The sequence below is a fragment of the Oreochromis niloticus genome, linkage group LG14 (assembly GCF_001858045.2).
Source record: "Oreochromis niloticus isolate F11D_XX linkage group LG14, O_niloticus_UMD_NMBU, whole genome shotgun sequence".
In the NCBI taxonomy this organism is placed as follows: Eukaryota; Metazoa; Chordata; class Actinopteri; order Cichliformes; family Cichlidae; genus Oreochromis; species Oreochromis niloticus.
Genome location: NC_031979.2, coordinates 40,321,751 through 40,393,839, shown reverse-complemented (window position 1 = coordinate 40,393,839; position 72,089 = coordinate 40,321,751). Strand labels below are relative to the sequence as shown.

General features: G+C 43.7%; 2 protein-coding genes across 2 annotated transcripts in view; one reads left to right on the top strand and one right to left on the bottom strand.

The window, feature by feature from the left end:
- Positions 1–6,655, bottom strand: part of LOC109200069 (collagen alpha-4(IV) chain) — a 21,123-nt gene extending 14,468 nt beyond the window's left edge. Inside the window, exons 1-3 of the mRNA XM_025897931.1 lie at positions 5,259–6,655; positions 3,158–3,301; positions 1,781–1,823 (exon numbers count right to left, since the gene is read on the bottom strand). The gene's annotated coding sequence lies outside the window, so the exon portion shown is untranslated. The remainder of the gene's footprint in view (positions 1–1,780; positions 1,824–3,157; positions 3,302–5,258) is intronic.
- A 6,795-nt stretch (positions 6,656–13,450) lies between these two features.
- col4a3 (collagen, type IV, alpha 3) lies at positions 13,451–69,843 on the top strand. Its single transcript, XM_013273658.3, has 52 exons — positions 13,451–14,137; positions 17,323–17,379; positions 18,979–19,068; positions 19,245–19,289; positions 19,749–19,793; positions 20,005–20,067; positions 21,133–21,186; positions 21,277–21,303; positions 21,395–21,469; positions 21,741–21,803; positions 21,886–21,921; positions 24,474–24,521; positions 24,657–24,731; positions 25,482–25,526; positions 25,659–25,721; positions 25,813–25,857; positions 29,587–29,640; positions 29,726–29,767; positions 30,609–30,690; positions 30,870–30,905; positions 41,893–42,057; positions 42,236–42,328; positions 42,766–42,861; positions 43,070–43,140; positions 43,332–43,520; positions 45,375–45,543; positions 45,622–45,714; positions 47,181–47,285; positions 47,503–47,597; positions 50,472–50,622; positions 50,877–50,990; positions 51,074–51,241; positions 53,222–53,311; positions 53,401–53,535; positions 53,778–53,876; positions 54,328–54,417; positions 54,547–54,686; positions 56,932–57,058; positions 57,221–57,301; positions 57,401–57,502; positions 58,306–58,353; positions 58,443–58,628; positions 58,894–59,024; positions 60,168–60,240; positions 62,344–62,415; positions 63,089–63,214; positions 63,451–63,549; positions 64,694–64,906; positions 65,141–65,318; positions 65,432–65,549; positions 65,693–65,865; positions 69,433–69,843. Exons 1-52 carry the CDS (start codon positions 14,051–14,053, stop codon positions 69,512–69,514), a joined length of 5,004 nt encoding a protein of 1,667 aa, XP_013129112.2. The 5' UTR covers positions 13,451–14,050; the 3' UTR covers positions 69,515–69,843.
- The last annotated feature ends 2,246 nt before the right edge of the window (positions 69,844–72,089 follow it).

The window sequence follows — 72,089 nt, the reverse complement described above, 5'->3', positions numbered from 1 at the left end:
AGCCTCAAACATTGCCACAGTGACCCGGCCTGTACGCCTGCTGGTAGGAAAGCACTGGAGGTAGCTAGTGTTCAAATTAATAGAGACAGGTTGACCATTAGTTTGTTGTCTGTGGATGGCATCATTCTCTCTGACAGATGATAGAACAGAAATAAAATGACCGTCAGAGCAAAGCTCATGTGTGGACAACCCTGGAAAAAGGACTCTGCAGAGGTAACGAGATGAAACGATGTGGGAAGAAGCTTCATTCGGGAATAGCAGCTTGTTTTAGATGTTAGTAGTTTCAGTGGATTAGCTCATGGCAGAGAAAGTTATTCTACAGTTTCTGGTCAGCGCTGTTTAAACGGTGTTTTCATGTCTCCTGCCTCTGTGGGAGGAGCCTAGGCTATTCAGAGTCTTAGCTAACAAAAGCAGACGGCACCAATCTGATGCCAGGTGCGACTGACTGTGATTTCACTGGCTGTTTACTGCTGGTTGGCAGAAGCTTGTGTTTCTTTGGTCACTGTGAAGTGGATCGTGGTGTACAGAGAAGCTGAAGCTGAAGCTCCTCTGTGAGCACCAGGATGAGTCGTCACTGTTAAAGAAGTCCGATTTCAGAATCCAATTCAGAAACAAGCGAGGATGGAACGTGAGATTCGTCATCTCTCTGAGAAGACTGCAGGACTCAGGCTTCAAGGAGAAGCTCAGAGTGGAGGTGGCTGCTTGGTGGATGAATCCTGAGCTCCATCTGAGCGCTCAGGATTCATCTGCTGATTAAAGGCAAAGGACAGAACGTGTCATTAGACAGTACAATATGTGAGCGCACATTTATGATGCCTGCGATGACAGATAGCAATGGCAGTTTTATTTATATAACAGCCAGAGGTTCTGTTGCTCCCTCCATCTGACACAGGACTCAAACCTGAACTCTGTAACACCTGTAATGCATCACTGTCCCGAAACTCCACATCACAATTTGCATTTAATTAAAATACCAGTACCGAAGACTCTCTGTCTCTCTTCCACAGCATGTCTTTATCCTGTTTTCCTTCTCTCACCCCAACCAATCACAGCAGATGGCCCCGCCCCTCCCTGAGCCTGGTTCTGCTGGAGGTTTCTTCCTGTTAAAAGGGAGTTTTTCCTTCCCACTGTCGCCAAAGTGCTTGTTCATAGGGGGTCATATGATTGTTGGGTTTTCTCTGTATGTATTATTGTGCTATCTACTGTACAATATAAAGCACCTTGTGGCGACTGTTGTGATTTGGTGATGTATAAATAAAATTGAATTGAATTGAATTGAAAGGCCCAGTGGCAACATACGGGTCGGACTCATCAGAACAACAAGCAAAGGTTTGAGAAAGATCATGTAAAAAGAAAAAAGGATGTGAAATTATGTGAAGCCGTGCATTTCCTGCAAACACCAGAATAAAACAGTCTGCACCTGAGTGCAGAAGCACAGCTGTGAGGTATTCATTTCTCAGCTGGAGGGAAATTTAAACGTTGGCTTCAAGCTCAGTGACGACAGCACAGCCCAACTATTGGCCAGGACAACTGATGATGTCATCCCACCAATGATTCATCTTTACATCATATGACAACTTCCACACTGTGGTCTGCGATTTGACCAATAAGAGCAGAGATACTTTAACCATGGAAACAAGCTAATGGACAGACAACTTGTTTCAGCTGACTCGATTTGATGACATCACACAGTAGTGAAAGACAACAAGCTGTGAATGGCTGGTGGCCAGTGTTTGCTGGATCAGACTGAAAGGGCTTATAAAGGCAGAGGTGGACTCACCCCGAGAGCTGCTGGCAGGGCTTTGAGTACGATCAGGAGGCACCTGAAGGAGAGAGGACACAGTTGAAACACAAACACAAAGGAATGATAAAAAACGTTGATCCACGGCGATGCATAAAGCCCCAACCAGCTTTAAACAGGCAGCAGCTATTAAACTATGAAATGCACCCACACTCAGGGTTCCCACCAACACTACGAAACTGTACGGCAGGGGTGTCCAACTCCAGGCCACGAGGGCCGGTGTCCTGCAGGTTTTAGATCTCACCCTGGGTCAACACACCTGAATCAAATGATTAGGTCATTACCAGGCCTCTGGAGAACTTCAAGACATGTTGAGGAGGTCATTCAGCCATTTAAATCAGCTGTGATGGATCAAGGACACATCTAAAACCTGCAGGACACCGGCCCTTGAGGCCTGGAGTTGGACACCCCTGATGTACGGTAAGACTTGGTTTATAAGCCAAGATGTAAAACGCATACTGACACCACAGTTTGTTTGAAGAAAATAGTCTATGGTTTGTAATCTATGGTTAAAAGAGGGTGATGAGGTGGCGCAAGACATAGTGCGCTTAAAGTTAATCCAGGCATCCGTACCTCGCATCTGAGCACGTGCATCACCCAAACACTCAGGCAGAGTTACAGACGTGTGTAACATGTGCTAATGAGCAAAAACAGCAACTCCAGTTAGCTGAGGTGAAGCATAGCAGACAGCTAGCAAATACAAACACCTGTGTCACCATCCACCTGTCAGCCAAAGAGGCCCCGCCCCTAAACTTTAAACCTTATTACATATTAACCAGGTGAATCCTAAAAACATTCTTCTACTATACAGGTGTTATGAAGGAGGGACCAAACAGTTTGTGTATCAGGCTGTAAACATGTTTATTTCTGCTGTACAGTTTTAACATGGGAGTCTATGGGACTGACTCACTGCTGCCTCTGCTGGACATCAGAGGAACTGCAGCTATTGGGACTGTAGAGTCGGTGTCTTTTGTCACTGTAACATTGTTACACGTGTTGCATGGGTTGTGCTGCTGTTTGCACATGAACTCATCTTCATTGTAAAAGAATTTAGTGTCATGTTACCAAAGACGAGACTGTCAGCAAAATGTGACAGCTGCAGGTGAAAGGTTGCCCTCATTTCAGATCAGGGCTCAGTTTGATGTGTTCATGCAGCACAAAGAGTGTACACAACAAGTGTGTACTACACAGGAGTGTAAAAGTACGTCAGCAGTACCAGATAAATCAGGATTATTATGGTATGTCAAACATGCAACAATAAAATATGATCTTCTTCTTTGGTGTGCTGAGACAGACTCACTGTGAATTCAGTCATGGAAACTTAACAGACGTGTTCACATGTGCGGTTTTATTTACCAGAGCAGATTGAGACCACAGGCGTCAGAGCAGGAAGTCAGCAGCATATTGCCCTCGGCTCAGAGGAAGTCCCTCCTGCTACACTCTGACTCCGCCTCCAGCCAGTTCTCGGCCTGTGAGGACACTCCGACGCTGTTGGTCGTCCTGCAGGAACAAAGACAAACTGAGGCTGAAGATGATGAAGGTGAAACCGCACACACCTGAGGTAAACCTGACCAGGATCAAACCGTCAGAATAAAAATCGTAACAATAATAATGATGAAATATTAAACGTGACTGCTCTCGTAATCGTTAGTTTTCCAACTGTATTCTCACACCTGATGATTTTTATGTTTGTATCAGACAGAACCATCGTGCGCTGAAAGCACACCTCCCTGAAGGCTGTGAAATGTTATCGTCTGTGAATTCAAAAAACAGAAATCCTTCCACTCCTCCACACAATAGGACCTCGTCTCGACTCCAGGGAAACAAAGAGTGTTTTTCCTCTGCATACCTGCCACGAGGATAAAGCATGAATGAAGATAATGTCTCTTTCAGAGCAGTAAGCATTCGTGAATATCTGACATCAGATGTGCAGCCCTGTCCCGTCTCACAGCACCAACAAATTCCTCTAAAAGTTCCTGGAAGGGATTCAACTCCAGAAGTTCAATTAGCGCTAAGTTGATCTGCACTTCACACTTACTTTATTTTCACTAATACTGTCACAGTACTGGGTCTGAGGTCTGGGACCGAGTTTGTGTAATTTCAGTTTAAGTTATATTCTTTCAATGATTGTTTTCTGCTTGCATTATATTTATAGTCCCTGGTTTCTGTTCGGTATGTGTGCCTCCCCTGTTCCTGGTGTTCCTGGTGTTCCTGGTGTTCCTGGTGTTCCTGGTGTTCCTGGTGTTCCTGGTGTCGTGTCTCCAGTGAAGATTTAGTTCTGGATTCTTGTTCTCCTTATTTGTCTCTGTGTTGTGTGAGTTCTCTGTCACTACGTCTTCCCTGTGTTCCACGTCTCAGTCTCAAGTCTGTTTCATGCTTCCTGTTTTATTTTGATAGTCCTTGTCCTGTGTTCAGTTTGTTGAGTTTTGCTTCCCCTTTGTTTCGGTATGTGTGATTAGTCCCAGCTGTGTCTCCCTCCTGTGTCTGATTCCTTGTTACTCCGTTTTGTATTTAAGCTGCGTGTCGTCCTCTGTCCGTTGTCGCGTCGTACCGTCATGTGGCTGTCTCTCTCCTGTGTTCCTCGGTCCAGTAAACTCCCAGCTCCCAGTTTTTCTGTTTGCTTTCCTCGCACTCTAGTTTTGGTTTCTCGTTTAAGTTACGTTTTGGATTTTTGTCGCTCAGATGTTCACAGCAAAGTGCCTTTTTGAGTTTATCCACACGTGTGTGTTGAGTCCTGTATTTGGGTCCACGTCCTGCCTGCCGCTTGGGTTCAATTCGAGGTTTCCAGCTGGACATTTGTCAGAGCTGCTGCGACAAAGGATTCGTGTAGGACCATCCACCTGCTGCACATGTGCAGATCTACACACACTACATAAATCGGATCAACACGTCAACATTTTTGTATTAAAGTCAGTCAAAGAACTACAGATACACACTAAATGAGCCTGAAACCTGATGGTGGTGTTGGGCTGCCGTCAGTGTGGAGCTGGTGGAGGTCTCAGCACCCCCGACTCCATCAGCTGCTCCACGTCAACAGGTGTGAAATCACCTGCTGACCAATCAGCCCTGTGATAAAATGGCAACACCATACCTGCAGGATCCATCGAAAAAGCTCCAGCGAGGCTGGAAACATGAATGAAATGCTCGTGTTTCCTAATCATGACGTTCTGACAATACTTAGTCTGTAACTCTGTCCTGGTTTCAAACAGGTTAAAATTCATTTCCAGTCTTACTGACACAGTCATGCAGGCTTCTCCTCTCTCACTGTCAGTCACAGTCTCTTCTTCCTCCGCTCCCAGGACACTAATCCATGCTTCTGATTGGTCACATGCCAGCCTCACTCCTTTCATGTGAAGCTCACATGAAGCTGGTTATTAACTTAGTGAACTGATAACCTGCTTCGTTAGTTTCAGTGAATCCAGACATCAGGAAGATATCACAGGTGTGTTAAACTCACTTCCTGGTACAGGCCTCTTAGCTGCATCTGTTTGTGAGTAACTTCTTGCTTGGACAGCCAATCAGGACTTCTAAACTTTGTGTTTGAACTGCACATGGACAGCATGCTGCACAGGAGCATCACAGGAACCCTGACTTGGCTCCATCAGCAGCCCATGCTCCCCACAGTCATGTTCTTTAGAGGATGCTGATGCTAAGAGCAGCAGCAGGTGTGTCTGGAGGTCAGCCAATCAGAGAGCTGTGTCTCTATAACTTGTCAGCCTTTTACTGCTCCCTGATTGGCTGCTATGACTATGATGTTGTATTTGTTGCAGGTGTTTAGATAAAGTTAGAAATGGGAAGCTTCTGTGATGCATGTTTAATGTGAAGAAAGTTGATCTAACAGCATAACGAGTTCCATCAGCTCTTGCTTTAGCGACACTGTCTGGACTGATGGTTTCAGTAACCTCCGCCTGCTACAGGCGCTAGCAGCACAAACAGCTGTTCGTGATGCTAGCAGCACAAACAGCGAGAAGGGTCTGGCTGCAGCCACTGGGGAGCGCCATATTACCTCCACAGTAGCCGGAAGCACGTGACCTCCACACCAACCGGAAACACGTGACCTCCACAGTATCCAGAAACACGCATGGATACCGTGGAAGACTTGCAAGTGGATCGCAAAGGTTGGGACAGACTCTTTCTTAAATAAATTTGCCGTTAGTAATTTCATAATTCTAGGAATCGTCTAGTTTGCTTACACTGATCATGTTGCCACTTTTTTGCGTTACAACAACATTCGTTCTTATTTTAATTTTTTTTTTTCATCGTGCTTCATGGCAGAGAAGCACACAGCTATGTGTTTTCCTGGCCCTGGTTTAAGTAAGAGAGCTGGATTAAGGGCTTCTGTGGGCGAGAAGAAGAAAAACAACACATTTTGCATTAGAATATGATTTATTGTTGGCGTCAGAGATGCAAAATAACGAAGTACAAATACTTCAATACTGTACTTAAGTAGAATTTTCTGGTATCTTTACTTTACTGCTGTACTTTTTTGTGCCTACTGTATACTTCTTTATACTTCTACTTCTCACATTTTAGCACGCGTATCTGTACTTTGTAATCCGTACATTTGTAAATCAGTCCCCCGCCCGCGTGCTTCGGACGCAAGTTTACTTCAAAATTTTGTACATAAATTATATTTTAGAGCTGAATAAAGGTATAAGTCAATACTTATACCTTTATTCGATTATTTTTAAAGAGAGGTGTCTAAACTGTAGAAAGGAATATGTGTACTTTTGACACCTCTGGTTATCGTCAACACTGTAAATTTCGTCATAAACAGATTTATATATTTATCAATACTCCTATTCGCTATTCTATTCTGTACTGCATTTTATCGCCCAGATTTTAGTTAGCCTCTGTTCAATTGACTGTTATATGTCATTAGAAACATATTTCACAAATTAAAGTGTCTTGTAAATTATGGGTTGTTGGTTTTTTTTTCAAGAATTTTCTTCCCAAATCTCTTACATGTTAACTGTAACTTGTTACTTCTGCTAAAACCTGAACTTACATGTGTATATGGTGTTTATCTGTTTTTCTCTCTGTTTTAGATGCACATATCAATCTGGCATTCAGGCTTAAAGCAGGATTGCAGGAATGCAACACGTGTTGCAGAGGACTCTTTCACTGCCCTCTGTGCCCCACTTTCAGCCCTACTGTCAGGGCAAAGATTGAGGAGCATCTAAGTGTGCATATAAAAAATGCTTTGCCTTTCAATGGTATGTTTGTATTAAATATACTTAATAGTTATGAATATGCACTTCTGCAGTATCTTTGTTGACTTAAAAGTTGCTGTTCACATTGTACAGCAGCGCATTCATCAGCGAGAGGAAAAAGTGTGTTTTCATTAAATATTTTTTTTCCTGTTCACCATATTTCCTGACAGCTCTTGTGATCCACACCATTTTGCTTTCATTATTGAGGATCGCTTGGATATTTTTGTTAATATGTACAATCTGATTGTTAGATAAACTGACTGCATTCTATACAACTACATTTAAATTACATGTTGTTGTTGTTTTTTTTCTTTTTTCTCTCTCTTACAGACAAAATGATATGCCGGTGCACTTTCACTGCCCTGTCTGTAACATGACAGTCATACAGCGTGGGGATATGGCAAGGCAATTATTGTCATGTCAGCATTCAGCATTGCTCCCCACTGAACTCTGCGAGGAGCCCCGCCTCTCTCCCTCTGCACTCTCCGTGGAGCCCCATCTGCCTCTCGATGTCTCCAGCATCTAAACCATTTTCTGAATCTTCAGTAGAACATTCATGTGCTCTACCCTCTGTGCTAAATGAAACTGCGGCTTGTGGAAAGTCCTTGAAAATGAAACGCCCTCACTGTGGTCTTAGTCTTCTTAAAAAAAACTTTAAGGCTCACATGATGAGGAGGCATTCAAACAGATCAATAGATGTTTGCCTGGCCTGTCATCTGCAGTGCTTTTGTGTAGCAGGACTTCTTCCTCTTTGATTTTCAGTTTGCAGAGGACATGGAGCTCTTTTTAAATGTGCTGACGAGCAGGGATTACGGGTCAATTTGATGTTTGACATGTAATGGACAGATGAAGGCTCTGGCTGTTTGTTTGTGTTTTTTATGTGTTGTTTGTTTTTCAGTGTACAGAATTCCAGTTAAACTTATTATAAAATGTTCACTTGTTTCCATGTCCATACTTATAGTAAAAAATGTAAATGTAACAGCATTGTTTATACTTGTAACTTCAGAGTAAAAAGCTTATTGTTGATATTAACATTAATGTATTACCCTGTAATCAATAATATTTGTATACATTTTACGTATTAACCCTCTGGGCTCTATCCTGGCCATTTGGGGCCACTTCACTTTTTTTTTGACTACTACACTGCAGTGGACCAAAAGAATGACACAGGTTTGATCTTAAGGATCTAATACTTGTGTGTGTTTGTGCATGACATTGCAACGCAAATATGTATTTGCAAGATAGACTGAAATAAATTATGACGCATCAAATATTGCACAGGCTGCAGTGAATTTCTGTTGATACGGGCTATTGAGCTTTGAGTTTCCCAGTCAAATTTAGCTTTGAAGCACCTGCTAAAAACTGTTTTACTCTTGTACATTTCATAACAAGACACCATAGCCAAAATATTAACTCTCAAAAAAAAATTCAAAGCTGCAGCACACACAGCAACAAACACTGTTAGTAAATGTGTCCTGGAGTTTATGCAGGTACAGAAAGTGCTGTTGCTGTAAGTAAGCCTAACAGCTTCCAGATCACTTATTTTTCTGGAAAGATGGTAGGAAGGGCATCACTGCTCATCTCTACAGTCTCTACAGTCTTGGAATACAAGCCTTTGTCCCATGAAACCACTTCACAGTAGTAGGAGTCCACTAAAACCTATAAATGAAGAGCGATCCTGGAAGAAATGGGGCGCACACTAGTGACCTCAACAATTGCAAGACAGCTTTGTCCCCGATGCTCAGATGGAAAAAAAGGAAGATTCATGAAAACATTAGGACTTTATCACCGTTTTATCTGAAAAGTTACTGGTAATATATAACCTAACTGGCTATAAAGAGTAAAAAATTTAGATACAATTTTGGTTTTGCTGAAAAGAACTGGTGCTAATTTAAAGAGTCACGTCGGTAAAAGTAGATAAATGTTTTAATAAATATACATTTTATAGCATTTTGTGAACATACACAAAAAGTGGCCATTTTTGGCAACGAACAAGCTGAGAGAGAGTTTTATATTTTTTGCTCTCCTTGAACAAAAATAACAGTGCATAATAATCAGTGTTGATGTTAATCAATTAGATGTCCCAGACTCTACTATTAATAACACAGCGGTCCCTCGTTTATCGCGAGTTACGTTCTAAAAATAACCCGCGGTAGGTGAAATCCACGAAGCAGCCAACTTTATTTTTTACAATTATTATAGATGTTAAGACTGTAAAACCCCCTCTCTACACGCTTTATACACTTTTCTCAGACAGGCATGAACATTGTCAGTAGAAACATAAGTCCAGTATTATGGAATGAAACGTATCGTCGGCATTGTTTGTTTGTTTGGGAGAAAACTTACAAACATACAGAGCAGCACAGAGTCACACTGCTAGCGATCGAAGATTTATGTAAATTCGACAAGCTAAACGCATTCTGTACTGTACAGCAGCGGACCCCAACCTTTTTTGCACCACGGACCAGTTTAATGTCAGACAATATTTTCACGGAGCGGCCTTTAAGGTGTGGCGGATAAATACAGCAAAATAAAATGATACAGACAAAGACAAAAACTGTGCTATTTTGTAAATATAATAATAAACGTGAATTGAGCTGTGCGCCAACAACAATGACAGTGACATCCTCCTCTCTGCTTCTTAATGCTCTCTGGTCGCTATGGTAACGCGTAAATAGTTCTTTCAAATTAAGACACACAACTACAACCATACATTTCACACCGGAGCCTCAACTCTCGCGGCCCGGTACCAAACGACCCACGGACCGCTACCGGTCCGTGGACCTGTTGGGGACCGCTGCTGTACAGGAGGCACGGGACTAGATTGATTGACAATGGTCTACAGCAATCAGAACGCACAACACGATGTGCTGTAAAAAATAAAATAAAAATCAGCGAAACAGCGAGTGTCGCGGAAGGTGCACCGCGTTATAGCGAGGGACCACTGTACAATAATTTCCAGTAGCACTGCTGATATTTGAAATGGTGAGTTTTGAGATTGTCTTCAAACAAATGCATTGTACCAGAAAAGGGTGTTTGAAGGATTAAAAATGTAAAAAGTAATGACTATTTTATACTTATGAATAAAACTTTATGCAGAAAAAGTAGCAAAGATACAAATACAAAAAACATAACACATGGACACTTTTGGCCACGAACAAGCTAAGGGGATGGTGATTTTTTTAACAAACCCAGAGTGTTAAAAAACACTTAGAACCATTTTTATTTCTCAGCAGCATCAATAGTAACAAAAATACAATTTAGATTTCGCTGTCAAAGTCGAGTTAACTGAAGTTACGTGTTTCCGGTTACTGTGGAGGTCACGTGTTTCCGGTTACTGTGGAGGTCGCAATATGGCGCTCCCCAGTGGCTGCAGCCAGGTGCTCTTGTGCAAACAGCTGTTCAGTTTAAACTCTGTTCAGAAGTTTCATTCAAACGTTTCAAATGACAAAAACTGCAAAACGAAGCAGGAGAATAACAAAAAGTATCACCAGAAACTGAGAACGACCACAGACAGAAGGTTCATGGGACAGGGCCGAGGTGGAGCACATGACCAGAAAGGGAAAGGAAGCAAAGGGAGGAAGTAAACCTTCAAAGTAAAACAGGAAGTAACTAAAAGGCAGTTTGAAATGTCTTGGGCTGTGTCTCAAAACATAGGCTGCATCCTTCAGAGGCCGCATTTGAAGGCCGATTACGTCACAGCCAGGCGACGAAGGCCGTCCCAATTGGTCGACTCCTTCAAATGCAGCCGACAAATGCGTCCTTCATTTCCCCAAATTTGAAGGATGGGTCGGGTGTGTCCTTCGTGGCCCACCATATCCCAGAATTCATAGCGCGGCCCAGCCAATTCTAGTTTCCAACAATGGCGGCAGCTACTAAGTTTTAATATTACTCTTATTAATCTTTCTGGGTCACAAAATAAACTTTGAAGATATTTTCAGGCGAGAAAGTAGCTGTGTAAACTTCAAATATCTGCTCGGTTTATCAAGACATCACATATTTGCAAAAGTGTTCCGACGTTTTTGGAGACACCTGTTACCCACCCACTCAATAGCTAGCCGGGGGGTTCAATGGTCACTCGAGCCGGCGAGAGCAGCGGACTCCCGGCTTCATCGCTTTCAGGCCCCGCTGTCTTTCGCTACTCAGGTTAAACATGATATATAAGTCACTCGGATAACTTAAAAATGTAATTGTTTGGCTTTTTTCGGTGTTTTATTTGTTCCGGAGTAAATCGGTTTGGCTGAGATCAAAGTTATTAGATTATTAGATTAAATAAAACTTTATTAATCCCTCGGGTGGGTTCCTCCGGGATTTTCACACAGCTGAATAAACGTCAAACAGAAAACTGATTAAACAGAAGTGTGAGACGGTCGAGAGTTTACGCCAGTGTCCTGTTATATTTTAGATAGCAAGGAGCAGACGGCCGAGTTTATTAAACTCCACGAGACAGCGGTGACGCAGATCTGAAGGCTAGACCGTCCAATTTCACAGCCCGGCACTTCCGGCCTTCTCGGTCTTCGAAGGACCCGGCCCACGTAGACCGCGAAGGCCGGGTCCTCAGGAGGATGCAGCCGACGTTTTGGGACACAGCTTTGGTGTGTGCTGCAGTTCAAAAATGAAAACTCAGACAGAGAAAAAGAGAAATTTACAGGTGTTTTCATTTTGTGATCATTTCTCAGCTCTTTGTATGAAACATGTGAAATAAGTGAAATCCAACAAACACAGAAGTGATGACCATCACATGACTGCGATTAGCCTGTCCAGTGATGCTAACCTCAGTGATTAGCTTTGAGCACACGGGTATTTTTCAAATCGCAGCCTCTTCTCTGCATTTGGGCGTTTGTCCAGACGTAAACTAAGTTTTGGATCACTGAAAACTGAGATTTTTAAAAACTCTGTTTTTGTGTTTACGTGTGGACGAGGAAAACAGAGATTTAGTCACGGAGCATCAAAGGTGTGCGACACGTTACTGTTTCACATCATTGTATTTCTACAGTGATACAGACAAAACACTGCTGCTGTTAACCTCACACTCTTACATGCACACAGTTACTGTCCCTCTGTTTACAACGACTGCTTCTGTGCACCATCTTTGTTTACGCTTTCCCGCCCAGGCTTCTAGACTTCTGATTGGCCAATATTTCTACACAGTTAGGATTATATCACCACCTGTTGCTTTGGCATGTTCTTGACAGCGTTTCACTTTGTTTTTCAAGTTTACACGTGGACGGGATTTAAAAAAAAACAAAACAAAAACAGAAAATCTCTGTTTACAAAAATATCCTGTACATGTGGACGTAGAGGTCCGCTGCCATCTTTTACATACAGTCTATACACAAGTCCTGTTTTTGCACATACTGTAAAACAGAAATGTGTTTTAATATTTGATGGATTGTCTTTATGGTATTTTCAGTCTGATAAATTGAACTTGTGAAAGGAACAGCATGTTTAGGGAAAGTCCAGTTCTGATTCTCCAGACTGGGTCCCTGAGGCTGAGCCCACAACCACCACCCGGGGAAGGTGGACCTGCCACAGCCGGGGCGAAATCTGCCTAAAGTAAACGATCTGGATCAGCCCCATCGATCCCTTCACAGCTACACGTTTTAAAGCACATGAATCAGCATCTGCGCCAAATCCGCTAATTTACAATTAACGCAGAAGCACGTGGACTTTAATGCTCATAGTGGGCAGGAAGTATCCTCACCGAACTTCAAGTATAAATCACCACAGAGTAAAAGTACTCGAGTACTTCTCCTCATTAACGTTATTTACCTGGATGACGTGACCAGACATTCAGACTCTAATAGGCGGCTAATTAACAGCTGACTAACCATAATCAGCTGACGGTGATCGATCGGCAGCCCGATACCCAAACAAACGGTCACGTGAGTTTTCCTACCTGAAGCTGTCACTGTCCGGAGCTTCACGCGCTTTTCATGTCGCTGCAAACCTGAGCACAACTTCCCCAAGGGAGCGCACACACGAACAGCCCGCAGGTCAAGTTGCAGTGCACAGCAACAGCAGCACTTCCGGTATCCTGCGCCTGCGTGCGGTGCTGCTCCGTCCAGGTGTGTCGACAGCCTGCACGCTAACAGCCTGCTGACACACCTGAGCTTTCTCTCAAATGTCTTAACCCTGAAATTCGCGCCAGTTTAGCTCATTTATTATTCACGTGAGCTTTCTCGTGCACAATTAACCATTTTTATATTTTGCTTGTTGCACGTTATTGTATTTTGCACAACTCTGTTGCTTGTGAAGCTTGCACACAAGAATTTCACTCGCATGTACTGTACCAGTGTACCTGCACATGTGACGTGACAATAAAGGTGATTTGATTTGATTTGGAGTGCCTGCAGCTCCTCAGCTTCACCCTCAGGTGCTGCACTCGCAGCTCCTCCCCCCTCCTCGCACCTGAGGCTTTCTTGGGTTTGTGAAGCACTTGTTTCAGGTCTCCAGTCTTCCAGGCGCGTTGTCCTCAGAGCTGAGAGGATGCTGCCTCCGCATCAACCACACCTGCTCCTCCACCATCACAGGTCTTCTTCCTTTCAGCATCACCTGTTTATTCACTGTCAGCTGATCCTGTGTGAACGTGCTCTTTAACCGCCACCTCCTTTCTTGTTTTTGGCCTTTCATCTGAGAGAAACCCTGAAATACAGTTTTTATGCTTTTCTTTTCTCTCATATTAATAAAACGCGTGATTTTTGTCTGAGAGCAGAAACCTTAAAATAAAAAAGCTTTCCCACTAGGAGCAAACTCAACCACCACGAAGAGTTCTTAGTAAAAGGATGGAGCTGTGACCAGGTTTGCGTCAGGGCCCAGGTTTTATTTTGAAGGTCACGGCGGAAGTCTCGTGCTGAGTGTGACTGTTTTGGCGTGCCGTGTCATCGGGCTGAGCTTGCATCCGAGAGCAGCTGCTGTGTCCGGGCTCCGGCAGGTGCGAGGACCCTCTGAACTGAAGCGGACCTGAGCACAATCCGGGACCCGAGCCGAGCCGAGCCGAGCCGTCGCGGCTGGAGGCAGTTGCCCGCCCGCCTGCATGGAGCCTCCGGCCGCCCGGAGGCGCAGGATCCTCCCGCTGCTGGTTCTCTGGAGCTGCCTGAGCGCTGCCGTGCACGGAGAGAAGGTGAGTGACCTTCACCCAGGTGACCAGGCTCACCTGCTGCTCAGTACTCTGCCGACAGACGTCACGCGATCAGAGACAGGTGTGGGTGACGTCAGAGTTTTTCCAAAGATTTTAATAACAAAAAACCCTACTATGATGATGATTATTGTTATTACTATTATTATTATTATTGGTGTTGATATAATATATTTGTTATATAATCAGGTGGAGCAACCCTGAAGGCCACCTTCAGTTCACACACACTGAGTTTTTAACCTGAGTGTCAGTCTGCACTCACACACTGCACAGGTGTATCACACCTGCACAGATACCTGCTAATCACAGTTCAGTAACATCCAAATAAAATCAAACTTCACCAAAGCTTTCGCTCAGCCTTCCTGGACGGTCTGTTACTATAGTAACCTCACAGCAGCCGCTTATTAGTCATTAAAAGGCTCCAAAAGGGTCCAGGGGTCCAGTTCGGGTAAAGCCTAGCAGCACCACCTGTCACCATCCACCTGTCAGTCAAAGAGGCCACGCCCCTAATAATGCAAACTTTAAGCTTTAACACAATCTAACCAGGTGAGTTATGGAACAGTATGTGGTTACAGACTTATTAGTGACGTTAATTATCAGTCAGTTTACTGATGATGATCAATGAGAGTTATTAGAAATGACAAGACTCTCTGTCGCTCACCTGCTCAGGTACTAACAGTAACCCTGCAGGAGGTTGAGCTGCACAAGTTTCCTTTTTCTGTTTATTGCGGATATCAAAGAATCTACAAAGAATGTCAGACAGGAAATAAAAGCCGTCTGTCTGTGTGGAGTCAGACGTCCTAAACCAACAGACAGAAACCCGACTGTCCGTCTGTCTGTTTTCTGTTTCACCCTTTTGTCTTCATCTGGTGTTATTACTGACCCGAGTATACGCACTCACACACACACACACATACTCACACAGTGATGTGTTGAGCCGAAAGCACCATGTGACACTGTGGCGCTCCCTCTGTGTAGCCGTCATGGCCGTGCAGTCTGCCTTCAACAACACTGAGACAGATTCTAAAGAATCCCCTGATTCTGAGCGCGGTGCTGTTGTAGCACCGAACTGTTGCTGCAAGTTTCCTCCTAAATATTCGATGAAGCACGATAGAGCGGTGTTATTGCGCTTAAGAACATCTCAGGCAGGTGTAGTTACAGAGCGGCCCCCGAGGGCTGAGGTGCACAGTGCCATGAACATCGCCGGCGCTCTCTTGATTCAGTAACTGCAGCGTTGCAAACCTCCTCTGGCATCAACATCAGCTCATAAGCTGTCTGCCGGGAGCTTCATGAGCTTGGCTGGTTGAGCAGCTCCTGCAGGTGTAACATCCTGGACTTGTATCCATATAGTGCAGCAAAGACCTGGATCTTGGAGCAGGCCGTCACCAGCCACCAGTCCAGATGAACCACTGCAGACAAAGAAGAGCAGATAATGCTCTGGCACACCTACCAGCCAGTTGGCTTCAGCTCAGGGGCGTAATTTCCAGGGGGGTTAGGGGGGTTATGACCCCTACAATGATCAGACCCAACAAATATTACCCCCCCCCCCCCAATAAAATTATGAATTATCTTACATAAATAGGCTGTTGACTTTCTTTACTCATTTCAGGTATTACCAGCAAAATAGTTGCATGTTTAATCATCTGGGAATTTACCCAGATTTATTTATTTAGACAGAGATCTTGACCCCCCAATGTTCAGCACAAAGTTACGCCGATGCTTCAGCTGGATCAGGAATGCTCAACAACCCTCAGCCCTGACGAGTCGTTTGTTGAATTTGGCTAATGCTAACACGATTAACATTATTTGATTGGAAGCCAAACAGCCATGTTGGCCTACTTCAATATCACGCTGGATCTGAGCCAGCAGCAGCAGGACTGCAGCTCCCGATGCTGCAAAAAGGCTGTCAGTCACACATTAGTGACATGTCACATGGTCAGGTGTGCCCTGATATTTTGATTTCCCACAGGTACAAAACCTTTGAAAGCCGCTGCTGTAAGCGAATCGCAGGGAACAGAGAGAAACTTGGCCCTGACCTGAGAACTACCTCGGACCGTTACAGGAAGCGGGTCGCGTTAGAGTTAGCCAACACGTTTCTCAAAGCGCTTCTTTATTCTGTTTCAGACACGTGCGTCAGACATACAAAGCAGCGACGCTGGGCCACGTGACCCCGATATTGCTGCCACGATAAAATCACGGAGGAAAATCTTCCTGAAGCGCGCAAAAAGAAATCAGTCAGATTACCTGTGAACGTCTGTCAGTCTGCCGTGATAAGACCGTACAGGTGGTTCGGGTTCACCTGACTCAAAATGAAAATAATCTGATATATTTTCAGACACTTAGTCTGCAGCTCTGCGTCTGATCACGGCGCTACAGGACGTTACCCACCATCCCCTGCTCCAGAACGTGTCGAGGCACCTCGTATGGAGGCAGTCTTGTAGATGTGAGACAGGAATGAAAGATAAGATGATATCAGAGCTCCCCCCTGCTGTCTGCTAGTTCGGTTTATCACAGGAAGACCACAGTTACACCTGCAGGTTACATGAAGGTGTTTGGGTTTAACCCCACAAAAATATGTCTGACTGATAAAGAATCAGGCGGGACATGCTCAGCAGAAAGACAAAGGCTTCAACCCGAGTTTAAGGTCAGGCCAGACTAAACGATGCCGAGCTGCAGGACACATGATGGAGATGTTCCTGAGTGTGTGAGTCACTCAGGAATCACTGCAGACAAATCAAGACGGTGACATCACAGGTGATGGGTTTGGCTGCAGGTGTGACGACATTCTTAAAGAAGTCACACCTGCACTTTATAATACGGCCGTTCACCCTGTTATTAGATTATTACCTATAAATACTCACTGGAATACAAGCTGGTAACAAGAAGAAACACAAGGCTGTGACAACATTTTATGTAGTATTAGAAGTATAACTGAAAGAAGAGATGGTTACATTGTAAGTAGTTTAAAGTACTGAGTAATTTCTTTTTTTATATATACGTAATATTTCCCCTTTCTTACCCTGTAAGTACGCTTGCTCTGTATTATGGAGTCGACTAACTTTGCCTAACAGTGACTGTGAAAGAAAAACCGCAGGCCTGCAGATTCTCATGGTAGGAAACAAAGATCAGGCCTTCAAACATCGTCAGTTACTCCTCTCATCTCTGTGCAGGCGTGCCACTGCAGCGGGAAGTCTTTGTGTCACTGCGATGGGGTCAAAGGTCAGAAGGTAAGGTCTCCACCTGAACACACTGACACAGAACCAGGACCAGAATCGGTCCTGGTTCTGCAGCCACAGCTCTCTTGTGTTTCTGCCACATGCAATTTAAATGAAGGTGTTACTGAAGTGCATTAAGGAGGTTTAGCTGTTTTTACACTGAGGCTCACAGGTAACATGTGACCGACCAGCAGGTGTCCAGCTGAGGGCTCTGCTCTCATGGTCTTGTGGCAGATTAACTCGAACTCAAGTCCAAACTGTTTAACCTTGAATGATGACCAACAAACTGAAGGACGCCGTCACTAGGCTGAAAACCTAAAAGAATCCAGTCAGAGAAACTCTAAGAACAATGAGCGCTCTGAGCAGCAACACCAGAAGATCTGGAAGACGACAGAAGGGATGCAAAACAAAGTGCACAAAGTACAGAAAAGATGGCCACGCCAGTCAGCTGAACCTGGAGCAGCCTTTCAGTTACTGAAGGCCGACAGCCACAAACACGCTGTAGCTGCAGTTGCTGCAGGACCTGCAGAGCAGCTCAGGAAGCAGCATGTGTTGATGTCTGCGGGTTCGTCAGGCCGTCACTGCAGGTGTTAGAAACAGTACAGATATCTACAATGTAAACGTTTAGATATAAACTTTATATACTGTATATAGATATAAAGTTTGATCTAAAGTGGCCATACACACTTACAATAAATCCACACCTGAGCACACACCTGTCATATTTAATCATTTTATGCTGACCAGTCTGACGGGTCTTAGATCTACGTCCCTGCTGGTTTTTGCAGGTCTGAAGTGGCTTCATTTTTCATCTTTAGTGAAGTTTTGTCTGTTGTTACCAGCCAATGAGTGCAGCTCGCTCTGTGGTTTTTATATTCCAGCTGCGTGCCACGCCCCCTTTTCAGTGTCCATGTTAAAACGACCTGCAGATATGACACACCTGTGCATCCTCTAGCGGCCTCCTCTCTCCTCCGGATGCATTTTGGAAACCGGGACATTCCCCATCATGGAGCGCCGATGTCAGAGTCACAGAGGAGGCGTCGGCCAATCACTGATGAATATCTTGCAGTAGCCCCTCCCTCTGATAACAGTATTTTGCAGTGTTTTTTATTTTGGAGGAAAATAGAGTGGAGCTGATGGATGTGCCAGGTGATGAAGGCCTGCTGATGTGGTCTCTGATCCTCTGATGTGATCAGATTTACCTATTCCAGCTCAGATCAGGTTGTTTTTCATGATTTTGTGATTTCGCCTGAAACAAACTTTTCAGTTTTTGCTGCTTTAAATGGCGTCAAGTCTTCTGTCTCCGAGCTCACAAGAGTGTGCAGGTCTGAGCCGGGCTGCAGGGAACTCTGCGGTCCTTTGTGTCTCATGCACCTGAGACCACCCAGGTGTGAGCTCTGTGATTGCAGGTGTGTTCATGAGGAGAAAGAAAGAAAGGCCGGTTCCTCTCTGCCAAGCGTGAAATGTCCCTTTGTTATGCCCGGCACCAGAGTGCCTCGAGGCCACAAACAGGAAGACTGAGACGCCTGGATCGACCCGAGATGAGCTCTCTGCTGCCCCTCTGTGGACAGCAGGTGAGCTGCCTTACCTGAACTCTGATTCTGTCAACAGGGTGAAAAAGGTTACCCCGGGGAAACTGGGCTTCCTGGAAACATTGGTTATCCTGGAAATGAGGGCGATCAGGGCAAACTAGGAGAAAAGGTAACAGACATCCCCTTCTTCTTTTTATTGTTATTATTATTATTATTATTATTATTGTTGTCATATCGAGTCCCTGCACAATCCTCTTTATACTTGTTTTTATTATATTACATTTTATTACAAAGTTTCTTTTTAAATGGAAATCCCATCATTAAACATCTTCTTCTTTTGCTCAGGGTGAACCAGGACCTGCAGGAAGCCCGGGTCTGAAGGGTGCCCGGGTATGACGGCCTTTACCATTTATCCCAGTGAACCTTTCCTGTTTTGGCTGCTTCCACGTCAGTGTTTTAGATGAGACCGTATTTGGATGAAAACTCAGTTATCAGATAAAACAAGCTGACACAGATGCTAATGCTAATTAGAGCTCACAACCATCCAGATAAATGCTCAAACTTCACCTAAGCTCTCGCTCAGCCTTCGTGGACGGTCTGTTACTACAGTAACCTCACAGCAGCCGAGTTATTGGTCACATGATGTCACTAAAAATGCTCCAATAGGCTCCAACAGCACAAACACGGCCCAGAGGTCCAGTTCAGGTGAAGCCTGCTGGCAGCTAGTAGTGGGGGCGGGGGTCGTTTTGATTTTTTTAAGCCTAAATTTTCCCTGATTTTAGCATCATCTGAGACACATTTACCAAAAAATGTCCTGCTGACGTTGTTCTGAACTTCTCAAACCTCCAGGGTTTGGCGGGAGAACCAGGTTTCCCAGGAGCTCCAGGACTGCCGGTACGGACGCTCGCCATACACAGAGAACACATTAAATATACAGCACAGTAGACTGTAGGCTCCATATCTATTAGATCCTAATACGTGTGGAAGTAACATGAAGAATATGTAAGAAAAAAAGACGTCCTTTGGTGTTTTTTTTTAAAAACACATAATGATAATAAAGTTTAACTTAACATTTAATACATTTCTGGATGCATTTATTTCTCAGGGACTGCCTGGACACGAAGGACCGATTGGTCGACCAGGAATCCCAGGATGCAACGGGACGAAGGTAGAAATCATGGCTTGGCAGAAGGCAGATTGATCTTTTTTTCTCTCATCTCTGGAGTTTTATATTCCTCTCTTCTTGTGCTCGCCGATTGATGTATAGCCGTCTGAGCCTCACGCTCTCATCCCTGCAGCTAGTTATAGACCAGCTGTGGAAAAACTTGCAAAATGTAAATAAAAACTGAAAACTGTGATCTGCAAATGTTACAGACGCACTTTGTATTCACAACAGAGCAAAAAAACATATAAAATGTTTAAACTAAGACAATTTAGCATTTTCATTTTGAATTTGTCTCAAAAAGGCAATACAAGTCCGTCACAGTCGCTGATGCTAAAATGAAACAGCTGGAGGGATAACAGGCAAAAAAGAACGTTTTGTAGATGCAGAGGTGCACCAATCTGCAAAAAACTAGATCTGCAAACTATTTCACAATGTTTAAATGTCAATGAAAACAATGATGCAGATGTGAAATATCTCGTCAACAAAACATTAAAAGATTCTAAGGCTGAAAATCAGTGTTGGATGTGTGTGATCGTCAGGCCTTTACGCAGCACGGCATTAACAGCAGACATGATTCTGTCAATCTGGAAATTAGTGTACGCACTCAGAAACGCTTCCAGAAATCACCCCGCCATCCACACATGCAGGTTAAAGCTGCAGAAAAGAAGCCACGGTGACCATGATTAATCCTGTGGTGGCTTATTATAAACACATAAACTGGCTTACCCAGTATGTACAAGGCTTTTATTCTGAAACTTTTACAGGAACTTGTCAACAATTTAATTGAATTTTTTCATCTTTTTGACAAGCTGTTTAAAAAGCTAGTTACATCAATAACACTGCGCAGGGAGATATACTTGTGTATCATCTGCATAGAAATCTAGAGTCACGATCATTTTGAACCACACATATTAAAGTGTCCAGCTGTCAGCAACTATCAAGGACTTTCAGGTTTTCCAAAGCTTTCCAGGCTGTGATCAGCATCAAAGCCAGTTTCGGAGAGTGTTTCCTATCAAAATGAATCATCCGATCGCACCCACACACACAAATGTGACTCATGTCTTTCAGGGGGATGCTGGTTTTCCAGGGCATCCTGGACTTCCTGGACCCGCAGGCAGGCAGGTGAGTCACTTTCTGTCTATAAAACAGTTAAAAATAGGCTAAGCTAACTCAGTGTGGGAAGCTATAGCTGTGAGTGTTCATGTGTTTCAGGGGCGTGATGGTCCTCGGGGCATGAAGGTAAGCATGGACACCTGAATGCTGTAATGAAGATGGCTGATTTGATCTGTGATGGTTTCTTTTAACAAATGTTCCTCTGATTCTGTTTCAGGGAGAGACGAGAGTGTTCCCCGAGACTCAGGATATAAAAGGAGCACGAGGTCCACCAGGACCAAAAGGCGCCACGGTCAGATATTTGATTTTTCTGAAATAAAGAAAAAAACTCAAGTGAGGTTCGTCGTTTTCCAAATGAATGTCTCCACCAAACCCTTTAGACTGTTCAAAATGATCAACCAATCAGTTGAACGCTGATTGGTTCACAGACTGAATCCAGCAGGCTGGACCAAATTCTGTTAAATCTTGAGATGCTTTCTATTATGAGCAGTTGTAAACTTATCATCAGATTAGCTGGTATAAAGTTTGCTCTGACTGGCTGCTGAACTGTTTTTGTGTTCCAGGGGCTCAGTGGGGATCCAGGTGAACCGGGCCTGACAGGATCACCGGGATTCTCTGGATTTCCTGTATGCTTTGGACATCCACCTTATTCAAACATTAATTGCACTCAGTAGTTCAGTGAGCTGACATCTCATGTTTTTTTTCCAGGGAATTCCAGGTCTTCCAGGGTTGAGAGGAGAAAAGGTTAGTGGGGTAACACAGTAAACTGACCTAGGAGCAGTTTGTGATTCAGAAAAACTATTCAATTCAATTCAATTTTATTTAAATAGCGCCAAATCACAACAAAAGTCGCCTCAAGGCGCTTCATAGGTACAGAGAAAACCCCAACAATCATATGACCCCCTATGAGCAAGCACTTTGGCGACAGTGGGAAGGAAAAACTCCCTTTTAACAGGAAGAAACCTCCAGCAGAACCAGGCTCAGGGAGGGGCGGGGCCATCTGCTGCAACCGGTTGGAGTGAGAGAAGGAAGACAGGATAAAGACATGCTGTGGAAGAGAGACAGAGATTAATAACAGATATGATTCAATGCAGAGAGGTCTATTAACACATAGTGAGTGAGAAAGGTTTAAGACCTTGTATGTGAGGAGCAGGATTTTGAATTCAATTCTGGATTTAACAGGAAGCCAATGAAGGGAAGCCAAAACAGGAGAAATCTGCTCTCTCTTTCTAGTCCCTGTCAGGACTCTTGCTGCAGCATCTTGGATTAGCTGAAGGCTTTTCAGGGAGTTTTTAGGACATCCTGATAATAAAGAATTACAGTCGTCCAGCCTGGAAGTAATAAATGCATGAACTAGTTTTTCAGCGTCACTCTGAGACAGGATATTTCTAATTTTAGAGATGTTGCACAAATGGAAGAAAGCAGTCTTACATATTTGTTTAATATGTGCGTTGAAGGACATGTCCTGGTCAAAAATGACTCCAAGGTTCCTCACAGTGTTACTGGAGGCCAAGGTAATGCCATCCAGAGTAAGAATCTGCTTAGGTACCATATTTCTAAGATTTTCAGGGCCGAGTACAATAACCTCAGTTTTATCTGAATTAAGAAGCAGAAAGTTAGCGGCCATCCAGGTCTTTATGTCTTTAAGACATTCCTGCAGTTTAACTAATTGGTGTGTGTTACCTGGCTTCATGGATAGATAGAGCTGCGTGTCATCTGCATAGCAGTGAAAATGTATGCTATGTCTTCTAATGATGCTGCCTAAGGGAAGCATGTATAATGTAAACAGAATTGGTCCTAGCACTGAACCCTGTGGAACACCATAATTGACCTTAGTGTGTGAAGAGGACTCTCCATTTACATGTACAAACTGGAGTCTATTAGATAGATATGATACAAACCACTGCAGTGCAGTACCTGTAATACCTACAGCATGTTCTAATCGCTCTAATAGGATATTATGGTCAACAGTATCGAACGCTGCACTGAGGTCTAGCAGGACAAGCACAGAGATGAGTCCACTGTCAGAGGCCATAAGAAGATCATTTGTAACCTTCACTAAAGCTGTTTCTGTGCTGTGATGAGCTCTGAAACCTGACTGAAACGCTTCAAATAAGCCATTCCTCTGCAGATGATCTGTTAGCTGTTTGACAACTACTCTTTCAAGGATGTTTGATATGAAAGGAAGGTTGGAGATTGGCCAATAATTAGCTAAGACAGCTGGGTCTAGAGATGCTTTTTAAGTAAAGGTTTAACTACAGCCAGCTTGAAGGCCTGTGGTACATAGCCGATTATTAGAGATAGGTTGATCATATTTAAGATCGAAGAATTAATTAATGGCAGGACTTCTTTGAGCAGTTTTGTAGGAATGGGGTCTAAAAGACACGTTGATGGTTTGGAGGAAGTAATTATTGAAGTTAACTCAGAAAGATCAATTGGAGAAAAAGAGTCTAACTTAACATTGATGGTACTAAGAGTAGCTGTAGATAATATTACATCTGTGGGATGATTATTGGTAATTTTTTCTCTAATGATAAGAATTTTATTTGTGAAGAAGTTCATGAAGTCATTACTAGTTAACGTTAAAGGGATGGTTGGCTCAGTAGAGCTCTGACTGTTTGTCAGCCTGGCTACAGTGCTGAAGAGAAACCTGGGGTTGTTCTTATTTTCTTCAATCAGTGATGAATAGTAAGATGTTCTGGCTTTGCGGAGGGCTTTCTTATAAAGCAGCAAACTATTTCTCCAGGCTAAATGATGATCCTCTAAATTTGTGACACGCCATTTCCTCTCCAGCTTACGAGTTATCTGCTTTAGGCTAAGAATTATACCACGGAGTCAGGTACTTCTGATTTGAGACCTTAGTTTTCACAGGAGCTACAGTATCCAGAGTCGTACGTAGTGAGGAGGTAAAATTATTAACAAGATAATCGACCTCTGTTGGGGTAGCGTTCAGGTAGCTGCTCTGCTCTATGTTGATACAGGGCATTGAAGATGATAACAGTGGGTGGATTATATTCTTAAAATAAGTTACAGCACTTTCAGAAAGACATCTACTGTGATAAAGTCTACTCCCCACTGCTGTGTAATCAATTACTGTAAATGTAAATGTTATCAGGAAATGATAGCCAAGTATGTAAGAAAAAACGATTTCTTACATACTTGGCTTGACGTCAGGATTCGGTTTTAGTTTCGTTTTTGTTTTTTGGGAGAAGCTACTGTGGTGGTTCATGTGACAGCACCATTCATATGTTAACGCAGAAACCATAAAGTAACTTCTGTCTCTGTTTTTGGTTCAGGGTCAGGAAGGTCCCAGTCCAGTGATCCCAGGTCCACGAGGACTGAAGGTGGGGATAGGAGTATGGTCTATATTTACAAACTACGACATGCTCTGATTTTATACTGTGTCTAACCTGTGAAACACCATCCTCTTCATCACCATCCCTTTCACCTTCACCACCATCAGCTGTGTTTGGTTTTAGGGTGACCGGGGACCTCCAGGAGTTCCTGGGCCAAAAGGAATCAAACTGTATGCTGAGGGACCCAAAGAGCTGAAGGTCTGTTTGTCTCTCTGTCTATCACTCTGTCGCGCCGTCTGTCACACTGTCTGTCTGTCAGGCAATCTGCCTGTCGGTCTGTCTGTCTGTCTGTCAGTCAGTCTGTCGCTCTGTCGCTCTATCTGTTAGTCAATCTGTCTGTCTGTCTGTCACTCATTCTGTCTTTCTGTCACTCTGTCTGTCGCTCTGTCTGTCTGTTGCTCTGTGGGTCTGTCAGTCAATCTGTTGTCTGTATGTCTGTCGGTCTGTCAATCCGTCACTCTGTCTGTCGATCTGTCACTCTGTCTGTCGATCTGTCAGTCTGTCAGTCAATCTGTCGCTCTGTATGTCGGTCTGTCGGTCTGACAATCTGTCGCTCTGTCTGTCGATCTGTCAGTCTGTCTGTCAATCTGTCGCTCTGTATGTCGGTCTGTCTGTTTGTTGGTCTGTCTGTCTGTCTGTCTGTCTGTCAATCTGTCGCTCTGTCTGTTTGTTGGTCTGTCTGTCGGTCTGTCAATCCGTCGCTCTCTCTGTCTGTCTCTCTGTCTTTCTGTCTGTCGCTCTGTCTGTCTGTCAGTCTGTTGCTCTGTCGCTCTGTGGGTCTGTCTGTTACTCTGTCGCTCTGTCTGTCGGTCTGTCAATCTGTCGCACTGTCTGTCTGTCGCTCTGTCTTTGTGTGTGTCGCTGTGTCTTTCTGTCTGTCGCTCTGTCGCTCTGTCAGTCACTTTGTCAGTTTCTCTTGGGTTTCTCTGATGTGCTTTTGTTTTACAGGGAGAACCAGGTGACAGTGGAGAAAAAGGTTGTCCTGGTCGTCGCGTAAGTGTCAAATTGTTGGCCTGGGCGAATCATAAACTTTTTTTCTTTTTTTTTTAAAGTCAAAAAAACTACGAATTATTATTCTGTGAATTTTTATTTTTAAGTGATGAGCGCTTTTGTTTTCTCCTCCAGGGTAAACCTGGGAGGTTGGGAATTAAAGGAGAGAAGGGGGAGAAAGGTGACACTGGCTCCCTGGTAGGAACAAGAAAGACATGTAGTCCCGCCTTCAATATTAAGTCACGTTTCTTTATACGAATCTAAAACCTGGAACACATTTGTGTTTCAGGGTAAACCAGGGAAGGATGGACTCCGTGGAGAGTTTGGAGAACAGGTAACCACCTGCTGAGTCAGTTTGTTTTTAACATTTGGCCCACTTAAATATTAAATCCGAATACTTTGTTAGTCACTGAGGAAATGATGTGGTCACTGTAACTTAAACTAAATTAATTAACAAAACATATTACAAAGTTACAAAGTACAACAATGAAGCTCTGGTATATACAAACAGGCCAATTATAAATATCCCAGTATATAACACAAATTTATATATATGGTTGAAATTAAGGACAACATCCGCCTCTCCAACACCACCCTAAGAGAGTCCAGCTCTATCCCCACAACATTACTGGCCTTGTGATCAGTTTATTGAGTCTGTTGGTATCTGTGACCCTCAACCTGCTGCCCCAGCATGCAACAGCAAAGAGGATAGCACTGACCACAACAGACTCATAGAAAATCCTGAGTATTTTCCAACAGATGTTGAAGGACCTCAGAGACGACTCTCGCCCTTCCTGTAGGGGACAGTGGTGTTTTTAACTCAGTCCAGGTTATTGTGTCTTTGTACTCTGATGTGTTTATAGTCCTCCGCAACGTCCACTTCGGCCCCCTGGACTGAAACAGGGGTCACAGGTTTCCTGATCCTCCTAAAGTCCACAAAAACAATGATTCTGCTCGCACCACGTGATAAAAGAGTCAACCACAGCCCGATACTCTAACTAATTACCCTCACTGAGGCATCCAACCACCGCAGAGTCATCGCGAAACCTCTGAAGATGGAGGTCTATATATATGTATATATATATATATGCAGCTGGATAGCGTAGTGGTTAAACTACACGCCTTTGGAGCAGAAGATCTGGGGCCTGGGGCGTCTGTATCCAGTAAGGGTCCTAAGGCTAGACCCCCTATGCTAAGTGAGCCTACCGCAGACATGAGCGAGACAGATAAATATGAAGGCATGCCGGCTCGGACGTCGCCCGGATCAACAAGGTCCGCGTCAGGTGTTGAGGTATCAGGGCACCCTGACGAGAAGTGGGCTACTGGAACAAGAAGGCATCGGTGGGCAAGAGACGAAAACAGGGCGTTGTTGGAATGCTACTACGCAAGTAACCCTGGCGGAAGGGGTTACATGAATAGGATGAGGGACCTATGGATTCTTCGATAGGAGTCAGGACGCCAGGTCAGGGGGGAGATATCATCACCCCCACCCGAGATTGGGTACATAGCCCCAAGTGCGATAGGAGAAGGATCGTTGAGTGCGAGAGGAACTGACCTGAAAGATAGGATCATGGCCAAGCTTGAAACCTGGATCCCCCGTACCCGGTTACCAAGATTACGTGAAGTACCCTCAGAAGGTCTGCTAGATGATGTTAATGCAGCACTACGGGCGATACCTACAACCACGATTACCGACTACCACTAACAAGCTGATCTACACTACGGCAGCAGTGATCAGTGAAGTTGAACAGTCATACCCTCCATGGAGAAGGAGGCTAGAGGGCAAGATCAAAGTAGCACGGAGGGAGGTTAGCCAACTAACGGAGTTGCAGAAAGGCGCGACAAAGAAGGTGCATAAGAAATACAGCAAGCTGTCCATACCTGAGGCCTTGGAAACTGCCAAGCAAAGACTCACAGCCTTGGCCAGCCACTTGAGGAGGTACACCAGAGTGATCGAAGGCAGGAGAATAAACCAGCTGTTCTCCACAGAACCAGCCAAGGTGTACTCTCAGTGGCAGAGGAACAATATGAGAACAGCAGGTAAGCGCATAGCCCCTCCTGCTAGCCCTCAATGTCTACGTGTATTTAAAATTGAGAGGTGGGCAACGACGCCAGGGGTGAGGTGTACACCCTGATGGTCTTCTGGATGCCGTGTAGCGTGTCCACCCCCAAGGTCCTATATGTATGTGTTATGAGAGTGTGAGTAATGTGAATGTCTAAGTTGTGGGATAAAATTGAGGCACAGGCAGCCAGAAGGGGACAGAGGGGGGGGATGCCTCCCCTGCACCCTGGTGACACACCTTTACCCCAAGGCCCTGCATGTGTGGGTGATTGTGGTGGAGCGGGAAGAGGGAGGCAGCTGGAGATGGGGAGAGAAGGAAGGGAGGGGCAAGTGACCCCCTCCCTAGGGCCAGCTCCCCCACTGACCCCAGTAGGCAACCCCATACTCTGCAACCCGCCAGGGGAAGGGGGCCCAGGCCCATCCGGACCGGGGCCCAGTTCAGCAGCGCCGCCCGGCCCCACAGAGCCCGGGACAGCCCACCCGACCCCACCACAGAGAAAACTGCACCCACCCTATCATCCACTCATCTTCCAGACTACACAACACAATAGACGCCCAGGCTGAGATCTTCCTCCACCTCTCCTACATCTCCCCCTCCTGCAGAGAGAGTTCCTGAAGAGAGGAGACCTCCTGCAAGATGCAAGGAGATGCAGGATTCCTCAACATCTGACGTGGACCTTGCTGATCCGGGTGACGTTCGAGACGGCGTGCCTTCATATTTATCTTTCTCGCTCATGTCTGCGGTAGGCTCGCTTAGCATGCGGGGTCTAGCCTGGGGTATTATTGGGCAAATATTTGTTTTTAAAATGCATTTTAAAAAGCATTTTAAAGCCAATGAAGTAGTTGTGATTGGAAACATGAAAATGTGAGATTCATTTCCTACCAGACACTTTTGATAGCCAGTACACAGAGACGAAGACTAAGCCACACAGGCTTGACACGGGGAGACACGGGCATGGGGACATGACTGACACTGTGACCCACCACAGCAAGAAATATCAGAGTCCAAACTGTTCAGGAAACTGGCCACAGGACCAGGATGATGAGACTATCAAAATAAAACAGGAAGTCCTCCTCCTTCATTATACCGTCCATTGTGTGCAGTGTACCAGAATCACTGGCAGCAAACAGCTGTTACGAAATCAGTTTCACCCCGGTTCTTTTTTATTCCTCGGGCATCCAGAGATGGCACCGGACTCAGTAGTCATTTTCACAAAAACCTTTATTCATCTTCAGTTACGCATGCATCTTCTAGAAGGGGGATGTGGAAGGCCGGTGTCCCTCTGCACATCTCCACTTCTTTGTTCGTTACAACCAGTTTTATAGAAACGATCCCATCATAATACCCACATGGTGTGTTGCAAACTCTGTGCTTGTGTATGTATGTGCGAGCACATGAGTGCCTGTTTGTGCACGTACCCGTGTGTCTATGTGAGTGCACGTGAGTGAGTGTGCATTAACATATTACAAACACTGAGACCCCCACTCTGCATCCACTGGGCCATTGGCCTCTTGTTGTCTTACATTTACAGATAAGCATGTGGAGAGTCTCCTGCAAACCTACTTCTAAGTTATGACAATTATGAGCTTTTATTAAAGGTACAAGCATCAGCATCCCCCAGCTGTAGCTTCCTGTCTCCTTTTATGACAGGCAGACCCCCAGTGTCCATAAATTCCTTTCCCTCTACACAATTACACACACTCTCAGGCCTACAGCTACACCAAACTGAAACACACAGACAAATCCTTCCCTATTCCTCTGATCTACTGCTGGACCCTCTCATCTAAGCAAATTTAACACATTATATTTTAAGAATTGTTTTCTTGTACTCACACAGCCCCACAGCGTGACGCTACCGCCACCGTGCTAACCCTCACCCTTTATCTACCAGCTCTAGTTAATTTTTTGGACTTGTCATGATAAAAGACATCAGAACTTTCAGCACCACTTGTGAAAAGATTTAAGTTTATATATCTGTGTTTAAATCTGTATGTCTACAGGGAGACCCCGGAGAGCCTGGGTTTCTCGGACCTCCAGGTATTGATGGAGACATGGTGAGTACTGGATGAGATACAGAATGCATTACTGCAGTGCTGCAGCCAGCGCCGTGTCATTTTACGGTACTGTTTATGTTTCCAGGGAGAGAAAGGTGACCGTGGTCCTCCGGGTGCTCCGGGAGATGTGAGTCTCTTTTCTTTGTACAGTATCACAGGAACAGTTGCCAGATCTTCTAAAGTTAGTGCAGTCCTTCTCAAATAGTGGGGCAACCACCCCCTCCCCCCCCACCGGTGCGATGCCGGGGGGGGGGGCACGTGTGACCCTGGGGAACATGCTTTTCTTGCCGTACTAGAATAAAGTGTAATTTCACATCCACAACAAGAGGTGGCAGGTTTTTTTGCACCAAGCCTGTGCGCACACAGCACAGAGCAGGAGGTATGAAGTGCAGTAAACAAACCCTCAAGAAACATTTAAAAATATTTAACAATGATGAAAAGAAAGGTGGAGATAACGAGACAAACGAAAGTCTCCCGAAAGCTAAGACAAGGAAATGTGATGACGCGTGTGCAGCGCTCAGCTTCACTGATGAACCGATGCATGTTAAATGTAGTAGTAGTAGTTTAGAGAGTTGCAGTACTACTACATGCACTTTCTAATAAAGGTATTGTTTGTTTTAAGTTGATCAATTTTTCTTTCCTTTTTCTTTTTTGTTTTCTTTAAAGTGAATAAGGAAAGAATGTCATGCAGAGATGTGCTTATAATAACAATTCTATAGAGAAATCATACTATTTAAAGTCGCGGGGGTGGGGTGGGGGGTTCTTCTTGCTAAGGGGGGCAGAGCCTGTGAAGCCTGTGAAGCATTAAGTCTTGAGTCTATGAGGACTGGCTCAGTTTTGGAGTCAGCCTCAACTGGACATTAGAGGAACTGCAGGTTTCCAGACTTCATTTTTCAGCCCTGAAGGTTGATGCTTGGTTTAGAATCCAAGCATAAAATTGTGTTAATTTTAACTTTTTTATAAACCAGATGGTGTGGAATAGGATATATCTGAAAGGCCAGCCTGGTTTGCCCGGGCCCCGGGGGCCCCCAGGAGCTGCTGGAGTACAAGGTGAATTTCATTTCCCAAGTAATTTTTTACTTATGAAATATTATATTTATATTATACTGTATATTATATACTTATATTCTGTGAATGTCGAAGCAACGACCTGAGTTGTGTTTGTAATCAGATTACATTTAGAGGTTCATGCCGCTATCATTTCAGACTTTTTCTCTCATCTGTTTCAGGATACATCGGTTTACCTGGAGAAAAGGGCGAGCCAGGTAAAGTCTGATTATTCTCTCTCTCTGTCCCTTATCATGGGGTTAATCCAGAGACCACCTTTGTATTTAAGCTACGTTAGTCTGCCTACAGCTTTGCTCTGCTGGGGTCTCGCTCCTTCCAAAACAGGCCTGTGCTGCCAAATATGAATGACTGATGGTGGAAGTAACAGTGTCTTTATTAGTTCAAGCTGACTAAACTGTAGTGGATGGATTACACCCAACATCCACCAGATTTCCTGCAACTTTATTTGATTACTGATTTTTTTGGAATGTTTGGATCAAAATAAAAAAGGTTTCAACAGAGAAACTGTGAGACTTCATTTGGTAGGTGTAGATAACAGTAATGTTATGTTTGTCCATACTGCCTGCCGTTGCTGCTGTTACGGAGGTTTCCAGCAGGTGTCGCTGTGGTTCTCTCTCGCCTATGTGTACTTGCTGTTACGAGTGTACTCATGTTGGCTGCTAATAAACGCCTGGCCAGTAGCGGTTTTTAATAGGGGCGACACGGGCGGTTGCCCAGGGTGGCATCGTGGTGGGGGGCGGCATCACGGGCATCGGCAAAAACCCCCAAAGTTGCTCGTACTCATGCTGCCGTCATGCCAGCGCATATTGGGAATGGCATAGGCACTGATTGGTTTTCTATCGCCCATTTGCTGGGAGTAAGGGCGCCCTCCGTTTGCGAGGTGCGCCTGCTGCTTGCTACACAGGGAGGAGAGGGCGGGGTGGCGGGGGATTCTCTGGCTGGCTGCAGCAGCATCTAATAACCAACTCACAGAATAAAACAAAATAAAAACAAAACAACAAACACGAAAACATCAGACATTATGATACAGACTTATAATTTGCACCGATGTTAAAATTCTATACACGAAAACTGAGCGCGAGAGCCCTCGGTGCGCCTGCGCGCTGCTGAAGTCAAAGTAAACTTTATTGTCATCTCCGCTACATACAGTCCAGTATATAGAGAGACGAGACGACGAGGCTCCAGTTACAGAAGGGCAAGTAAACAAACAATAAATATAAGAAGAGTAAGAAAATAAATATACACTTTAGGACTCGGGTAAAGGGATCAATGACAATTTAAAATTTATAATTTACAGTTTGATGATTTAAAGTCTCACACACAACGAAAGGGGAGGGGCCTGCTGCTTCCAAATAGAGCACATTTCATTCATAATGTTGTAAATCTAAGCCCATTATGTATTCATGATTTGAATCCTGGGTTGTGTGAAATCCCAGAAATACACCCTAGACAAAGTGAATCTGTGAGCTAAGGTGTAGGTCTGTTAGGTTATGTTGCGGTGATCCTCGGGTTGGGGGATGGGTGTTCATACTGGAGTGCAAAATTAAAACCAGTGGAAGATGGACAAGAAAAGTTCAAAGCCATCAGGTACTCAGTTTAGAAAAAAATAGAAAAGAAGAGGAGGAGAAACGAGCAAAAGATACAGGTAAGCAGATGTGTGATTGGATAATGGCAGGTCATCCTGAAACAATCAGAATACTTTATTAATCCCTAAGGAAATAATGTGGGTTACAGTTGCTCCAAGAAGAAATGGTAAAAATAGTAACAGTAACAGACTAAACTCCAAACAATACATTATGTTACAGATTTTAATATTAATAAGTCTTTGTCAATTGTTGATTTGTCCTGTTCTCATTGTGTGACAAATTATGATGGCTGTTTGGTAGCCGTTTGCATACTATGCATACTCTCTCTCTCTTCATATGTGTGTGTTTGTTTCTCTGGTGAAATTCAATATGTTAATGTACAATTCTTAATATGTTCTATGTGTGTGTGTTGGGGGGAGGCGGGGGGGAGTGTTCGCCCGGGGCGCCAAACAGGCTAGGACCGCCACTGCGCCTGGCATACAGTTACAGCGGACTGATTATTATAAGCAAACCTACATGGTGTCAGAAGTGGGATGTATTACAAAGCCTGCACAGTCCAAGAAGAAAAGGGGAGCCAGTAAGGACCAGTGATGGGAATAACGGCGTTACAAGTAACGGCGTTATTAACAGCGTTACTTTTTTCAGTAACGAGTAATCTAACTAATTACTATTCCTATCGTTACAACGCCGTTACAGTTACTAACAAGGAAATGCGGTCCGTTACTATTTTTCAACAAACAGACGGTTGAAGCTGTGCTCAGCTTACCGCATCTTATATCAGCTGCAGGAAGTAGCTGTAAGTAATCTGGACGCTACAGCTTTGAGCAGCTGCGCGCTCCCGCGGACGGTAATCACGATCACTGTCTAGCACAACACCTGGAGCTCAGGGGGCAAAACAATCGAGTGCTGCTGTTTGACTGAGGAAGAATAAAGTAGTCGTGGTAAGTCAATCACATGACCACTTAAAGACAAAGCAACAAGGTGCCAGTTTATAAACTGTGTTGATAGGCCACGTAAAACCAGAGTCATGATATACGCGCCGTTTTTTCCTCAATAGTTTCGCCACGTTAGCGCTAGCAAGCACTCTCTGCTTATGAGCAAAAAACAAAACAAAACGGGAAGTTTTAGGAGAGAGAGAGAGAAAGAGAGAGAGAGTTTTGAGATGTGAGATTTGTGACGTTTAGCGTGTTTGGAGTGTGTAGTTAATGTGTTGTCTTGTGTAGTTAATGTGTTGTGTTGTGGATAGTTTTGTGTTGTGTGTCAGAACAATGAGGCGACTGCTGTCTCCAGGTAGAAACAGCAGTGATACACCTGCTGCTGTCAGACCTGCAGGTATCAGGCTGTGATGTTCTCCTTTATAGTGGACAGAAATGATTTTTTTGGAGTGGCACAAATAATTTGTGCAGCATCTTATTGAAGAACAGCTGATTGTTCTGTAAATAGTTTGAAATGGTTATTTAAAAAAAGGGTAAAAGGTAAATGGATGCAAATAACTTTGTTGTTTGCAAAACTTGTGCAAAGGATTTTAAAATTGACAATTAATATTTGCATTTGAAGTTGTGAAATATGATTCATTAAACATGTTTATGGTTGTTACAGTAAAAATATAACTTTTTCTACTGTGATTTTATGGTTTTTGTCTGATTTTAGATCAATTCTGGTTATACAGTATGACAAAATGAGAACATAACTGTAAATTCAGGCACGTGAGGTTGTGCTAAAAAGAATGATACCAAACAAGGCAAAGTGAATAGTTTTTAAAGGTAAAATGTGGAGGGAAAATCAAGAGTAGTAAAAAAATGGCCAATTATACCCTGGACCCCAGGGGGTTAAACGTTCTTTGTTTGTTTTTTAAGTAACGCAATAGTTACTTTTCCAAGTAATTAATTACTTTTAGAATATTGTAACTCAGTTACTAACTCAGTTACTTTTTTGAAGAAGTAACTAGTAACTATAATTGAATTACTATTTCAAAGTAACTTGCCCAACACTGGTAAGGACGACGGAAAAAGTAATCTCCGCACAACATGGTCGACGGATTCTGGCGCCCAGATCCTCTCATCTTTGACAGCAACGTCGCTGAAAACTGGCGTAAGTTCGAGCGCGAATATGACATCTTTATCGCCGCTGCCCACAGTGACAAAAATGCAAAGACTAAGGCCTATATACTCCTCAATCTGGCGGGACCAGAGGCCACTGAAAGAGAGCGATCATTCACGTATGCCCCTGCAGTCATATCAGCTGAAGGCGTAGTAGAAGTCGCCGCGGAATCGAGGGAAGACCCCGCATGTCTAAAGAGAAAGTTCAGGGAGATCTGCAACCCAGAGACCAATGTCATAATGGAGAGGCATAACTTTAACAAAAGACAACAGAAACCCGGTGAAACCATTGAAGCATATGTGAGCACGTTAAAGAACATGGCCAGAACCTGCAGCTTTGGTGCACTACAAGACGAGTTAATCAGAGACAGATTAGTATGTGGTATAACCAGTGACAGCGTCAGACGTTCCCTGCTTAAAGAGACAGAACTCACTCTTGCCAAGGCGGTGCGTATGTGCCAAATAAGCGAGCTCACAGATCAACATAGCAAAACCCTCTCTACACCAAAGCATATTACATCTGCTAGTGTGGACACTGTACAGATTAAATGTGGCAGTTCAAAAGGAAAACAAATAAACCCCTAACGAACATTCAGAATTGCAGAAACTGTGGCGGTTCGCATCCAGCCACACAGGAGCAATGTCCTGCTTTCGGACAACAGTGTCACATCATCAAAAAGTACAATCATTACAAAAAACAATGCAGATCAGCAAAACCACGTCACAGAGGCAAACAAGTGAACCAAATTTCAGAGGATACTGACCCAGACAGTGGTGAGACATTTTGCATTGAGCACCTAACAATGGAGGGCGAGGACAATCACAAAAAAGAAGGATACTGCACAGTCAAAGTTTTTGATAAGGCCCTCAAACTAAAGGTAGACACTGGGGCAAAGTGCAACGTAATCTCATTAGACACTTACAGAAACATCGGCAACAATGAAACCCTACGCAAGTCACAAAAACAGGTAAATCTCGTTGCTTTTGGAGGCACGAAGATCAAGTCCACAGGCACAGTTACTCTCAAGTGCAAACTAGCTGGACAGTTATATGACCTGGAATTCCAAGTTGTAAAACACGATGTGCAACCCATCATCGGATTAAAGGACAGCGTGCGAATGAAACTGGTTAGTTTCAGCAAGGAAGTCTACCATGTTGACACAGATCAGGATGAGACACTGCCACAGAAAGTGTTTCACGAATACGCAGACCTGTTTAAAGATGAAGTCGGTGACTTACCTGTAACCGACTCAATGAAACTCACTCCAAACATGTCACCTGCCGTCAACCCTCCAAGGCGCGTTCCTGTTCCCATGCAGAAAACAGTTAAAGAGGAACTCCAAAGAATGCAGGCCTTGGGAGTAATTGAACCAGTGGAGGAGCCCACAGAATGGGTATCCAATCAAACCATTCTTCAGCTAACACGATGAACTAATCATCGACAACAATGTCATTATGAAAGGCAACAGAGCCATCGTTCCAGCATCACTACGTGAAACCTATCTACAGGAACTACACAAGGGACATCCAGGCATGGAGTCTACAAAAAGGAGAGCAAGGGACAGCGTGTTCTGGTTGACAATAAACTCTGACACTGAGAACAAAGTCAAATCATGCAGTATTTGCAACAGTCTAAAGCCTCACCAACAAAAACAACCCCTGAAACTACACCAAATTCCTGATCTTTCCTGGTCCATCACAGCCACAGACATATTCGAATGGGACAACCGCCACTACCTTGTGCTCGTGGATTCGTATTCTGGATGGTTTGAAATAGATAAACTTGAAAACCTAACATCTGCCTCAGTCATTAACAAACTCAAACGCCACTTCTCTGTACATGGGATACCACAGAAACCAGCCAGACCTTTCGTGAGTTTGCCAAACACTGGGAGTTTGTACTAGAGATGGCACGATACCACTTTTTTATGTCCGATACCGATATCATAAATATGGATATCTGCCGATACCGATATGAATCCGATATTGTGTGTTTTTTAATCAATAAAACTGTTTTTTTAATATCTTGCTGCATTTTGTATAAGTTCATACTCAAGTTTAAATAAACAACAACACTAAAGCTATTCTGTTATACCTGTATGTAAAAAATACACTGCACCCAAAATATTTCATAGTTCAGCAACACTGATCAATCTAATAAACTTAAACCTGCTCCATCCTTCCTATTCTGGTATTTTAAAGAGTACTTAGCAGAAATATTAAGCAGCCTAACTAATAGGGTTGCAAACTCCCAGCAAAAGAAAATAGGGAACCACCCCCCACCCTCCACCTCATGATGCTTAATCGACGTAATCAACTTTAATTTGATGCAGGGTGAAAAAAATGCACAGAAATAAATTATTTTTCAAGAATAATTAAATAGATTCAACATCTTTCTTCTACAGAATTGCAGACTGCACAGACGGTACCTTCCCAAAGGAAAAAGTACTATAGCTTACTAGGGTATATTAGACTTAACAGTTACTATATACAGTAATGGACTTCTATATATTTTACATCAGATTAAAACTTTGGGTGTAAGATTCAGATAATTATTTATTAAAAGCGAGACATTTTAAATGAGAATAAGAAAGAAAAGTATGTCTTTGTGCCCCCTTTTCCCTGTTCATGCCCTGTCGGCCCCCCTGGCTAAACTTTGCTAGATCCGCCCCTGCACAGTTACCAGCCGTCAGCTACGTAGAAAAGGATCCTGGTGTAGAAAGTAATATTAAATACATTCTAACAACAGCTTATCAAGCTTAAACGTGCTGATGTTGTTCAGCCGCTGGTTTCCTCTTTCTGGTGCAAAGTGGGCCAAAAACAAAGAAGAGAGACGGACTCGTGACAGAAAAGCCGATCAGCTGATCATTGATCAGTTTCACGACTGAAGTAGCGACAGGTGAGGGAGAGAGAGAGGCAGTCGCTCCATATATCGGTTGGTAAGCTTAACGTGGGAACGCTTTACAAACATTCAGAGATGAACTTACACACTTGCTTTACTTCTCTCTGGGATAACTTCCTCGGAGATGAAATGCTGGTTTGGTAGCGAGGCTACAAATACACACAGCCGCTCTATCACGTGATGCACACTGCTCCGACGTGCTACGGTTATGAGCCGAGTTACACCGTGTCGCAAGTTTTTTGAGGTGCTTTTTTGATATTTAATGGATCGGATTACATTTTTTATTTCTCGCCGATATCCGATCCAGTAATTTAGGTCAGTATCGGACCGATACGTAATATCGGATCGGTCCATCTCTAGTTTGTACATGTCACAAGCAGCCCTGAGTTTCCTCAGTCAAATGGACTCATCAAAAAGAGATGGAACTGATTTCTATTTGAACCTGTTACATCTACGCAACACGCCACGAGACAACATTCTTGGCTCACCAGCACAGAGGCTGCTATCAAGGCGAATGCGGTCAACCCTTCCTGTGTGCAAAAAATTGCTAACACCAACAGCGAAAGTGACAACCACTATCAAAACTCAACTCACAAAAAAGCGTAAAATTCAAAAACAGCACTACGACAAGTCCAGCAAGCTGTTCAGTCCATTAACACCAAACCAGGTGGTGAGATTACAAACACAGAGAGGACATGACAAGATTGGAGTTGTAAGTAAGGTATGTGCTGAACCTCGCTCTTATGTAGTTGAGTCGGGTGGAAAAGAATACAGGTGCAACAGACAACATCTTCTGCCTGTGAGCGAGCCTCAACCCGAAAAGCTCGCTACAACACAAAATGAACTGGACACATCTCGACGAGCGGATGAAACTAAACCCAATAAAGCACAAACCAACAAACATGAAACAATTCAAGTTCAACTTGACCCACCACAACTTGGCACAAAACAGTCCGAACAAGAGATCACACCTACAAAATGGTAAATGGACTGTATTTGTATAGCGCTTTACTAGTCCCTAAGGACCCCAAAGTGCTTTACACATCCAGTCATCCACCCATTCACACAAAATGCCAAGTACGCTCTGATGACAACTTGTACCGAACCAGATCTGGTAGAGTGTCTAAACCAAATAGTAAATACGTGGATTAAAAGCACACTGATGCTGTATTTTCTGTTTTGAAATGTGTTGTCTCTCATGTTATGTTGCATATTTGTTGCATTTATGACAATGATTACCGTGAATTTCATTTGACATTTGAACCTTTATTTTTTTTGTGTGTAATCCATAACCTGAGAAGTTCTTCCATTACAGTGGTGTTGTTTGATTTGGGTTTGCCTGAGAAGTACAAAACTAAAAGAAAAAACAAACTGAAAAGGGGGAAGTAGATAACAGTAATGTTATGTTTGTCCATACTGCCTGCCGTTGCTGCTGTTACGGAGGTTTCCAGCAGGTGTCGCTGTGGTTCTCTCTCACCTAATTGTACTTGCTGTTACGAGTGTATGAACGTTCATGTTGGCTGCTAATAAACACCTGGCATACAGTTACAGCGGACTGATTATTATAAGCAACAACAACAACAAACTTTATTTATATAGCACATTTAAAAACCAGTGTACCAAAGTGCTTAACATGCAAGAGGGTGAGATGAAGTACAGGGAAGGATGAGGGCTATGGCAAGGTACCAAAACGTGCTAGCAGGTTGAATGGCATTAAAACACACGAAGGCAAAAGAATTGCATATAAAAGCATAAAAGAAAGCTAAGCGTAGAGGATAAAACAATCAAAAAATTAAAAATGAATTAAAAGTAATTAAGAATAAGCCGAAGATAAGAATAAGCGTTAAGCTAACTATCAAGCAAGTGTTAAATGGTAGAAAAGGCGAGGCTAAATAAGTGGGTTTTTAACCGCGATTTGAAGGAATGGATGGAATCAGACTGGCGTATAGCGATGAGGAGGTTATTCCATAAATCGGGTGCAGCCAAGGCAAACGCGCGGTCACCTCTAGTCTTCAGCCAAGATCTTGGCAGCACCAAGAGTGACTGGGAAGATGATCTTAATGCTCTAGTAGGGGTGTATGATCTAAGTAGCTCAATGAGGTAGCTAGGCGCTATATTGTTAATAATTCGGAAGGTAAGCAGCAAGATTTTGAATTGAATGCGGTACTTAACGGGAAGCCAATGCAGATCAGCAAGGACAGGGGTAATAGAGACACGCCGCCCACTACCAGTAAGGAGACGAGCAGCCGCGTTCTGAACAATTTGGAGTCTATGGAGGAGAGGAGAGTTAAGACCGAAGTAAAGTGAGTTGCAATAATCCAACCTAGATGTCACAAAGGCGTGGATAAGCTTTCCAAGGTCCCTATGTGGAACATAATGTCTGGCCTTGCTAATAAGACGCAATTGATGGAAACAAGATTTAACAACAGAAATGGTAAATGGCCTGTATTTATATAGCGCTTTACTAGTCCCTAAGGACCCCAAAGCGCTTTACATATCCAGTCATCCACCCATTCATACACACATTGGTGATGGCAGCTACATTGTAGCCACAGCCACCCTGGGGCGCACTGACAGAGGCGAGGCTGCCGGACACTGGCGCCACCGGGCCCTCTGACCACCACCAGTAGGCAACGGGTGAAGTGTCTTGCCCAAGGACACAACTACCGAGACTGTCCAAGCCGGGGCTCGAACCGGCAACCTTCCGATTACAAGGCGAGCTCCCAACTGTTGAGCCACGATCGCCCCAACAGAAGACACTTGTTTATCGAACTTAAAAGAGCTATCCAAAAATACACCCAGGTCACTAACAGTGTCGGTGAGGAAACTATTAAAGGAACCGAGGGCGTCACGGAGTTGGCCACGGGGGACTCTACTGTCAAACACGATAATTTCCGTTTTCCTGTCGTTTAGAATAAGAGAGTTACCTACGAGCCAATTTTTGACCTCACGCATGCACTCGCGAAAGCCGTACAAAGACATAGAGGGATCATCAGTTAGCTCGAAATACATCTGTATGTCATCGGCATAACAATGATGTGCGATGTTATACTTCTCAAAGATTGCGCCTAAAGCTGGGCAGACACTGTGCGATTTTTTTCAGTCGCACGATTCAGCTCCTGCTCAAACTGTACGATTGACTCGCAGGGGTTACAAGTTCATAGGTCACGATGCAGGGTCTCACACTATACGGCCCGATGCTCTGATGCGACCTGAGTGCTCACACTGTGCCTCCATAAAAATTAAGGTTATAACAGAAAATCTGTCGCTCGCTCTCCCTCTCTGTCTCTCACTCACACAGACACGCACGCCACCACCATCAACTTTGCTAAATTGCTAATGAAAAACATTGATCAGGCAGCTGTGATTGAGCAGCAGTGTAAATCCAACTATTTTCATGGTTGTTGTGGTCGTGATAATTTTGTGAGGCCACATCGAAAAGGCTCGGATGAGCTTTCCAAAGTCCTACAAGTGCCTCCATCGCTTGTGTCCAGATCACACGCTGCACAGCCATGCTGCTCCGTCTTTTCACCGACGTTTATGTGTTTGCGTGTGCGCAGTGTGAGCGGCTGCGGTGACACCCTCACGACCAAGCGATTGATGATCAGGAGCTGGTCGTGAGGTGTTAATCGCTTATCGTTACCCCATGTATTCTACACGATGCACGACGCACGATGAAAGCCAAACTCTGGCCAATCACCAAAACGGTCGCACGACTCAAAAATCGGCTCAAAATGGGCCAAAAATCGCACAGTGTAAGCCCAGCATAAGCCCAGCATAAGGGGAGCATATACAGTGAGAAGAGCAGGGGGCCAAGGACAGATCCTTGAGGCTCGCCGCAGGAGACAGGTGCAGCAGAGGAGAAATAAGGGCCAAAATTGATCGAGAAGGACCTATTAGAGAGGTATGACTTAAAACAATCTAGGGCGCCACCTCCAATGCCAATTGTGTGTTCAAGCCTCGCTAATAGGATGTTATGATCTACCATATCAAAGGCCGAGGATAGATCTAGTAGAACCGAGACTGAAGAGCGTCTGGAGTCAGCAATCAGAAGGAGATCATTGAGAACTCTGAGCAAGGCCGTTTCAGTACTATAACAGGGTTTGTAAGCAGACTGAAATTTATCATAGATGGCATTCGTATCCAAATACAGCTGGAGTTGTGAGAGAACGATCCTCTCCAGTATTTTGGACAGGAATGGAAGCTTAGAGATCGGCCTATAGTTCCCAAGATCGGTATGATCAAGGTTCCTTTTTTTTAAGAACGGGCTGGACAACAGCGTGTTTGAAGGCTAAAGGAACAGAGCCTGCAAGTAGAGATATATTCAAACCTACAGTAGGTAACATATATTATTATCTATTATCATAAAATGTATATTTATTCAGTTTTCGTCGGTCTTGTCTGATATTGTGTGTTTAGCATGCAGCTGAAAAAAATTGCTGCTGGTGCCCATTTCCAAAATAAAAGCCTTTTTAAAGGCTGACACTTTACTCAGACTTGGCGCAAAGAAATATGAATAATATAATAATGAATAATATTCAAGGTTATCAGAAGCTGTTCCTCCTCTTTGGTGACAGTCTGCCATCCTTCACTCCAGGTGTTCCTTTGCCTGGTCCTCCGGGGATACAGGGACCACCTGGATCATTTGGACCAAAAGGAGACCGAGGAGAAGAGGGCCCCTCCACTGTTGGCCCCACAGGCCTGACTGGAAAGCCAGGACTTCAGGGTGCTATCGGAGAGCCCGGAGAACCAGGAATACCAGGTAATGTTTCATTTTAAACATGTGGTGTCCCTCAGGGAAGCATCCCGCACCCTCTGACGTTTGTCTTTAAAGCTTAAAGAGAATAAAGACGAGAAATTAAAAGAGAACATAAACTAAATCGCAGCACTACCAGCAGCTGAAAGTCGGTCTGATTTAATGTGTCTCTTGTGACTGTCAGACTACCTCGAGGGAGGCGCAGGACTGCCAGGACCTAAAGGTTTGAAGGGCTCGATGGGACCTCTTGGAGAAAAAGGCACGAGAGGACAGAAGGGTGAGTGGGAGAGAGCTGGAGTTGTGGGTCATGTAATATAAATGTTTGTGTGGCCCAATGTGGACATGTGTTTCACATCAGGCTTTAATACAAAGAATTTCTACATGGAGGTTGGAATGAGATTTTTGATTTTTGAAGAACCAAAATAAAACTTCAGAAATCTCTTTCAGTACAGCTGAGCCAAACCAAAGACATCAAACTTGTTCTGTTTGAAGACAAACTTTTTGTTCAAACATTTTTATGTTGAGACAAAGCCAACCGGAGTTTTTCATCCAGAGTCATCGCAGCTTCATTACTACTGATACAACAAACACTGGTTAAATAAAATACAGAAATATTTTCCATACTACAGTTTTTTTGTTTATTTTTTAAGAAGTTGGACTTCCTGGTGCGTTTGTCATGATTCATTTAAAAACCGACTGCTTGGTGTTTACTAGGTGAGAAGGGGGAGATGTGTTTCACCTGTCCTGTTATTTCTGCTGAGCCTGGACCCCCAGGTAAAAAAGGAGAGAAAGGTGATATCGGGCTGCCAGGTAAGAACAGCGGTACCACCTGTGTGTGTTAGCCAAGTTAAAAGATAAAATGTTAGTTTTTAGTTGTTTAATATAATCCTAGCTGCCACACAATGAAAACAGCCAACGATGATGTTTTAAACATATTATAATGTCATAAATAACTCACCCTGGATCTTAAGCAGGTAAGTCTTAACTGTCTACCTCTGTGATGTCATTTTGGTTCCAGGCTTGGCTGGTTTTCCTGGATCTAAAGGTTTCAAAGGAGTGAAAGGTCCTAGAGGACAACCTGGTCCACAGGTGAGTGAAGCATCACCTCAGCGTCTACTGTTGTATTTCATCATTTATAGACACATATTGATTAATCCCCTCATATGGGCTGAGCCCAAACCTTCTGGGATCTTCAAACTTTGACTGTTGTCAATAGATCCTGTAATTATGAGTAAGTGTGAGTTAGTTTCACACAGTGTTTGACCCTCACTTGTTGTCAGGGTTCACTGGGGTTCCCTGGCTACCGGGGACTCTCAGGACCTCCTGGTGACCCAGGCATCATGACGAGGGTGGGGCAGAAGGGTGAGGAGGGATCACAGGGAGATCCGGGACAACCGGGATACCAGGGAAGTGATGGACCTCCAGGAGTTCAAGGATCAAAAGGTCTTCAGGGAGCAAAAGGAGACGATGTGAGTAGTCACGGTTTTCTTCAGTCTGCCGCAGACTCGAATGTATTTACTCAGTACTGTAAGTAATTGAGGGAGTTTACTTGTATTTTGTGTGGATCAGATGTACAAACTTTACAAATCAACTTTTTTCAAAAAAATGTAGTACTGTGCAAAAGTCTTGTGTCTCAAGTCTCATTTCTTTAGATTTTGCTTCCAAGGATTCAGACTTGTACATTTTAAAGTTCTCCGGCTTTCTGACGGTCTTTGAATGCTGTTCCACTCATTTTCAGTCCAGTCCTTGTACCTCACCGTTTTTAAAGGAATGGTTTTTCTCTGTAAGCCTCTTAACTCTGGTAAATGAAAATGTCACGAGAACTGGACTGAAAACCAGAGGAACACGTCTGATGGGCATCAGCCCTCATCACCTGTACAGAGCAAGTCTGGAGAGGAGCAACAGTGGACATCTGTCAGGATTTGGTGCTGAATTTCCACCAGTCGTGTTGGAGATTTGTCAGAATTGATGAAATTATGAGTGCAGAAAAGTACCATCAGGTTTTGATTCACCACAAAATACCATCCGAGCCATCTTTATGGCCGCAGCTTCATTGTTGAGTAGGTCAATGATCCCAAACCACAGCAAGTTGATTCAACAAGACATGGATCGGAAGCCTGAAAAGCTATTCCTGAAGCAACTGCAGAGAGCTGCCTCAGAGAGTTCAGACTGTGCTGAAGAATAAAGGCAGTCATAACAAATATTCACTTTCAAGCTCGTTTCAACTCTACAAACTCAGTTTTTGTCTAAAATATTGGAATTCTATGTATGTTTGCACGTTTCAGTAAATCTCTGCACATGTTGCCCATTTTCCTGCAAAAAAAACGAGTGACGCAAGACTTTTGCACAGTACTGTATGCTTTGCTATATATTACGAATATATTACATATCAGTTAACCGATTGAACTGATTGAGACTGTGTCTGACTATGATTCTCTCTTTGTTCCACATTCACAGAGAGAGAGAAAATATCTACAGATGATTCATAAAATCATAAAGTTAGATCCAGAACTACAACACAGAACTCCTTCCTGCACATGCATGAGGGAGACTATCGCCCTCCAACCTCATCTAGTTTTACTTCAAATACTATTTTATAATAATAATAGTATGAAAATCATTTGTGTGTAAAGATGGCAGAACCAATAACATTTGTTGTATTTAGGCTGCTAGCTGGCAAAAAAGGCTCTTTGTGGTGCGAAGGAAGCGCCCACGGTTTGGTACTGATGACACGTCTTAAGTCAGTAAATTTGGATTAGTCGTATGCATCTTTAATCAGCTTATTACAGATGCTAAAAAAGGCACATTTGTTCTAAAATCCAGAGCCTTAACACCTGCTGTTTATATCGTTTGTTGCCTCAAGGCACTTTATATTGTGAGGTAAACACACTCCAACAGAGTGTATTTACTAATTCTGCCACTAGATGGAGCCACAGTTAGTGCCTTGCTGATGGTGTCTGTGAAGGTTCTCAGTCATCCAGCTCATCGTAGTCAAAGGAGTTTGCAAAGAAAAGCATCTGGACTTCTTTAAGTTGGTTGAAGACGTTTCACCTCTCATCCGAGAAGCTTCTTCAGTTCTAAGGTCAAATGGCCGAGAGTCTGGGACTAAATCTGGGACTCTCGGCCATTTGACCTTAGAACTGAAGAAGCTTCTCGGATGAGAGGTGAAACGTCTTCAACCAACTTAAAGAAGTCCAGACGCTTTTCTTTGCAAACTCCTTTGACCTTGCTGATGGTGGCTTTTAGGAAGAAACCATCAAGTTTTAACAGTTTCTCGGGTCAGGTGTGATTCAGTGAAGATGGTTTGCTGTTCTCTCCTTCAGGGACCGCTGGGGCAAAAAGGAGACAGGGGCTTGTGTGGGTCCCCTGGTCCCAGGGGACCAACAGGGCAGATGGGACCTTTGGGACCTCTTGGTATTGGCGAGCCAGGGCCTCCAGGAAGTAAAGGCAACATGGGAGACCGTGGAGAGCGAGGACAACCTGGACAAAAAGGTAAATCTGCCCAGGAATAGTCTGGAATTGAGAGGAGAGGGATCAGACACAAAGCTAACAGTCTGTTTCCTGTTTCAGGTGAAAAAGGTGCACAAGGAAATATGATTGTTTCTCCAGGAGATCCAGGTCAGAAAGGACAGAAAGGTGTATCTGGAGTCTCTGGACCGGAAGGTGAGACAAACAAATGTGTCCATTTATGTTTTACTGACAGACCCAAAGAGCTTTAACCAAATCACCACAACTGTTACCTCAAGGTGCTTTGTGTTGGAAGGTAAACACTGTTTTCTTACAGTAATTGAAAGAAAACCCCAACAATCATACGAGCCAATGTATGCCAGCGCTTTGGCAACAGTGGGAAGGAAAAACCCCTTAAAAAACAAGAAGTAACAAACTGAGACTAAGACATGTGGGCTTGACACTGGGACTGGGAAAGAAACAGACATGGAGACATGACAGACGAATGAATGAAACACGGAGAAATGAACACGGGAACGTGAAGGCAGAACACAGAGAGAACACACAGACCCGGGTACATGACAGGAAGACTGACAGAACAGCAGAACATGGAGATGAGACGAGGACAGGCTGACACGAAACATGAACAACAAAAAGCATAAATAATGTAGCCTCAGAGAAACTAAGGAAACCGGGCTCAAGGAACGCTAATACAGAACTTAGAACATCCATCCATCCTCATCCGCTTTATCCAAGGTCGGGTCGCGGGGGCAGCAGCCTAAGCAGAGAAGCCCAGACCTCCCTCTCCCCAGCCACCTCCTCCAGCTCATCCGGGGGAACACCAAGGCGTTCCCAGGCCACTTACTTAGAACATACGTCAAGAAAAATCTTACAAAGAAGGAAGACAGGATAAAGACATGCTGTGGAAGAGAGCCAGAGATTAATAACAAGTACGTTTCAATGCAGAGAGGTCTATTAACACATAGTGAGTGAAGAAGAAACACCCAGTGCATCATGGGAATCCCCGGCAGCCTACGTCTATTGCAGCATAACTAAGGGAGGATTCAGGGTCACCTGGTCCAGCCCTAACTATATGCTTTAGCAAAAAGGAAAGTTTGAAGCCTAATCTTGAAAGTAGAGATAGTGTCTGTCTCCTGAATCCAAACTGGAAGCTGGTTCCACAGAAGAGGGGCCTGAAATCTGAAGGCTCTGCCTCCCATTCTACTTTTAAATACTCTAGGAACAACAAGTAGGCCTGCAGTGTGAGAGCGAAGTGCTCTAATAGGGTGATATGGTACTACAAGGTCATTAAGATAAGATGGGGCCTGATTATTTAAGACCTTGTATGTGAGGAGCAGGATTTTGAATTCTGGATTTAACAGGAAGCCAATGAAGGGAAGCCAAAACAGGAGAAATCTGCTCTCTCTTTCTAGTCCCTGTCAGGACTCTTGCTGCAGCATTTTGGATCAGCTGAAGGCTTTTCAGGGAGTTTTTAGGACATCCTGATAATAATGAATTACATGAATTAGATGCTTAAATTTAGTTACAGCGTTTCAGAAAGAGCACATCAGTCAGTGATTCCACCTGCTGGAGATGCACACTCCATGACATCCAGCTCTTTTTATCGCTTCTGTCTCGTTATGTTCACCCCCTGATTCACCTGTGTTCTCTGCTGGTCTCAGGTGCCGTGGGAACTAAAGGACCAAGAGGAGCTTGTGGTTCAAAGGGAGAAAAGGGAGATAAAGGATTTTCAGTCCAGGGACCTCCAGGCTTCCCAGGCGTCAAAGGTCAGTTCAGGAACAGTTTTTACATGAACTAATCTTGAATTATTATGAATGTTGAGAATGAACCCCCCTTCCTAACCCTAACTCTATGTTTTACAGTTTGGCAAACAAAAAACAAAGACTTTCATGTCATAGCGTTGGAGCCTCTGAGACTTGGAGTTCACAGGGTTAAAAACAGTCCTTATCATCATTTTAGTTAATAACTTCTATATCATCTCAGGAGTGAAGGGTTTCCCAGGAGCCCCAGGTGTACCAAGTTTTGGCATTAAAGGACGAGCAGGACCATCAGGACCTCCTGGGATGCCGGGACCAAAGGTAACTCAATCAAACAGAAAGTTGTTACCATAAACAAACTGTGAAAGGGACCAACATCCTCGGCAAACTGTGACAACACAACTGGTGAGAGATAAAGACTACCCAACTCCAAGGCAACAGTGCTAATCGCCACAAGACTGCGTTTTCTGTGTTTCCAGAATACACTTTTTTAACACAACCCATAAAAGTACCAAAAATGGTTGTTGTTGTCACCAGTCACAACTGTGACCTCAGAAGATTAGTTGTTCTCCAAAGTTTCTGCAGTTGGAGGACAAATGAAAAACATACAGTCAGGGAAAAGATTATCTGAACTGATTTTGTGAGTTTGCCACTAACAAAGAAATGATCCGTCTATAATTCAATGGTAGGTTTATTTGAAAGTTAGAGACAGAACAATAACAAAATATCCAGAAAAATGAATTTCAAAAAAGTTAAAAATTAATTTGCATTTTCATGAAGGAAATATTTGGAAGTATTTGAACCCTCTATAAATCAGTAAGATTTCTGGCTCCTGGGTGTATTTTATACAGGTAACAAGCTGACACTGGGAGCCTCAACTTGTTACCTGTATCAAAGACAGCTGTCCGTAGAAAAAAAAAGTCCAGAAAGACATAGATGAGTGAGTTTGGTTTGGAAGAACTTAACTGGCCTGCACAAAGTCCTGACCTCAACCTGACAGGACACCTTTGGGATGAATTAGAGCAGAGAATGCGTGCCAGGCCTTCTCGTCCAACATCAGTGTCTGATGACCTCACAAATGCTCTTCTGAAAAAATGTTCAGAAATTCCCATAAACACTCCTGAACTTCGTGGAAAGCCTTGCCAGAATAGTTGCAGCTGTTATAGTTGGAGAGGGTGGGCGGCATCATATGGGTTAAGAATGGGATGTCACTAATATGCATCTGCATGTGAAGGCAGATGAGTGACTACATTTGGCAGTATAGTGTACCTGTGGCTTCATTAATGATAGAATCTCTTTTTGGTTTTAGTTTTCTGTTTCTATTCAATTCAATTCAATTTTATTTATATAGCGCCGAATCACAATAACAGCCTCAAGGCGCTTTATATTGTACAGTAGATACAGAGAAAAACCCAACAATCATATGACCCCCTATGAGCAAGCACTTTGGTGACAGTGGGAAGGAAAAACTCCCTTTTAACAGGAAGAAACCTCCGGCAGAACCAGGCTCAGGGAGGGGCGGGGCCATCTGCTGTGATTGGTTGGGGTGAGAGAAGGAAAACAGGATAAAGACATGCTGTGGAAGAGAGACAGAGATTAATAACAGGTATGATTCGATGCAGAGAGGTCTATTAACACATAGTGAGTGAGAAAGGTGACTGGAAAGGAAAAACTCAATGCATCATGGGAATCCCCGGCAGCCTACGTCTATTGCAGCATAACTAAGGGAGGATTCAGGGTCACCTGGTCCAGCCCTAACTATATGCTTTAGCAAAAAGGAAAGTTTGAAGCCTAATCTTGAAAGTAGAGATAGTGTCTGTCTCCTGAATCCAAACTGGAAGCTGGTTCCACAGAAGAGGGGCCTGAAAACTGAAGGCTCTGCCTCCCATTCTACTTTTAAATACTCTAGGAACAACAAGTAGGCCTGCAGTGTGAGAGCGAAGTGCTCTAATAGGGTGATATGGTACTACAAGGTCATTAAGATAAGATGGGGCCTGATTATTTAAGACCTTGTATGTGAGGAGCAGGATTTTGAATTCTGGATTTAACAGGAAGCCAATGAAGGGAAGCCAAAACAGGAGAAATATGCTCTCTCTTTCTAGTCCCTGTCAGGACTCTTGCTGCAGCATTTTGGATCAGCTGAAGGCTTTTCAGGGAGTTTTTAGGACATCCTGATAATAATGAATTACAGTAGTCCAGCCTGGAAGTAATAAATGCATGAACTAGTTTTTCAGCATCACTCTGAGACAGGATATTTCTAATTTTAGAGATCTTGCACAAATGGAAGAAAGCAGTCTTACATATTTGTTTAATATGTGCATTGAAGGACATGTCCTGGTCAAAAATGACTCCAAGGTTCCTCACAGCATTACTGGAGGCCAAGGTAATGCCATCCAGAGTAAGAATCTGCTTAGATACCATATTTCTAAGATTTTCAGGGCCGAGTACAACACAACTGAGTACCTCAGTTTGATCTGAATTAAGAGGCATCATCTGCCCATTAATCTGCCCAGGCATCATTAAATGTTCTATTTTCTTCAGATATTTTTCTTTTCTTACATTTCTCCCCATGGCCTACCTGGGGTTGAAAGTCTCGATAAATGCACGGCGTTTCGGCGGGTATACCGGCTTTCGGGAGTGTGACTCTTATTTAGATAATAAAATATCATTTTATTTTTATATTTCAAGATCATGATATTCCAATTTAGAACTACAAGTTAAAAAAGAACTAACACAAATAAAATACCGTTCAGCTAAATACTTTTACAATTTTTTTCCCAAACCACGGAGCCGCAGTATAAAGACTAAAGAGCCGCATGCGGCTCCGGAGCTGCAGGTTGCTGAAACCTTGATTGAAAACTGATGCTACCGTTTAGTCATGTTTAGTGGAGAATCTTTGACCTGAACAAAGACCAGTGATTTGAATAAGCAACAGTACTGTTGAAAGCATTTGTGTCATCGCTTCAGGCAGCTGGTTTTCTGACATTTGTAATAAACTATTATCTGTCACATGTTGGTTTGTCTGACGTTCAGACTCACCTCAGTCAGCTCACACTTATTAAGAGCTGATTAAATAACTTCTTTATAAGGTGAATATATCAGAAGAAGATCAGAAGATTATATGAATCATTGTTTGCCAACTGGTTATAAATTTCATTTACTGGTTTCCTGTTCTGCTGCTCTCTGTGGTCTCAGGGGGAAAGGGGTTTTGGTTTTCCAGGCCCAAAGGGTCAGTCAGGACTTCAGGGAGAAGATGGCTCTGTAGGACCTCCAGGTGACCCTGGACCTCAAGGAATAAATGGAGAGCCAGGACCACTGGGACGAGCTGGTCTGCCAGGATCCAAAGGTAGTTAACCCATAAACTGATGATCCAGCTCTGCTGATTCAAGGGCGAACTGTTTAGCAACAAATTATGTTTCACAATAAGATCGAGAGGAACTGTGTGTAGGTGATTCTCTATGGTTCTCTAAGAAAGGGAGAAAATATGTAAATGAATGTCCAGAGCCAGTTATTATGTTGTAGGGTAACCTACCCAAAAAAGTCTTTGACAGAAATGCATTCAAGTCATTTACACTTAAACTGAGGTGAAGTATTTCTCAGGTCACAGAGGTTTGTGTGGTGTAGCTGGTCCCATTGGTATTATTGGAATCTGTGTACCTGGACCTCCTGGACCTGATGGAGAGCCAGGACCGACGGGCTTCACTGGATTTCCAGGTATCACATCCGACAACTAGTCTGGGTAGAGTTGATGTCACCAAACAGAAACAGATCTGCTCTGATACTGTCCTCTCCTTCAGGGTGCCGAGGCCCAAAAGGTTTGAAGGGAGACGCTGGGCGGCCTGGCACAGGAGTATTGGGGATTCAGGGGCCATCTGGGTCCAAAGGGAATGTTGGAAAACCAGGACCTATAGGAACGATGGGACCACAAGGCCAGAGAGGTAGTGATGGGGAGCCAGGAAGCCCAGGTGAGGAGGCATAACCAGTGTTGCTCGGTTATATCTGTGATATGAGTATTTCTGTGCATGGTGCATGTTTCAAGTTTAGTTTAGTGTCTTTTGTCAGTGAAAAGTTTGATGGGGAAAAATAGTTTAAAGATGGACTAAAACTACATTTTTGATCTCAACCTATACCAGAGTGCTGGTGACCCACTGAAGGGTAGGGTTAGATTCAGAAAGCAGACAATGTTCCCTTTAGAAGGAATTGTTTTAGCCTCACAGTTCAATTTTCATAGCATTTTTATTTGAGTATAACAATAATAATAATAATAATAATAATAATAATAATAATGATAATAATAATAATAATAATAATAATGATGATACTAATAATAATAATAATAAAAAAATTTATTTATAAAGCGCCTTTCAAGACACCCAAGGACACTGTACAATAGATAAAAACACATAATAGATCAATGACACAATAAAGAACAATAATACAAAAGAACAAGATAAAATTAACAAACAGTGGGTTCATTTTGATTCGATTTGAACAGATGGGTTTGAGTTGAGATTTAAACTGAGGGTAGAACCAATGTTTCTTATATCAGGGGGTAGAGAGCTCCACAGCCTGGGAGCAGAGCAGCTGAAAGCTCTGCTTCCCATGGTGCTGAGGTGGAAGGAAGGTACAGCAAGCTGGATAGAAGAGGAAGATCGAAGTGAACGGGCAGAAAAGGTAGTGCTTAACAGGTCAGAAAGGTGCGAGGTTACGAAGGGCCTTCGCAGGGAGCCAGTGAAGTTCCTGAAGAACAGGGTGATGTGCTGGTAGGAGGGGTTCTGGTGATAATGCTTGCAGCAGAGTTCTGAACCAGTTGAAGCTTTTGGAGGGATTTATGGGGGAGACCATGCAAGAGAGAATTGCAGTAGTCAATACGGGAGGTAACGAGACTGTGGACAAGAATGGACGTAGACTGGGTGGAAAGAGAAGGACGCAATCTGTTTATGTTACGTAGATGGAAGTAGGCAGAACGGGTGAGATTATTGATGTGAGATTTATAGGAAAGTGAACTGCCGAGGATGACACCGAGGCTCTTACCTGAGGAGAAGAGAAAACTGTGGAGTTATCGATGGTGACTGAGAAATGGTTCGCTTTCAAAAGGCTGGATTTGATGCCAATAAGGAGGATTTCAGTTTTATCCTCATTGAGCTTTAGAAAATTCGAGCTAAACCAGGACTTTAATTCAGATAGACATTCTGTGAGGGAAGAAGGAGGGAGGGAGAAGTCAGGCCTGCAGGAAAGATATAACTGGGTGTCATCAACAAAACAGTGAAAGTGAAAATCAAATTTGCGGAAAATGGTACCAAGAGGGAGGATGTATATTATGAAGAGAAGAGGGCCTAAGACTGAGCCTTGGGGTACACCAGAGGTGACGGGGAATAGACGAGAGCGGAATGATTTCAGTTAAATAAACTGGGAGCGGTCAAGGAGATATGATTGAAACCAGGCTAGGGGTGTGTCAGAGATGCAGACAGAGGAAAGTCTGCTTAGAAGGATGGAGTGAGAGATGGTGTCGAAGGCTGAGCTCAGATCCAAAAGTACAAGAATGTTGAGAAGACCAGAGTCAGCTCCGATTAGAAGATCATTAGTGACTTTAAGTAAAGCAGTTTCTGTACTGTGACATGAACGAAAACCAGATTGAAATCTCTCGTAGATGTTATTATTAACCAGGTATGAATGAAGTTGAACTGCAACTACTTTTTCAAGTATTTTAGAGATGAAGGGTAGATTAGAAATCGGATGGAGGCTGTTATGTATGTCCCATAGGTAAAAAAAACTCTAACTCTAACCCTAATCCATGAACCTTGTGCATCTTTAAGACTGGTTGTAAAGTTTTTGATTGCTAATAAAAATGAAACAATAGTGTAAAGATGTATGTATGGGCAAATGAAATAATTCGTGTTTAATGTTATATTGAATAGCAATATCAACATATATTTGTTTTTTAGGAATCAGAGGAGACATGGGTCCTCCAGGACCACCTGGGATTCCAGGAGATGACGGGAAACCAGGAGAGCCTGGACGACCAGGACCAAAAGGTTTCATTTAGCCACCAGCGAGTCAGTTATTTTCACCAAAAGTCTGTCTGTCTGTCCGTCTGACCCTTCTCTGTTACTCTGCCTCTCAGGTCAGATGGGTGCAAATGGGTTCTGTGGCTCTCAGGGTGCTCCGGGACCTCGAGGGGACCAAGGAGAAACTGGACCAAAAGGACTTCAGACAAACATTGAGATATTTGGAGAGCCTGGAGAGAAAGGTTTAGCAGGTAATCTGTTCTATTCTATTGAGTATCACTCTTTAGTGTTGAAGCTTGTATTTATCGTGTTACATTCTCTCTCAGAGTGGTTAGCTGAGTTTACAACACTAACCTGTAAACACTAGCCTGCCGGTGCTGCTAAAGCTCACTGATTAACACAATTTACTGTATATGATTTCTTTAATTTGTTAGACAAAGTGGATTATGTGCCTTCATTACAGTGACCTGTCTTCTTCCTTTCTTACTGTCAGGGCTCAGAGGCCTCACTGGCGATAAAGGAGACAAGGGCTTCTCCGGGCCACGAGGCCAAGATGGAACCAAGGGTCGAACTGGAAACTGTGGGCCTCAAGGTGAACTGTCATGTTAGGAAGTTTGTGAGAGTTGTAAACAAAGTGTAGTCTCTCTGTAATTTCTTTGTATCTGAAAGAGATAGGGGTTAGGTTAGGGTTAACCCCGACCCTAACAAGGGGATCTCAAGTTGACCAAAATGAGCATCCCAGCCAATCATCACCAGCTTTCAACACTGACTGCTGGCACCTAGACCACTAAGCCTAAATCTTCTCTTCCAACACTGTGTGAGAGCCATGTTAAGGATATGCACCTCACTTTGTGTTCTAAAAATGGTGTACCAGGGGTTTTCTCCATAATTTGCTGTTTTTTCTGGTGACACTGATTGCTGTCATGTTGTCACTTCTTGTCATGCAGTCTTGAAATGTGAAGCCCTGTTAGACACCAAAATTCAGACAGAAAAATTCTTATGATTCTACATGACTATCAACAACAACTGTATGTGTTTATCAGGACTTCCTGGTGACCCTGGTAGAGATGGAAGGAAAGGTCCTCCTGGTAGCTGTGGACCCCGTGGTGACAAAGGAAAACTAGGGGCACCAGGTAATGTCCCCCTGCCTGAGTGAAGAAACATAAAACATCTAAAATGCTTTTCTGTTGCAATGTTTCTCAGTATTAATTCTGGAAGGAGAGGAAAAAAATTTAAAGGCTCTCATGGTGTTTTCTCTCCAGGTTTGAAGGGTCAGAAAGGTTGTGCTGGACTTTGTGGTCCTCCTGGTGCAGTTGGAAGTCAAGGATACAATGGACCTAAAGGTTGTAAAGGAGAACCTAGTCCACCTGGACCAGGATCTAAAGGATATCCAGGAGAGAAGGTGCATATAATTTGAAGTTCATATTATATTGGTTATAGTATAAAATATTTTCTTCATAAAGCCGTTTAAGATAACCTTTATTAGTCCCACGCGTGGGAAATTTGTTATTTGTTTATGATGGCAGTTCTTCTTACCCCAGGTAAGTGCAGGGTTCGCTGCAGTGGGCATCCGTCTTCAACTGGAAAGATCAAAGACATCTTCTGACACGTTTTTCACACAGTGCATTTCTTCCTTAAGTTGGTCGCGCCACTGCTTCATTAGTCTCCCTACGGGTTTTCATCCTTGAGGACTGAGGTGTAAGGAGATTTTCATCACTCAGTGCTTTTTCCATGTGTCCATAGCCTCAAAGCTACAATTCTTGCACCTTATCTGCAGTTGGTGCAACTCATTCTGACGTTTTTATTCATATTGTGACCCCATACAGTAAGGCCTAGGATAACATGCCCATTTCCATTGAATGGAGAGTCTATTTATTGTTGCTGGCCAGCACTCAGATCCATAGAGGGCTAACGGGCACATGATGCTCTTGTAAATGTTTGGCTTGAGGTGAATGGGCATCTTTTGGTTAGAGAGGATGGCACTCTGCGTTCACCTGCGTTCATGCATCCAGGACAAAATTGCCACCACTGGAAGTGATTGGTCTAGATATTTGAACTCTGTTTCTTTCTTTAGGGCTAGTCCTTCAAGTCAGTCTTTGCTGTGTCCATACAGAGGATGAAGAGCATTAGTGAAAGGGTGGGCATTGTACAGCACTGGTGACATTTTGGTGGAACAGTCAACTCACCGGACATAGGCTGTGTTCCCAAAGAGTATTGGAGATGACGTCATGCAAGATCCAGTCAAAGGCTTGATCCAATTCAAGAAACCCCACATGGACAGGGTGGCTGTAGCTCAGGTGGTAGAGGGATCATCAATAGCCCTATGAAATGAAATAAATCTCGAGACTAGTTGTGCAGATCTGCAGCTGCAAGTTGTTTGGTGCCTGTTGTGGCTACAACCAAACCAAGTGGTGGTGACTCAAGGTGTAGGGAGCCATCAAGCTGAAAGAGGTTGATGAGCTTGGTCAGGTTGTTGGACTCCAGTGGCAGCTGGCAGATACCAGCAGGCCAAGCAGAGGGTGGTTCTGGTGGTAGCTGAATAAAAAATTCTGTTATGGGAGGAGTTCAGGGAGGCCGTGGGAAAAGCTTATAGGTCAATTCTGAAGCAAGTCTGACAAATCATCAGGTCATTTAAGGAGGAGGATGTGGTGCTCTACTCACTGTATAGTGCAAGTGGGATGCTGAACTTAGGATATAGTTGGGTGGTCAGACATGTCTTCTGACCACCCTGAGGAAAGCACAGTCCGGGCACGAGGCCTGTATTGGTGGTCTCTGCCCCGTTACGTGGAGATCTGTCTCAGTGCCTCTGGAGAGGTAGACTGGGGTTGTAGTTAGAAGGGGGATGGGCGGTTTTGCCTTTTGCCATTTGACTGCGTCCCTCCGAGTGTCCTGTGGGGGGGGCGGGGCTTCAGGATTGTAGGGTGTCTGGCCCATTGCTACGAGCCGTTCGGTCTCTGTACAACCATTGCTGGTGGGTGTTGGACCATGCCAGGGCGGCCCCTTGAGTCTGATTATGGTCATAGTTTTAGAGACCCAACCCATAATTACACGTTAATTATATAACTCAAAAACAAATCTGGGGCATTACTCCAAAGCCAGCTGAGAGTGGTAATGCATGGTTTTCATAAATTACCTTTCATGTGTTATGCTTTTCATCGTTAATGTCAAAGTTTTTAATATCCTGTTTTTTGTCATTAAGGTATTCCAACATGTACAAATTAGCCTGCATGTTAAGCACATAAGCCAGGTCATTAAACTCTTGAATCTTGAAGACTAACATAAAAAATAAACTTTGGTTTTGTTTGTGTTTCACCTCAGTCTAGAATCACATGGCCTAGAAACTTGCAAACAAAGCAAAGTAAAATCATGGAGTGAATAAAACTGTACACACACAGAAGCAACAATGAGTGGCTGAAATACAATCAATTATTTGGTTTTCAAATGTAAAACTGTTTTCACATCCAGTATTTTATAGAACTGATAGGATGATTCTCTTTAGGAAAAATCATACTTGATGTAAAATTTTAAGTTGCAAAAAACAAATGGTAAGCGGTTTAAAAAAACACCCTACAAAGCGGACATATTTATGTATTTATCATTGGGACAATATTTGTCAGAGTGAATCATCTCCTGCTCTGTCCTTTCAGGGAAGTCCAGGATTTCCAGGACCTCCAGGTAGTAAGGGACCACCAGGAAACAATGGATTGTTCGGTCCCCCAGGAGTCAGTGGCCCCTGTGGCCCTAAAGGACCCACTGGACTACCTGGTTGCGAAGGTGTGATTCATGGATGGAGACATACAGATAGAAAAGATCACATAAATTGTTGATTGACTTTTTTAATGAAGTGTTCTAAAAGACACACACACACACACACACACACACACATACATACATAAATTACTAAAAGCTACATCAAACCCTGACTGTTTGTTTCAGGACCTCCTGGGTCTACTGGTGAAAAAGGTTGTGATGGTCCTAAAGGAAAACCTGGAGTTCCAGGTCCCTCTGGGCTCAAAGGTACATCAGCAGTGTTCCAATATACACTTCGCTGCCTGTTTTTATTGCCTTAAGCCCTAAGAACAGACCACTGTGCATGAATTATGTCTCCATATTTAGGTAACACTGGGCCACCTGGAGTTCCTGGCCCATCTGGTCCAAGAGGAAACCAGGGACAGGATGGGATACCTGGACCTCCTGGAGAGAAAGGAGCAATGGGAGGTAGGGGAAATTTTACCCTGCCACCTTCACACAGGCGGCAGACCCAAATGCACAGCAGGTTATTCAAGAAAACAGCGCTTTTATTGAAGCAAAGCAATGCAAGACATGAACCATGAACAGAAAGCAACACAAAGAAAATAAACATGGAAGAAGACTGGTATCCAATGGGAACACAAGAGGACAAAGACAGAGAGACAAAAGAGAGAGCAGCAAAACCCAGAGAGAACCAAATACACAGGAATAAATAGAAACTGAAGCTAAAGACCAAGACTACAAAACTAACCCTAGACTGAACCATAAACCCTCAAAACAGCCTCCAACATTAAATGCAGACCAGACAGGAACCAGAACTAAAATGCTTAGATAGACTGAAACTCCACATATTAGAAGATGAACCAAAACACAGGAAAGCAAAACACACTCATTACTAGAAAACCCATTAAAAAAAACAAGCAAACAAAAATAGAAATCAGAGACTTGGTAATAGCATAAGAATTATATTTCAGTATTACAATAATGAGACTAATATGAGATTAAAATCAGTAATAAAAAGTTCATCAGTAATTAGTGACTAGAATTCAGATAGCACAAAAAAGATTACTGGAATGACTGGGATCACTGGGATAAAACTGAGAGTGAACAGAAAACCTTTAACAAGACCCCCAAAACTCAGAGACCGAAATCCAGGGACCAAAATCTAGAGACCAAACCTCAGAGACAGTAAACAGTCACTACCTTTAATTCTCACAGAATCAAAATGATCAGTTTCGACGTTACTTCCTAACCTCTGTTTCTTTTCCCAGTATCTAAGCCTGGACCTCCGGGACGAGATGGAGAGAAAGGTCCACCTGGTGAGTCCTGTCATCACATCCTGTGTTTAGTGTTCAGTCAGAGCTAAAGAAGAAGAAAAACACGGTGCTGTCTCCTCTCGTCTCCTCAGGGTGTACCGGGGAGAAGGGTCCTCCCGGTTCCCTTGGACCTCCTGGACCATATGGTCCAACAGGAAATCCAGGCTGCCCCGGACCTCCTGGACCACCTGGCCCTCCCGGTCTTCCTGGGACGGAAGGAGTCTGCTTTTCAGGAGGCAAGGGTGGAATAGGACCGGCTGGATGTCGAGGATCAAAAGGTGATGAGACACACTAGAAGGCTCGTCCGTGAAATGATTTAGAGGTTACTGTGGGGGATTTAGCTTTTTTTTCTGTGTGTGCTTGAGATTTGCATTTTCTTCAAGTGCGACTAATTAGATGCAGCTATAGTTTCCCACAGCGTGGAGAGACAACCATACTCAGAATTGTTGGATTTGCAGAGGACTTTCAGGGTGTCTGGACTTCCCAGATGACTAAACTTGATGTAAACAAAGTACGTAAACAACATCTTCTGTCCTTTTGTAGGTCCACCTGGCTGTAAGGGCCCTCCTGGTCCTCCAGGTCCTGGTTTCAAAGGGGATAAGGGATGTAAAGGAACACCAGGTATTGCAGGAAAACCTGGTTCCAATGGAGACAGTGGTCCAAAAGGCCAGCCGGTCAGTACACAGAAACTTTACAGGAAGGAGTTCGTTCAGAATCTGTTTGTTAGCAGTCTAGTGTCCAAATTTGTGTGATGCTAGATACCAACAAGAGCTCGAGCTGGTTTAATTTGGGCCAAAATCAGGTGACACAAACTGTGAGAATCAGTAAAAACATTCGCCACAAACACGAGTACCTGGGTTCACTCAGCATTTAATCTTGACATTCGTTTTTAGCAAGATCCAAAATGACCTTAGAAAATTCAAGAAACCATATCAAGTAATATATGAAAGTGCACAGGGAGAGCTGTACAACACAGTTTTAATTTTTTTCAATATAACGTCCTACGGGATCACCATGATGTCGTAAAGTTTCACAAAATCACAGGCTGCATGAACTGTTACTCAGCTGTTACAGAAATAATTGCAGCTAATAAATAGTATAATCAATATAAACTATAGTAATGGTGAAATGTTGGGCTACTTATTACTACCCGTGGCTGCAGACGTGCACTGCAGCCATCATAGCTGTCCATGCTAATGCCTGTTATAAATGAGGAAGGTGTTCAGTGGGACAGATGACATCCTTCACAGTAAGTTAGTTAGCTAACGTACCACATGCTACCCCCGCTGTGGCTGTTAACATTCTCTGCCATCCCCTGTTTTTCCCTTGTTTTTTGAATAGTTTATTACTCCAGATTTACATTTAATCAACAAATGAGTAGCTAGGGACACGCCCATGACACGTCAGTTTGGCTAAATGGAATCACAGTTTGAAGTGTTATCATGTTTAGCCACAAACCCCACCCTGACAGCTCACTGAGCCTGACTGACTGTTACCAAGCAGAGACTGCCCCCATGTGGAGCTTTCTAGCACTGCACCACAAAGAATGTACTCCAGGCCTCGAGGGCCGGTGTCCTGCAGGCTTTAGATGTGTCCTTGATCCAACACAGCTGATTCAAATGGCTAAATGACCTCCTCAACATGTCATGAAGTCCTCCAGAGGTCTGGTAATGAACTAATCATGTGACTCAGGTGTGTTGACCCAGGGTTATATCTAAAACCTGCAGGACACCGGCCCTCGAGGCCTGGAGTTGGAGACCCCTGGTTTAACAGAATAAGGAGGGTTAATATGAGTGTTAAATTTTGTGATTTTACAGGGTGCATGTGGCCTACCAGGCTCACAAGGACCCACAGGCAGGAAGGGAGATATAGGTGTCAGAGGACCTGTTGGTAAGGATTGAAATAATAATCACTCCATTCTTGCTGTTTGCAGGTTAGCTTCACAATGCTGTTTAATTTCTTGTCTGTCCTCAGGGTGTGCATATATCTATGGAATTATATTTATGTCATAACAAATGTGCAAGCAAAAAAAATAATCTTAGAAAATAATTTCATTTCATGAGTGCAATTAAATTCCTCACAAGTAAATGCTCAACACGTAGAACTCAGCAGACGTGCGCACAAAGAAGCCATAATTTATCTCAAAACTTCTTTTGAGATAAATGATTTGCTCTGATTATTTTTAGCTCGTGCATTTATAAGGACATAAATATAATTCCACATATATCCCAGAATGAATGTGACATTAACCACAGCTCTAGGTTTTACAGCTGCCATTTCTCCACATTAAAGTAACCATTTAGATTTTAGAATGTTGGAGATTTTTCATTTTTGGATATTTAGCCTTCCATCTGCTTTCAGTCAGTGTCCACAATTATCATCTGGGCAAGAACAGCTTGGCAGCATAAGATAAGATAAGATAACCTTTATTAGTCCCACACGCGGGAAATTTGTTGTGTCACAGCAGAAAGTGGACAGTGCAAAGTTACAGCAGCAAAAATTAAGAAAACACTGGAATAGGATACGATAATAAGAATAAGATGCTGTACACAATAGAATAGAATAAAATACTATATACAACAGAATAAAATGCAATGTTGTCAGAAAAAGAGAATTGCACATAGTGTGGATATGAGATACTCATGACAATGTGACCTCTTCACTTTAACAAAGTTTTTCTGCTTTTTCTTATTATTATTTATTTTATTTACATGTTCAAAATAAACTCTATTCTTTTGTAATGTATGCTATGTCTTCTAATGATGCTGCCTAAGGGAAGTATTTATAATGTAAACAGAATTGGTCCTAGCACTGAACCCTGTGGAACTCCATAATTAACCTCAGCGTGTGAACAGCATTCTCCATTTACATGCACAAACTGGAGTCTGTTAGATAGATATGATACAAACCACTTTCTATAGAAAGAACAGAAAGTTGAAGTTCCTTCTGTAGGAAGTGGGTTGTTTAAATTCACACAACACCATGAGGTGTTTTGTCTCCACTCATGTACGCTCTCTACACAACAAACTGCTTCTGTCACTTTACATCCGTTAAATTGTTAGTTTGCTTATGGTACCACTGTGGTAGGTCTTATCTCTGACAGCAAAAAATCTGCAGACCAGAATGAGGAAGGAGAGTTGGTGCATGGACACCAATCTGGGACTGATACTATTCGGCTCTTAAATATGTGCTGAACATCTTGTTAATTCAGTTTATGCTTCTAGAATCTGAAAGTTAAATGCACTTTAACCTCCGCGTATGTATCATGCATTTGCAAAATGAATTGAACCTCCTGCACTGCTGACTGTTCCCCTCTGGACTCAACCTCATTGCACTGAAAAGTACTTAAAAGATCACTGCTCTACTTTTATAGGCTCATCAGTTACATCCACCTGTATTTGGTATCATGTTTGCTGTGTGTGGATGTGTCTTGTGGTATAACCACACTGAGAATAATTCAGCTATCAACTGTATTGCTGAAATACTTAGGTCAGGTTCTTTGTGTCATTTTCATTAAAAAGTAGTACTGTTGACCTGATTTAGACTTTTGCTGGAGATCTACTTTGTAAGTGAGGATGAAACCTTTAATCCTTACATCGTAACCTTCCACATAACCTGATGTGCACATCCTGAGAAAACTACACATTGAGTCAGTGCAGCCTGCAAAGACTGAATGGTTTGGAAGGTTACGGCACTGGGTTTAAAGGGGTTTCCAGTTATCTCATAACTTCAGTCCATCAGAGATTTCCCACAGACTTTATTTGTATTTACGGCACATCCTGAGATATGTCCACATGCAACCAAAGTCTGCTTTGGTTAAATGGTCAACAGAAACTGTAATGGGAAGAGAAAGCGGACCTTATTGTACCAAAAACTCTGTCCCTTATCTATATGTGTGCTAATGCTCTCTTATTTACTCATGTTATTAAATGATATCATATTGATATCTGAAGGTGAAGCGATTTACAGAGCTGCTCTTTGTTTGTGCTTGAGGGATGAATGGGAACAAAGGCCCACCGGGTGGATGTGGCTTACCAGGACCTCAGGGCTGTCCTGGACAAAAAGGTACCTGTCATGGTCCTGGGTCGGTGACCCAGTGTTATTGGTTTGTATTATGACTGTTGTTTTGGGTTTCCTAGGGTTTAGTGGTGTTCCCTCTGTTTGGTGTCTTCCCTGCTTGTGCATCCCCTTAGTGTAGTAGGTCTCTATGTTTAGTCTGCGTCTCTGAGTCTGTGTCATTACGTACATGTGTTTCCTGTTTTACTTTGAAGGTCTCTGTCTTATGTCAGTGCGTTCTGTTTACGTTTCCCCTGCCCCATCAGCTGTTATGTTTCCCGGGTGTGTTTCCCTCCTGTTTCCCATCCCCTGATTACTGGTGTGTATTTATAGTGTGTGTTCACCTGTCCTCGTTGCTGGTTCGTCTGTGTTGTTCACCTCGCTCTTCCTGCGTCTCTCCGTCCGCCTCTCGGTGTATTTCCCTGTACCTCCCTGCATCTTCGTTCAGGTTTGTTTTGTTAGTTCTGCCCAGTTTAGGTTCCAGTTTCATGTTCCCCCGCCATCGCTGTTTGTTTCCACTCCTGTCAATAAATACTCACCTGCAGCAGAGCTGCCGCATTTTGGGTCCTTTTCTACAAACTCCACACGTCTGCCACACCGGACGTGACAGTAACATAGCGCAAACACACACCTGCATGCTGACATATGTATTGTATGTAATACTGAATGTTACCTCTTGCAGGAACAAAGGGGCTAAATGTAACCAGACAGTTGCTGTTGTTTCCCGGAGACAAAGGCTCACCTGGAGAGCCAGGGCCCTGTGGGGAAAAAGGATTTCCAGGGTCCCCTGGAAATCGTGGACCTCAAGGTGAGTGTGAACAAAGTTGCAGGAGATCTCGCTGCAACTTCTGGTGTCTGCAGTAAACCCGGCCTGGTCAGTCACACTAGCTTAATTAGAAACAAAGGAATAAAACTGGGGGAACAAAGTAAACTTGTGGGGTTGTTCCATGATCCTGGAGAGTCCTGAGAGATCCAAAGGACACAAAGCTTCAGGTACAAGCAGTGGAAGTGTGAACTGAAGCAATGTTGTGTTTGTGGCTGTAGGCATGAAGGGTCACTGTGGGAACACGGGTAAAAAAGGACAGATTGGAGGCCCTGGGATAAAAGGACAAAAGGGAGATGGAGGAGTGCCGGGAACAAGAGGTAAGAAATCTCCAACATTAAAACTGAAACACAAATTTGATGCTAGAAATACTCAAAATGCTGTAGAGTGAAGGTGAGTGTAAAGATTTTTGGCATAAAACAAAAATTTTCAGCAATAATTCAACTGGAAAGACTCTGAATCCACATGTTTTCTACACTGAATGGACATTTTTAATGTTATTGCTCTCACTGTGGTATTGCATCACCCTCTGATCCTGTTACCAGCTGTGTTTTGTGTAACTCAGTTAATTGTAAACTTTCACATAGTTCTTAATTCTGTATCTTTTACAAATTGCAAATATAAGAATTGTACTTTTAAAGTCCAGTAAATCGTTCATTTATACTTCACCTTGGTGGATGTATTAGATCGTTAACATGACCCCACTCTACCCTTCTACAACGTTTTATCAGAATTCAGAATTAGCCACAACCACGAAGTCTGTGCTAGCCAAAACAGCTTAGCTACCATTAGCTTTCCCAGCAGATGTTCCCGAACAGTTGAAAAATCAGCCGGCTGAGTTAATGTGAGGAGGACAGCCTTGACGAGAAGTTAAGTGGGGAAAATCTACACCTGTGCCACCAACCTTCATGTTTCAAATAGATTTTCCTCACACAGTCACCTGCTGAGGAAAATACTCTGGCCAGAGCAGGCGAGATTGAAAGAAACTTGAAACTGCCGGTACAGGACGTACATAGATGTGGTATGACTGTACGTCACATCAGCAGTAACGACACAATCAGAGGTCTCTACTGTTAATTAATGTTCTGTCTTGTTGTTGTCGTTTATAGAAGGTGAGCGGATGAAAAACAAACCCAAAACAAATAAACATAGTGACGTAATTGCACGTTTCTCTCACCTCTCAGTCTACCCGAAGGATCTAAACAGTCATCCAGACCAAGTCTAGAATTTGTGTTAGACTTCAAACGTTTCCACTTTGAGTAATCAAAGATCTGTCTGTAAGGAGTCTTCACTCGTATGTGCCCAGAGAGACAGTGACATCCCAGAACAGTAATTTAAGGTTTGGTGGCTTTACCATCACATAAAAGGGACTAACATCTCTGACCATGTATATACACTAAATGCTGCAGATCACTGCTGTGGTGGATCTGAGACTGCTCACCCAGACCTGACTCTGTGTTTTAGGTTGTCCAGGTCCACAAGGTCCAGTTGGCTTTAAAGGTTCTCGGGGTACACCGGGTACTATGTCAGCATCACCTGAAAAGATCAGCTTCTTGTTCACCAGACACAGCCAGACAACCGACATCCCAAAATGTCCTCAAGAAACAAAACTCATATACGAGGGTTACTCCCTGCTGTTCATCAACGGCAACAGTCGAGCTCACGGACAAGACCTGGGTAATTCAAGACCCTGCTTACACTTTCTATTAAGGATTCATAGAAACATTTGAGAAGTCTGAATGCTACTTTAAAAATAATGCTTGACACTAAAAAATGGAAAAAAAAAAAAACCTGTTAAACTTGACGGGTGTGCAGACCTCATCCAGAGGTGCGTTTGAATACTTTAAATCTGTGGCGCAACTGGAGACCCAAGAGGGTTAAAATAACATGTTCGTCCTTCCCTCTCTGCAGGTACGTTAGGTAGTTGTCTGAGGCGCTTTACCACCATGCCCTTCCTGATCTGCAGCCCTGGGCAGAACTGTCTCTACGCCGCACACAACGACTTGTCCTACTGGTTGTCCACAAATAAACTGGTGGCAGAAGGGCTGCCCTTCGTCAGTAACGGGTCACTGAGCAACTACATCAGCCGGTAAAACACAGCCACACACTTTTGTCTTACACCACGACCAATGTTTTTCTACTCGTGAACATGTGATGCACCTGGCGACACATGTTCACGTGGTGCTGTTTCTCGTGTCGCAGGTGTTCTGTGTGTGAGGCCAGAGCTTCCACAGTAATCGCCATCCACAGTCAGACCAGTATGATTCCAACCTGTCCCACCAACTGGGTCTCGCTCTGGACGGGTTACTCCTTTGTGATGGTGAGCTCATGTTTTTATGTCTACAGCTTTATTTCTACAAGTACAATAAGCAAATAAAAACAGTTCTCAAAAGTACCAAACCAGTGTTGGTGTGGATGAACCATTGTTCTGACCTTTGACCCTGGTTGTGATTGGTTCCCCAGGAAACGGGAGCAGGGGCTGAGGGGTCTGGTCAGCCTCTGGCCTCACCTGGGTCCTGTCTAGAACACTTCAGGAAGCTCCCCTTCATTGAGTGTCATGAAAGAGGAACCTGCAACTTCTACACCAACTCCTACAGCTATTGGCTGGCTGCTCTGAACCCCAGCAACATGTTCAGGTATGACACACCTTTGCTAAGATCACTGCTGATGTCTTTCCTCTGTGTCACCATGTTAATACACAGCTGAATGCTCCAGACTAGCAAACTACCAAAGCTTTACCTGCTGAGGACCAGATGATTTGAAATATCGTGTATTTACACAATATTTATATACACTGTATTTGTGCAACACCTTCATGTGTATAAAGCCTGTTGGTATTTACACGGCTCAGAATTAAGGGAAACTTAGAAAATACATCAGATCACAATGGGAAAGAAGTCATGCTGGATAGTTCCACTGGTATGGACTGGTTCATCAGTTCCTTCATCGCATCGTCCAGGAACTACCTGCATCCTCTCGTAACATGAGGCTGGGCATTGTCGAGAAGGTAGGACCCAGTGCATCAGTGTAGGGTCTGACAATGGGTCCAAGGATTTCATCCTGGTACCTAATGACAGTCAGGGTGTCGTTGCCTGTAGAGGTCTGTGCTTCCATGGATGACGGCTCCATGACGGCTAGTAACTCACGACCTCCTATATCACAATTCTGTTCCGTGGTAGTTAGACAACAAGAGAAAAAGGCACATGGCTGCAGCTTACCTTGTAGCCCGGTTCGCTGAGAGAGTACGGCCCTGACCCCTGAATCAGAGCCGTCAATGTCCACTGTAAACTGCTTCGTGATATGTAGGTAACTGGGACAGGTGCGGAGGTGAAGAGTTGTTTGAACTTGACAAAGCCTGTCTAGGCTTCAGGGGACCAAATGAAAGGAATTTTGTTCAAGGTAAGGTGAGCAAGAGGTGCGGTTATCTGACTGTAGTTTCTGATAAATTAACGTTAGAGGTTGCAGATTGCAGATGCTTTCGAGACATGGGACAGACAGATTGTACGTCTTCACCTTACCTCCTGCCAAGGTATAACACAGGAAGGTGACAGAGGGAGAGTGAAACTCAAATTTTTCTGCCTTGATGTATTGATAGCTCTCTAGAAGACCAGTAGGACACTTCAAACATGGATCTGATGTTCCTTAAGGATATTATCCTGATCATATCCACCCAACAAAAATGTTCAAAAAATCCCTCAACATATAAGATAAGATAAGATAAGATAAGATGACCTTTATTAGTCCCACAGGTGGGAAATTTGTTTTGTTACAGCAAAAGTGCAAAGTTATGTAGCAGAAATTAGAAAACACTGGAATGCAATAAAATACAATAAAATAAAATAAAATAATATATACAATAGAATAAAATAGAAATACAAATACTATATACAACTGAGTAGGAAAATACAAAAACACAACTTCGTCAGAAGAAGAATTGCACGTATAGCAGTCTTATTGCACATGTGTGGGTTTGTGTGTTTGATCAGCTGCAAAAGTCTTTGTTGTGGAGTCTGACAGCAGTGGGGAGGAAAGACCTGCGAAATCTCTCCGTCCCACACCGTGGGTGCCGCAGTCTCCCACTGAAGGAGCTGCTCAGTGCTGTCACAGTCTCATGCATGGGGTGGGAGATGTTGTCCATCAGGGATGACAGCTTAGCCACCATTCTCCTGTCACTCACCACCTCCACTGGGTCCAGAGGGCATCCTAGAACAGACCTGGCCCTGTGGATCAGCCTGTTCAGTCTCTTCCTGTCCCCAGCAGAGATGCTGCCCCCCCAGCAGACCACACCATAAAAGATGGCTGAGGCCACCACAGAGTCATAGAAGTCATTAATGAGGGCCTGGAAAACCACGGGAGCATTGGTGAGGAGCAAAGGCATCACCAAGTACTCAAAGTGTCCGAATGGTATATTAAATGCTTCCACTCATCCACCTCCCTGATACAAATGAGGCGATGAGCGTTCCAGAGATCTAGTTTCATGAAAATAGTGTCCCTGTGGACGGTTCAAAGGTGCAGTAAATGGGAGGTAATGGGTACTAGTTTTTAAATGTCATTCAGTGCTCTTTAATCAATGCATGGTCATAGTGTCTTGTCTTTCTTGGGAACGAAAAGGAAACCAGAACATACTTGGTTTGAGGAGGGATGGATGATGCCGGCAGCTAACAACTCACCAATGTAACCCTCAGCTGGAGGCAATGGAGAGGTGGCTTGAGAGTAACGGAGCTCTGGAGAGAAGGCCGGACGTGACAGGCTTGATCTTTATTGAAAACTTCTTGAAGGTTGTGTTACTCAGTAGAAATGGAGGACAGATGGTGAAGCAGGTGGTGAGGGAAATTCGTGTGAGCTGGAAGGTAGCGCCGATCTAAGGCAATTGACCAGACTCCAGCTTGTGACCTCATCACTGGGCCAGTCTATATGGGCATTGTGTTTCTTTAGCCATGGATAGCTGAAGATCAGAGGGGTCTCAGGGGAAGCAAAAGTGTAGAATTAAAGAGCCTCTCTGTGATTACCAAATAAACTAAGTGGACTGGTTCCATTTGATGAGTGATAAAGGTTAAAATTTGGTTATTGAGAACAGTTGCAGGAATGGGAGGTTGAAGAGGAACAAGCAGGAGAGCTGGTTGTTTGTTCAAATTTCAGGAAGAAGGCAGGGTGAAAGGAAAAGTATGCTTCGGCCCATGCCAGTGGGTTTCCTCTCAGCTGTCCAACAAAATAGGAGAGTTTCAATGCATCGACCGAAAACAAGCGAGCACTGTTACAAATCCTCCATACACCAAACCAACTCACCCAAAAACAGTTCAGGTGTCAGGGAGACAGCATTGTGGAAAATGGGCTTGACAGCGGGAAAAGGTGGAGCAGCCCCTATGGTGGCAGTGGATGGAGAAGGATAGGTAGGTGCACGTGGCTGACTAGGACCGGGAGTGCCTTCAGAACAGAATTCTATGTTTGTGGATAGAATTTTTAAACTGATTACTTAAAAACTGTAAAGTCGGGTCATGTTGACCAAACCATGACTCCCTGCTTAGCGATTGCGGTCTGAATTGGGTCATTTCTTCAGCCAGTTCATACTTTCAAGGCCAGAAGGCAGTTACATGGGAGTTGATCCAAGTGCAGACACAACACAGAGCAGCAATAACATTTCACAAGTTTGAATGAAAACGCAGAATAACCAATGGCGAGACGTGAGGACGTGGCGGGGGAGTCTCTGATGAGGAAACAATGAAAACAGAGAGAGCGAAGCGGGAGTGGAAAGATCCTGGTTATTGATCTGTAGCTTACTTGCGGGTGGAGACATTAGGTTGTGGAGGGAGGGTGGGGTAGCCTGAGTGAGTGAGTGGAATTCCAAGCTTGTATTCCAGAGAATTATAACAGGCAGGAGAACCAGGTGAGAGCAGTGAGTAATTCAAGTCCAGGATAGCGAGTTACAAAATGAAGCTGGGTATTGACCATGGATGCCCGCGTCCAGAAGAAGGAGTTGCGAACGAGTCATGTGGTGACTTGATGAGATTGCTGCCTCATATGAGATTAAGAAACAAGAAGTTACGAGGCCTGGTTACCACCATGGCGATCTGGTGAAGAACTGGTGTAAGTGTGGAACCAGGGCTCCGCCCCCAAAGGGCAGGGCCTTGACAGGAAAACACTGGACACTCACCTGGATCATTACACTGACTACTTCCTGTTTGTATTTCTGTCTCTGTGTGCAGTCGACCGCAGCTCTGGAGAGACTCAGGACTCCTTCCAGGTAACCGGATCAGCCGCTGCCGAGTCTGCATGAACCAGATATAATTTACTGCTGCGCCCTCTGCTGGTGCTGCTGCTGTAAATACGACTGCTGGTCACATTACTACTGATAATAATATAATAATGAATATTAATATTTTAAAGTATATGATCATATATTATACTATAATAGTTCTGCTGATGTCCTCTGTGCAGCGCTGTGTGCTCAGAGAGACGAGCTCCACTGAAGGACGGCATTCTCATATTACACAGACAGATCTGGGTTGTATATACTTTCATGCTGTCATTGTTTAAGAAAAAAAGCAGATTCTTTTGGTGCATTTTGTGAACTTTTTTCTGTTTGAGTTAATAAAAAATGTTTTATAGAAGTCTCATGTGAGCGGTCCTGTTTATGCACTTTCTCACCACATGCATATATGCAATACTCATCTGTTCATACAAGCACATTTTTCTGTTTAAGTGTTTTCTGTATAACATCACACTCTGAAGGACCCATCAGAGAGATTCAGTATCTTGCTCGAGGATACTTTGGCATGCAGACTGGAGCAGCCATGACCTGCTCGACCTCCTGAGCTACAGCCATCACTGCAAAACTGCACAAAAACCTGTCACCATCTTTAGATGTCGCTTGTCTTTAAAGATGGAGATTGAACGTTTAAAAACGTTCTCAAACTGTGAGAGAGACAGACTCTGATTCCTCAGACGTTTTGGTCCATGTTGACATGACATTATCACAGAGCTGCTGCAGATGTGCGGAGGCCGTCTGAGTGCAGTGAACTCATCCTCATGCTGACTGAGCTTTGAGACATCGAGCTTAGCAACAGCACTCAGGTGGTGTCGACGATGCCCCCACACCATCACACCAGCAGCAGCCTGAACTGGTGACACGGGCCGCATGGATCCACGCCGTTTCAAACTCTGAGCCGATCGCCTGAACGTTGCAGCAGAAATTGAGACTCGTCAGTCCAGGAAACGTTTTCTGACCGGCTGTGTGAACTCCTGTGTGACAGCAGTGGCACCGGTGTGGTCTTCTGCTTCAGCTTCGACATGTTGTGCATTATGATGACGCAGTTTATTTACTTATCTCACCTTTGAGGGTGAGAAAAGATCCCAGTGGAGACGATGTGGGCTCACCAGAGCAGCTCTCTTTGTCTCTCAGCCAAGAGAGACAGAGGCTGCAAATACATTCTTCATGATGATCGGTCCCACCTCAGACCTCAGGTTCCACCGCTAATAGCACACTTGTTGTTGTGGAAATAAAGTGAGGTGCACACCGACGGGCTGAGTTTCAGTTTACAGCAGTCGGCGTGTTTTCTGCCAAAAACGACAGAACACAAATGAAGTTTCCTCCACAGGTTGGTGACAGCTGTGCCCTTCATACAGTAAGAACTAAAAAGACTAAAAGTTTTACAAACAATAAAAACTAACATGATGTGAGAAAGCCAGTTAGAAAATGCAGACCTACAATAAGTGATACACACACAGCCCGACTCTTTGCACTGCAGGTTGTTAGGGTTCAAATGTTAGGGAGGGATACAGGAGGAATTCCAAATAACAACACTGATCCGGCCGGGTGGAGTCAAACGATGATTTTAATGAACACGCGTGGGGAGATGTACACTGCACAACATCAGCTGTAGATCTCCGCCCCCAAACTACAGAGGAATGGTTTTATAACATCAGGGTAGGTTTTCTGCCGGACGCTCGCTTATCGTCTGGAACAGTAGCAGCAGTTCTGCAACAAACTGTCACTCATGCAGGCACAATTTTGCAGTCACAAGCAAACTATAATTAAACTTTCACCTATAAATGAGTCTACCTACAGTGTGTGTGTGTGTGTGTGTGTGTGTGTGTGTGGGTGGGTGGGTGTGTGTGTGTTTGTGTCAACCTGAAATGCACTCAGTTTCACCTCTCACCTCACCAGCTAAACCTTGTAACCTTTCCACCAGACAGAAGGCCAGCACGTACACAACTGAAACTATATGTGTAATATATTGTATAAATGTTTTAATCAAGAACCTCTACTAAAAGCTTAATCAAAAGATATAAATGAATAACCTGGTTATTCAAATAGCATCATCCAAACAGCTCCTCAAAATAACTTTCACTTAGACTCTGCTTCTAGTTTCACTTTCACAAGCACGCTCTGCAAGAGCATGCGTTTCCTGTCAGGACTTTGGCATGAGCTATACACAGAGGTGAGCCTTTCATATAATGCAATGTAATCTGCATATAAACATTTAAGATTATAAAAAGCATTCAACAGCATTTAAGATTATAGATTCAACTCAACAGTTGGTTCTCACTGCACCTGTAATAAAGGCTAATTGGGTGCCAATATGCTTAAACATCTGAATGCAACATCAACACTGCAGACCATGTCATCAATGCAACTGCAATGATGATGATCACGAACAACAGCAGTAAAATACTTCCCTGATCCCCACAAGGTCCTAACACCTGCACTGCGTAACAGTTTCGATGCATCAGATCTGCTCTGAAAGCACGACAGACGGGAGGATTTGGGCTCTTTTGCATGTGTTTGGCGGAAGAATGCTCTCTGCTTGGCACAGCATGCATCACTGTCAAACGCCGCACTCCTTTAAATCCTCCCATTTTG

Excerpts from the sequence above, each read along its gene's own strand:
- col4a3 (XM_013273658.3), top strand. The coding sequence starts at position 14,051 with ATGGAGCCTCCGGCCGCCCGGAGGCGCAGGATCCTCCCGCTGCTGGTT. Across the intron at positions 51,242-53,221 it reads TGGGGAGCCAGGAAGCCCAG|GAATCAGAGGAGACATGGGT; the intron begins GTGAGGAGGCAT and ends TTTGTTTTTTAG. Across the intron at positions 54,418-54,546 it reads AGGAAAACTAGGGGCACCAG|GTTTGAAGGGTCAGAAAGGT; the intron begins GTAATGTCCCCC and ends TTTTCTCTCCAG.